The 72,089-nt window shown below is 33.9% G+C and overlaps 2 protein-coding genes and 1 long non-coding RNA gene across 3 annotated transcripts in view; 1 reads left to right on the top strand and 2 right to left on the bottom strand.

Moving 5' to 3' along the window:
- Window positions 1-10,385, bottom strand: part of LOC134694390 (chitin synthase chs-2-like) — an 11,169-nt gene extending 784 nt beyond the window's left edge. The window contains exons 1-10 of the mRNA XM_063555396.1: window positions 10,219-10,385; window positions 8,708-9,663; window positions 8,090-8,189; window positions 6,869-6,969; window positions 5,986-6,068; window positions 5,077-5,185; window positions 4,332-4,485; window positions 3,110-3,317; window positions 1,641-1,841; window positions 652-1,049 (exon numbers count right to left, since the gene is read on the bottom strand). Of these exons, the coding sequence (XP_063411466.1) occupies window positions 652-1,049; window positions 1,641-1,841; window positions 3,110-3,317; window positions 4,332-4,485; window positions 5,077-5,185; window positions 5,986-6,068; window positions 6,869-6,969; window positions 8,090-8,189; window positions 8,708-9,660 (2,307 nt within the window). The 5' untranslated portion in view covers window positions 9,661-9,663; window positions 10,219-10,385. The remainder of the gene's footprint in view (window positions 1-651; window positions 1,050-1,640; window positions 1,842-3,109; window positions 3,318-4,331; window positions 4,486-5,076; window positions 5,186-5,985; window positions 6,069-6,868; window positions 6,970-8,089; window positions 8,190-8,707; window positions 9,664-10,218) is intronic.
- A 20,600-nt stretch (window positions 10,386-30,985) lies between these two features.
- On the bottom strand, window positions 30,986-56,701 carry LOC134693985 (chitin synthase chs-2-like). The gene is made up of 15 exons (XM_063554967.1): window positions 56,614-56,701; window positions 53,654-54,077; window positions 47,591-48,549; window positions 45,825-45,924; window positions 44,588-44,721; window positions 44,072-44,160; window positions 42,402-42,510; window positions 40,751-40,904; window positions 39,977-40,184; window positions 39,092-39,292; window positions 38,151-38,548; window positions 37,575-37,739; window positions 36,290-36,501; window positions 33,094-33,230; window positions 30,986-32,143 (listed from the first exon to the last, which is right to left on the bottom strand). The coding sequence occupies exons 1-15, from the start codon at window positions 56,688-56,690 to the stop codon at window positions 31,131-31,133; spliced, it is 4,380 nt and encodes a 1,459-aa protein (XP_063411037.1). The 5' UTR covers window positions 56,691-56,701; the 3' UTR covers window positions 30,986-31,130.
- An 11,260-nt stretch (window positions 56,702-67,961) lies between these two features.
- Window positions 67,962-69,090, top strand: LOC134693984 (uncharacterized). The gene is made up of 2 exons (XR_010102537.1): window positions 67,962-68,133; window positions 68,728-69,090. It is a non-coding gene; the product is annotated as an uncharacterized LOC134693984 (long non-coding RNA).
- The last annotated feature ends 2,999 nt before the right edge of the window (window positions 69,091-72,089 follow it).

Here is a 72,089-nt window from a genome sequence, read left to right as displayed (position 1 = left end):
GCACATGCAAAAATAATGTGGGCGGGGTTAAATGTTGTATGTTCCTTACACATGAAAACATAATGTTCAGTTAATAATTAAAACCAATAATATTTACTCAAAACCCTTATTTGACATATATAGTAGAGTACATTTATAATCAGTTTCAAGTGGATGTGGCCACAAACATCTTTAAACCTAAAAAAAATAACATAGCACAAACCCATGTTTATAAAACATGCAAATAAATATTGGCCAATTTCACCACAAAACAAAAACAAACAATATTTTAAAATACAATACAAATCAATACAACACAATAAATCAAGTTATTGCATAGCACTAAAATATTTCCCACAGAAAGTAACCAAGAGTAAGCGTGCAATAAATTCCAACATTGCACTAGTGCAATAAATCGTCAAAATTCATGACGTCATCAACGACGAAATTTTAACTGTTAAATACTATATTGCTATACAATAAAAGGTTATTGCATGAATATCCCAGGTAGAACATGTACATATATTGCACTCGAAAGCTCGTGCAATATAAAATTCTAATCGGGACAATATTCCCCAATATTCATGCAATAACCCTATAATACAATACATCATGTACTGGGGGGGGGGGGGGGGGGTGTGATTTCCATGTAATCAAAGCATATGTACAAACCTGTCGCTGCTGCGAGGCATACAATGTCATAATCAGAAATATTCCAACTGGAATGAGATTCAGTACCAACGACAACCATGGTGGAATTGATTCAAAACCAAGTATAATCGCACCAAATACCAGCATAAATATGGTACCTGGTGTCAACAGAACGGACGCAAACAGAACTGAATGGTAGACAATATACAGAAAAGATATATTCTCGTTGTTATATGTAATTTGTTTCCAGTCCAATATTACATCAAGGACGTTAATCATGGTCGACGGCACCCATCTTCGACGCTGATTATAGAACTCAGAAAATCCTTCCGGTGCATATGTGTACGCATCTGACTCTGCGCAATATTCAATTTTCCATCCCTGCTTTAGAAGCAATGTACACAACCATCGATCTTCTCCTATTATGTTAAGGAAAAAGAATATTAAATAAAATAAATTGATCACTTTCTCCATTGAAGGGCATAACTGAAAATAAAATAAAAAATGTATCTTAAATTTGTCAGTTTATTTGATGAAGTAAACATTTTTTTTTATTACAATGATATATACCACGTAAATTAAAATGTTTTGGCTTCTGTCGATTGACCTTAAATTAAAATCAACGCTGACAGTGTTTTCAAAACAAAAGAAAATCACACTTTTGTCATATGAAAAATGAGTGTCAGTATTTATGATGAAGTCAACATTTTTTTAATTGCAATGACATATTCCCTGTAAATTAAAATATTTTTGCTTCTGTCGATTGGCTTTACATTAAAATCAATGCTGTTTTTTAAATGTTCCTCGTGTATTTTTCGCTTCTCTTTTTTTGTTGTTGTTCTTTTAATTTTACGGAACCGTTGCCTCGAATTCGATTCTTTTTATCCATCATTATCTTGCCCCTCATGACTCTCTATTATTTTATTTTGGTCCATTGTTCACACAACATTTTTTGCCCATTATTCTCAAAATAAAAAAAAATATGACAAATTAAATTTAGTATAATTTACCTTGATCGTATTGGATGAAATGTTCGGCTTCTGTGGAGTCTGTCGTGTATGTGTCAAGGACATTAGGATGGAGAATGGCCGATCCGCGAAATAAACTAAAACATCCCGGACTACACAAAACACAACCAAGTACATGCTCCGTTGCTTTCTGTAGCCAATGGCTGATAGCATATTCAAATTTCTGATACCATACCATAGGACCTGTTATGATGATTTTAAAATATAGTCACAAAACAAAACAACTAAGTATTTCAAAGTTTGGTGACATACGTTGATCAATTATTCTAGATCTGTCTTCTAAGTTAATTTACATCTAGGCATAGCCAATGGGGGGTGAATACGATAAAAGAAAGGATCTCGGATTCTCAACTGTGAAATTTTCATTTCTGTGTAGCAACATCCCAATAGCGCCTGCACAAGGAGTACATGTATATATCTCTCATGTTGTATTATATTCCAAAGCTTACATTCCTATATCATGACTTCCTTAATAGAGGGTTGAATCACAAAGATACCAGTATGCCAAAAGTTGAAATGATTAATGTTAAAATCATCCCTTTGAAAAATTTACAGACACCATAACGAGTTGGATCACCGTTTTGTAAAATCTAAAATCTGTTTGACAGATGACGACGAATATGTTCCTTTTGTCGTATTACTAACCACAATCCAGTTTTTCTCTCCCTCAAATGTGACATACAGAATTAGTGTACGTTATAGTTACCTAACAGACGTGTGGAGCAAACCTAACTAAACTGTGATCCCTCCTTAATTGTGTAGAAGTTGATGAGGGGTCGTGTTGCTCAGTCTTTAGTTTTCCATATTTTGTTTACTGCTGTTAGTAGTTTGGTAGATTATTGACATAAGCAAAAAGACAAAAGAGATTTAATTTTATAAGACGTTAAAGACACCCTTGTAGATTTCGAAAAAGAGTAGGCTAATGCCGCTACAATGCAGTACTCGCACCCGCTAAGTTGAAAGGGATTAATATAAGTTGCAAAACGTGTTTCCCAATCCACTCTAAATAAATATGTTTAGACTTAATATATTAACAAGTATAGGTCACCGTACGGCCTTCAACAATGAGCAAAGCCCATACCGCATAGTCAGCTATAAGAGGCCCCTATAAGACAATGTAAAACAATTCAAACGAGAAACTAACGGTCTTATTTATGTAAAAATATGAAGGTTTGCCGATTGTGAAGGTCTTGCAGCGATATGTAATTGTCTGCGTCTTTGTTCTTCAGCTTTGTATTATGACGAAGGTGTTATAATATAGATGTCTGATTGGCAATTATAGAGCATCATTCTCTTTATTTTTTTATAAAGCTGAAAGATCATGATTTAGATAAACAAATGTCGGCGAGTATGCACATACATTGTAGCTCTCACCGACGTGCAATGTGTATGTTACAGAAAACGTTCCTAAAGTTATAATGAATTGACAAAATAAGAATATAGTTCTATACCTGAACCAATAGGATGAATTCGACCACAGACTGCACCAACAAGAGGCGATTTATTCATTCGCTTCATTAAGCTTAGTATAGCTTCCGGTTCGAAATCGACATCTCCATCAAGAGCTAATAGGTATGTATTTTCTGCTGCCTCTTGTAGCCCGGCCTTTCCATATTGGTTAATAAGGGCCCATTTCAGAATGTAAAACATGTACATTACCTTAAAAGGAGAAACATCTTAAACAAATATTCCCGAAACAGTTACTATACAAAAGAAGATGTGGTATGATTGCAAATGAGACAACTATCCACAAAAGACCAAAATGACACAGACTTTAACAACTGTAGGTAACCATACCGCATAGTCAGCTATAAAAGGCCCCAATTAAACAATGTAAAACAATTCTACGAGAAAACTAACGGCCTTATTTATGTAAAAAAATGAACGAAAAACAAATATGTAACACATAAACAAACGACAACCACTGAACTACAGGCTCCTGACGTTGGACAGGCACATACATAAATCATGTGGTGGGGTTAAACATGTTAGCAGGATCCGAACCCTCACTCTAACATGGGACAGTGGTTTAACAGTACAACAAAAGAACGAACTATAAAAATACACTCACTTATGGACATGTTAATTAACTAATAAATTACATAATTTTTCTTATAATAAAATTCAAATTTTGACATTTTACAAATTTTTCATTGAAACAAGTTTGTCCGATAAAATTTTGTTTAGCTAGAACGACTGGAACAATCATTTTACTCAAATGTTATGTTTACCATATTTGGAAGTTTTTTTTTGTCTGATTATCTTAAATCAATATGTTAGGAAAGAGCTATCTGCCTTTCTTAGAGCTATTTTGTCCCACTCTTGTAATCCATTCCTTTCACAAACTAGTTTAGCTTAAATGAATTAGTAGAAAGTCCGGTAAGGGTTAATTTCGGCCTAAAATTCGAAATGCATCTAAGGAAGATTTTTCAAATTTGACATTTTCATCATTCGATTCAATTGGTTGTTGTTAAAGATTTTAACTTACTTGGTCATATAAAACAATCAAATTCAAGCTTAAATATGAAAAATCTATCAAATATACCATTCAACAGCGATAGCAGTGTCCCCTGTTGTGTTCAGTCAGTACGGAGATATAAATGGAATGGAAAATCATGTTTCTAAGTTAAGTAAATCAACGTCACCGCTGTTTCGGAGTTACGTGATACATACCTGGCTCCATCGTTTCTTACGACGAATTTTATTTTTATCCTTTAGATGAACCACGAGCTTATTTCCTCCAGGGAGAGCCCAATATATCCTTGCGCCGTAAGGCGTTCTGTACATTTCGCCGTCAGGAATTGTTATTCTTTTCCCATGGACAGCACTACAAAACGTATTTTAATGAAAGTTTGACCATGTAGAAACATTATTACGAACAAGATGTTACATTTTTTTAATTTCACGGTGATGCAGTAAATAGAGCTCGTAATTTCAGAAACGACCATAGTAAACTAATTTTTAAAGGATATCAGTTTAACATTATTGGAAGTTTGTTGATAATTGGGTTTAACGTTTTAAACATATATATTTTTTATTAGATAAGTACATCACTAAACAAATATTTCTTTTCACTTACTTATTTTTCTGTTTTACTTGTCTCGAGGTAAATATTTTACAACATTGAGCTTTTATTCATGATATAGAAACAAAACAAAACTATTAATATAAATTGTAGCTAATTTCCCTTAAACTTCTGAAGATTTGTATTTTATTGCACATATCAAACGTTTATATAAGTTAGTATTTGGGTTTGAGCGACCGCGCGTAATCGAAGGTATTTAAATCCAGAAAAGCTTCGAAAGCACATGAAAACCTCTAAAAATTCCGGTACCCTAAATTTGACGTAGTGGATAGTATAATATGTCGAGGTGTGCCTTATTCTAAACGATATTGTTCCGTTGTCTTTTTTACTCACCTTCCTGCTTCGTTTATAACCTGAATAAAAGTTTTAACATAATCATTGACGTCTGGACCAGATTGACCTTCTTTATGTGGATCAAAAGCATCATCGAAGAAAACGTTAGCTGAAAAATTCAAATGAAAAAGGAAGGTTAGCTTATGCTTATAGGAATACATAAAGCTTGTGTTTAAAAAATATGACAAAAGCCAATTTTCTTCTTTAGAACTGTGTACAAAGCTTAGTATGTTTCACATTGAAAAATGCTAATGAGTTCACAATGAAAAATGCTAATGAGTTCACAATGAAAAAAATCTTTTGAAACAAGGGAGGATTGTTTTTGTAGATTATATATATGTTTTAATCAGGTCACATTGAATTTATTCCAAGGAGCTGGAAATAATACCGGATGTCATTGATGTCATAACAGATTTGTGAGTATGTCCAGTGGCAAATATAACATGCATATCTGAATTTACTTATGTAATATACAAATTGGAACCCTGCTTTGATTTTTTTAAGTTCCGGTTCATAAAGTTATATATGTCACCCGTCCCGGACTTTTTACGTAGAAGACTATTTCAGATCCTCATTAAATTATTAGTAAATTATCAAAGTGGTTTCTGAGAGGAAGTTGTATATTTTAGAGTCCATGAAAACATGATTAAGGATTGGTTGGTATTAGATATGATAATTGTATTACTCATACTATATATAGCTAGCAGATCATAAATACGCCCGTTTGTTAGGTACATAAAAAAGATGCTTGTTTAAAATGTGGCAATATTTATTTTTGTTGATCAAAGAAATCAATGAAAGCGATTTAAAACCATTTTAGTTTGAGGTTGTTATGTCTTAGAAATCTAACTGATCAATTTCCCATCTTTTAAATGAGCAAAAGCCGTTTAATGTGCATTGACAAGTTACCTTCAAAATCAAATGGTTCAACCTTGTCGTCGTCTTTTGCAGATTCTGCTATCATTTCTGTTGTAAATTGCTTCATATCTAATCTAAAACAAATGTTGGAGGATCAAAAGAAGTCCAAATAACATTAAGTTATACATAAACAATTAAAATCATCATTTTCACCTGTAAATAGTCGTGTCGGAAATGGAATAGAGTGCGAACAAATACAAAAGGATATATTGAAACTCATCAATCGAAAATAAAATGTCAATACCAATTCGAACAACGGATACATTCGAAAAACAAACAACAGTAAAACAAAAAAAATATAGAAAACTAAAGTCTGAGCAACACAAAACCAATCTAAAAGCCGGTGTGTACTCATGTGCATTTGAATTACCTTTGTTTTTGCATATTTTGAGTTGTACAACAGTTGCCATGCATTTGTGTAAGAAGAACCGGTCATCTAACTAACAAAAATGTTGTTCGTGTTGCCCAATCTTACTTGAGATGGAAAGTGGATTCCTTGTTGCTGAATCTTACTAGGGAACATGTGAAGAAGACAATACGCACGTTTGCTTACCAGTAATCAGATAAGTATTTTCAATGGTTGATATATTGTTGGTTGTTTAAATTCCAGTGGCAAATATTTCTTGCATGTTTAGGTCAAAAATATTTTTAATAGTGCATACTGCATATTAATGAATAAACATTCAATAAAACAAGACTTACGCTGTTTGTTTTCTTGTTTGAATTTATAGCTTACTATGTGGTATGAGCCTTCCTCGTTGTTGAAAGCCGCACAGTGACCTATAGTTGTTAGTTTCTGTGTGATTTGGTTTCTAGTGTAGAGTTCTCTCATTGTCAATCATACAACATCTTCCGTTTTTTTATAAGAAATTACCTAAATAATGATTTTAATAACTGTGTCATCTCGTTAGCAGTTTCGTGCCACATTGTGGCACAACAGGCATACAACATTTTCCTTTTCTTATTTTCAAATTTCTGAAAATTGAAAGATAACAAATTATGTTAGTTTGAATCACAACATCAAACTGATCAAATGTACATTAAAATGAGCTAGGAATGATATAACGACAAAACCAATGTTTAGACTAATATACTGTAGTTTTTTTTAGCATTTGAAAAGCACAAAAATCCGATTTGTTTTAAATTATGTATTTGTTTTTGTGACATTTTAACCTAGGGAGCTACCATTTGATTTTTATGCATTAGCTGTAATCTCTGTCCTGCATTTTTATTTTTCACTCTGTTTGGTCCTGCCTTTTTTTTACCTAAATTGTCGTCCTGACTTTGTTTTTGCAAGTGTCTCATCCTGCCTTTTTTTTTTAAATCAAAACTCCTGTCTTGCCTATTTTTTTCAAATTTCATCCTAGCCCCCCATAAAAATCAAATGGTAGCTCCCTTATTTCACTCCTAATTTTAGCTCACGTGGCTTTCTCGTTTATTAGCATTTTTTTCATGTGAGGTTCACAATAATTTCACGTTTACTACGATCATTAAAGTGTGTTTTTATTTTCATCCTCTTTAGAGTCCTACATCATTAATCCGTAACCCTGAAAGTACTGTGATTTTAAACTGTTGTGATGAAAGCCTCGGTGGCCAAATGGTCCGGGAAGTTTATTTCCCACTTGTTTAACTGATCGGGGATTTAAGTTTCGACTCCGATTTTCATTGACTAGCGGTTCTCTGCGGATACTCCGGTTACATTAGTAACATCAACAAAAACAAAATTCGACTTCCATTAAATAGCAAAAAGTGCTGACAGTAACATTCAACAATCAATCAATGTATTTTGTTCTTAAGCAATTTTTAATCATGGGAACGTTTTTCTATACACAACTGTGTATGGATATTTCGTATGATCAAGTTCATTTAAAAAAAAAATATAATATCTTTCGTACATTCGTTTGTCTCTCATAATTGTCCTTCCGCAGATATAACAGGATTCTATCTTGTTCAATGTTGTTTGGGTCATTGTAACATAACTTGATTTCGTACATGTACTACTTGAACTCTATTTTCGCTAAATTGTACATTAATTAACTCATCATATTATACAAGGACTGAAATTTTACATAAATGACAATGGTAAAGAACTAACCTTTTTGTGAACAATGCCATATTCTTTATCATATCTCCTACGATTCAATAACAAGGATATATCAATTTGCATTCCACAATAAAAGGGTTGGACGAATATCCTAAAAGAATGAAAAAAATATGATAATAGATTTTGATAATGATATTATCCATGTTATCGGGAGTCATATAATTTGTTTTTATTTTTTCATGAAAGACCTTCATTTAGTTGTTAATTTCTGTGTAATTTGGTCTCTTGTCGAGAGTTGTCTCATTCCTTTGCTATATATATCATATTTTGATTATATTTTTTCAAAATTATAAAAAAATACTATTTCTATGTTAAAGAGAGATCACACTGCTGGTAAGTAAGATACGACAATTACAATTTTGCGTTATGGTCGGCTACACAAATGAAGCTCTACTTCCTTTCTTAATTTTACTCACTATCGGAATTAAAACTGTTTCGTATTCCTAAGATTCAAATATAATTCTAGTACACGATTAACGAATGTGTTTTAGTGTGCAAGAACTGTATACATACGCATCTTCTTAGACCTATTTTTGATGCCATAGAGACTGATTAAAATTACTGTTTCATTAATATTTTTCCCTTCTTAAATACTAAAATTTATCTCACCGTGCTGTTTCTCCGTGCTTGTAACCATCAACCTTCCAAACGTGTCTGGTTATCAATAGAATAGAAAAGTACAACAGGAAAAATGCAGCAAAAAGTTCAGTACAGTTGTCTACCAAATTTCCATTTCCTTGCACGCACCAATCAGAAAAGAGTAGGTCACATGATTCAAATTTCAAGATGTCTGGAGTATGCATCAATCCCACCAAAGTGAATGTTGTCGCAACGGGCAAAATAATCATAGGGATGGCATATCCGAATCGCTGACAATTGATAGCACAGACGGTTTTGGTAGCCTTATAACATAGGTACTCGCATATTATGGTTATGGCAGCTGCTAATAACGGTACATTGTATTGACAGATTGGGTTGTCTCCCATGTTTTGCTCTCCCAAAATGGAAAATATGGTCGCGCTGCCATCGTTAAAGAGTGATTTAAACACAGCCGTTGGATCGTCAGATTTACTTGTGAATATTGTTATGACGACAAGAAAAGTTATTATTATTTTCCAGATATTAGCTAGGCAAGTCACTTTTGTTCTTCCAACATGTAATTCACGTTTAAGACGCCTCAAGAGATTAGAATCTTCGTCTCCCATGGTGATGAAGTTTTCCCAGTATTTAACAGATGTAAACAAGGCTGCTACTACAAATATCCCAGACAACCAACCTCTTCGAATGTACAATCCAATTAAAATAATTCCAATAATTTGGAAAGCAATTCCAAGAAGCGGAAAAGAAAAAGAAAGCCACGAAGCTTCATCAAAGAGGGAACATTTTGATACTTTGTTGTTTTTTTGCAATCGCTCGACGAAAACTTTGTCAATTACGTTAAGAATTGCTGGAACCAATGCGACCGCCATATATATAACGGAAGCGGAAGCAGGATCAAATGAAGGTAGCACAAGGAATGCAAGGATAGAAACACCAATGGAGTGGATTGTTTCTATAGCCATGGCCTATAAAGAGAAGGATGCATATACATTGTATATACACGTCGACGACACAAACAGAAATTGAAATGATATTTGATATTCATACATGCGTTTACCCTTTTCTTCTTAATTTTATAATTTGTTCATATATTGTATTGTTACTCCGATGTCCCACTTAAAGGGATGGTTGTTGCCAGATAACATGTTTAATCCCGTCACATTCTGCATGTATATGCGTGTCGCAAGTCAGGAGTCGGTAATTCAGTGGTTGTCGTTTTTTGCTGTATATTATATTTCATTCTGTTAATTTTTTTTTGTTCACACAAATAAGGTTTTGCTCACTGTTAAAGGCCATACAGTGACCTATATTTGTTAACTTATATGTCATTTGGTCTCTGGTGGAGAGCTGTTTAATTGGAAATTATATCACACCTTATTTTAACATCATAGCGTACTCTGATATATAATGTTTTTTCTTCTACAAATTGTGAATTAGATGTAGAGTTGACTCATTTGCACTCATACTACATCTGCTATCTATAGACAACGAAGCAATTATGATAACGATTATATACTTACTGCTAAAAGAACTTTCCAATCCAATCTCTTATTCGTTTTAAAACAAATTCGGAAAAATGTTGACAAAAATGTAAGAAAATAGGGGGCAACAATCACCAGGAATACTGCCCAAATCCATATCTCATCTACTGCAGAGAATGGATCTGACTGCAAACAGTCTGACTCAAACTGACAGTCTGATCCATTAATGGTCAAACAGTTAGATGCCAACCAACAGTCTGAGCTACTGCAGGTCGAACAGTAAGACGCCAGCCATGTGTTTGTCTTATTGCTGGCCGAACAGTTTAACTGAAACATACAGTCTGATTCACTGCTTACTGAGCAGTTAGACTCCAGCATTCCACCAAGTCTGTTGATGTTGGAATTACTAGACATAGTCGGAGGACTTATGTGCCATATTAATATATGGAAAGTTACTCTAGCTATAAAACCACTCCCGAGAACAATGATAAAGAGAGAAATAGCAAATGCAATTTTGAGTATTTTCTCTGGTGGTGGACATTTTGATTCGTTCCACTGTAAATCGGCGTCTTCAGTGCTACACAATAAAATGAAGAAAGAAAAAAAAGAAAGAAACATAAACAAACTTATTCATTTATAATAAGAATGATGGATATATAAGCAAAAGATACACACTGTATAAAAAAGGCGATGATTGTTAACGTCCAATGGCAAATAGTTCAAGCATAAAATCGAACATGGTATAAAAGTGTTGGAAATGTCTAATTATTTACGACAAGGTCAAAATAGGTCTCAAAATGAGGATTGTTTAGTCGTTTTTGTCGTTTAAATGCAAAAGGTCTTGAAGCATGCATACAGCAAATACATAAAGAAAAAAACGAAAACATTTTTTTCGGCACTAGATGTCTCTTCAGGTATACTTGAGACCAAACTATTTGAAAATCATAATTTTATTTTGAAAATAAAGAAATACATATGAACAATTTATTTTCTTTCATAAGCGAGAATAGAACACATGCTTCCGTTACTTTAGATCGTGGAATATTGCTATATTAGCTTGCTAACAACTAAAAAACGTTTTACCTAGGTTTATCATTTTTTGGGATACGATTGCTGTCAAGCAATCTGTAGACTTTTACCATTGACCCTATGACACACTCCCTCGCGTCATTCGTTTTATTCTAAACATTCGGCAACATCTCAGATTCTTATGATTGTCTTGCTTTAAAAGGTAAAAACAAGCAAAACAATTGAACATAAACAACTTTCCTGTAATGTTTTACTCATAATCTTCATGTATGATATTTTCCTTGACTTATATGCGTGTTTTTAACAATACGGAAAATCAGAATTAAACAGTATTTATATTTAGTGTTTTTATAAATTTAGAAACACGTCAGAGGGAATTCCCAAATTTTGATAACTTGCGAGAGTTCTCTGAAAGCCGATCGATAATTCTATTTCTGTCACAAGAACTGAAGTGGAGTATTTCTATATTTTACCGTTATGAAACTGATATTTGATACTGTATTCTCATAAAGAAATGGAGAACCATTCATCATATCATTTAATAAACGTTCTTGTTCCAAATCGCAAGTCTCGGTTTGTTTATGTATTAATGTCCATGCGTGGTCTCACTAATTAGAGACAAAAAGAATTGCAGAGACAAAAAGCGTCAAGAAGCGACAAGAAGAATAATATTAGCAACAAGAAACTATTTAGCGACAAGAAAACATTTTTTTATTTATATTACTTATTCGAAATAAATAATAAAAAAATATGAAAAAGAAAACAATTTCAACGACAGGAAAGTTAATTTTGATAGGGGGAAAAATGAAACTTGTAGATCTAATTCAGTTGCTACATTTATTTACATGATATTTTATAAGGTATCACAGGAAGTATATTTTGTCTTTTTATTTGTTTTTAAAACCATTTTTGTACAATATATAATTAACTTGCAAAATGCATTATTTGTGCATAATTGTCCAGAAAATTCATACACAAATTGTGAAATACAAATTAAGAACTGAAATCAAACAAGAGGAAAACATAATTAAAATGTGAATATTTTTCATCATTTTATTTAGTGTATTGTCTCATTTAACGATATTTATCATGTTTATGCATATAGATTGAAGATTAAAGGAAACTGATGGCAATCTTGAGTTTTCAACAGGTGTTCACTATTCGGTACAATAATTTTATATTCTGGTGCGTGTAATTGATGAAGGTGTTAATGGATGTTATTGTTGCAATAAAACAAAGGACACGCACCTAGTTAATCTCATTTGTTGCTCTTAATTGTGTATTACCTTAGAGTGAAGCCACAGCTAATGTTGGTCCTATCAGGAAAAATTAATTGTACAGTTAGGAAGGAAATAATATTTCATGTTTTTGTTTTATTAAATCCTTCAAAAGGAAGGTGACAAATCTTTGTTTTTATTTTCATTTTATAGCGTTTACATTTCCTTTGCTCTTACACATGTTCTATCAATATGATAATAAAAAGTACACAATCTCTTCATCGAATTTTTTTTATTTCTTCATCTTTCAATATAATCCTAAAAAATATTGTAATGTATGTGATAACAAAATGTATTCTTGTCGCTAAATAGGGGTCCTACTAAAATGCGCCCGGGAGTGCCCGGGTGAAGAAAAAGCGCCCGGGGAAAAGAAAAAGCGCCCGGAGAAGAAAATATAGCGCCCGGGGAACAGAAAAAGCGCCCGGGGGGAATATATAAATATTTTATTGGCATGAGACAACTTTGTTAAGTTATGAACACTGACTTTTTATTTTTATTTTAGACAAGTAATTTGCAAATTCAGATAATAGACATTTGTTATAAATCACAAAACAAGTATGAATATTTCAATTTTAAAATTAATATTGGAATACTATTTCGAAAGACTAATAATAATAATGGATCACAGTTTATGCTGAAGATTTATAAAATGTAAGACATCAAAAGACATGTTTTTCAAAAACGATATCAAAATGAAAAATGTATAAGACAACTAAAAAAAAACGTATTAAAGCCCTGATAAGCATAGCCATTGAAACAGTTTTAGTTTTATAAAAGAAATCTATCTCAGCATCTGTATACAAAAGTGTTCCGTGACCACGCAGATGCGAAAATATTGGACCTCAGGCACCGATTATTTATAAATAACAAAATATACATTTTGATCGAGGACAATGTCTTTCATGATTCTTCTATATACTCTTATTTATATTTATTTACTTAATTATATACAAATTTGAAATCTAAAATGTAAAAAAGACTTAGTTTTATGGGTTTCTGTTTGTAAACTTAATAGAAATAAAGTTGAATTACTTGAATTTTACACAGAAGTTAAATGAAAACTTAGACAAAAATAAAGAATGTTTTAAAGAATTAATGTTTTAACTGATCTTTCAAACTAGAACATAGGCGGATCCAGCCCCTCCCCCCCTTTTTTTGTGGAAAAAAATTTGGTTGATAATAAAGGGAATCATTGAAGCATGGCTGGAGCGGGCCCTCTCTTAGGTCAGTCAGTGGGCTCCCCCTAAGGAAAAGTTCTGGATCCGCCACTGTAGAACTTAATCCAGAGGAAAGTTAAAACATTGCTTTAACTGTACCTTATTCAAATTGAACATGTTGAATATGTATATATCCAATTTAAGTTAATTAAAGCTGTAATCCATGATCACAAATTGAATGCTATGTTTACAATTGTTGAAAGCCATGTGCTTTTTTTGCGGGGAAAATGCGGACCCCCTTAACAGGAATCAGTTCAATTTCATTGTTACATTTATTTATAGACAGTAAAAATAATTTTGGCAATCATTTTGACTAACTGCGAAGATTTTATTATTCATGAAAAATTTTCTTCGGGTGAAACTGTATATACCTTAATTATCTACATCTGCCACAGTATTTTCTATCCAATATACAAGGAACATAAGCTACAAATTGGTCATTGTACTTTCAAATTATATACATTTTACAGACTTAAGAGGTATTGGGTGAAAGTAACGTATATCATGAATATTCATCATTTAACACCATTTGAATGCATTTAAATAAGTTGGTACGAGTTAGCAATGGTATGAGTTTGGTTTTTTTTTTAATGGTACGAGTTTACAATGGTACAAGATAACTATAATTCAATAAAACACAATAAGTACATGGCTCATACACTTGTAACGGGGATTGGCTATTCTTTAAGTTGAGTGACTATTCAGATTGTTACATTTTGCATGTGCAGTTGAATTAGTTTAGAGAATTTATACTATCCAGCTGTACCAGGGTTACCGGCCAAAAATGCTTGAGACTCGCTCATGTTCATGCTTTTTTTGCAACAGTATTCTTGGATCTATTTCTTTCCTCTTTGATCTTTTGAATTTTGGCCAAATCTCATGCATTTGTTTAATGAAAATTTGGCAGAACTGCTATACATGTGTCAAAGAAAACTATGGCAATCGTATCCCTCAGAGCATTCTGCTCTTTGATTTTAATTTCAAATTCAAGACTTTCATAATGTTACAACTGCCTCTATTTGATACACACGTGTAAATAACAGAATGATGACCAAGATTTCTATTCATTTGACAGAGTCTATATTATTAAGTGCAAACATATATTATACAAGTACACATAAGTTAAATATGAAACCGCAAATTTATTGTTTTCTGTTTAGTATTAGTATTAAGATCCATTTGGTTACATCTTGTGATCAATTTATTTGGCAATCGTCAATTGCAGTCAGCAGTGTTTAAGAACACCAGTTGTTCGACCTGTTAGTCAAAATACGTTTTGTTAAAATATATTTTCGGTCTTTTGGAAAATGCTGTTTGTGCTGTAGTTAGACCCTTCTACAACGAAATTTGTTTTACATGCACTCGTTTAAAAATTGCGGTTTTTATCCAACGCACTGGTAGGTTTTTACGTTGTGATCTATTTTCTGTTTTCTGTTTAGTATTAGTATTAAGATCCATTTTGTTACATCTTGTGATCAATTTATTTGGCAAATTTATTGTTTTCTGTTTAGTATTAGTATTAAGATCCATTTTGTTACATCTTGTGATCAATTTATTTGGCAATCGTCAATTGCAGTCAGCAGTGTTTAAGAACACCAGTTGTTCGACCTGTTAGTCAAAATACGTTTTGTTAAAATATATTTTCGGTCTTTTGGAAAATGCTGTTTGTGCTGTAGTTAGACCCTTCTACAACGAAATTTGTTTTACATGCACTCGTTTAAAAATTGCGGTTTTTATCCAACGCACTGGTAGGTTTTTACGTTGTGATCTATATTCGTGTTTCTGGCTTTAAACGGGTGCATGAGAATATGTGACAAGGTGAACTACCATCATGGTGTTTTTCTTCCAAAACCTTAAGAAGAATTTGCATCTCTTGTAAGTAGGTCTTTTCAATAATGTGATTGGTTTCCACATGATTAGGTTAAACATGGTATATATACTCTATAAACTGCTCAAGGATGGTATACTTATACGTTGTCTCATCTACTTACGATTTGTTGTCACCGTTTGTTTTCAAAGTGTGATGATCTGCATTTGATATCCTTTGCTGACTTAATCTCCGTTTATCTGACATCTTAAAGACCTCTATAGCTAACTTGAAAATAAATATTGATTTAAGTTATAGAACAAAAAGAACACAAATTTAGTTTATTAGGACTTCCTTAAAAAGAACAAAATGAAAAAACTACAATTGAAAATTTGCACACTTACAACCCCCCTTCTCCCTCCTTAAAAAATACTTAACAATAAAAAGACTAACTCTTGGACAGGAGAAATCAATGTACGCGATACAAGTTAAGTTTTGGATTCATTGAGAGTTTACGAATCCAGGACAATCAAAGTAAATGTTAATAAAGTAATGTTACCATTTTTTAAAATTCAAAATAAGTAAAGAAAATAGGACTGATTTTGTTTTCATCTTTATTGCGCGTGTAATTATTATGGTGTTCTTTTGTATATATGTGTGATACAGGTTGATGGGTTGGGGGAGGGGGGATGAAAACGTGTTGTAAATTCTGTCTTGCTTTTATATTTTTTTACTCGGTCATAATTTTCACGCCCCGGGCGTATTATGGTATACAAATGTGCGGCGTCCGTCCGTCTGTCTATTCGGCGTCCACATGTAGCACCGTAACTTGAGAACCACTGATCCAAATTTCATGAAACTTAACATAGATGTTTCTTATGATGTTCAAACGATCTGTATATCTGGTGAGAATAAGATTTAAACTTTTTGAGTAAAGTTTAAGTTTATAACTAAAACGAGGGGATGGGGTGTTATTTTTCACATGTCGCACCGTATCTTCTTAGTTATATCAATTTAAAGATCTGTATACTTTGTGGTGATGATTCAAAATTTTATTGAGTTCTTTTTTTTTGGGTAAAAAAAGGGGGGGTCACAAGTCGCGCAGTATCTCAAAAACAATTTACACACTTCTTAGTTATATTCATCTAAAGATCTGTATTTTTTTAGTGATGATTCAAAATTTAATTTTAGAGTTATTGAGATTTTTGTAAAAAGAAGGGGGTTTCAGATGTCACGCCGTATCTCAAAAACGATTTTTGATTATTGATTTGAACTTCACACACTTCTTAGTTATATTAATCTAAAGATAAAGATACTTTTTTGTGATGATTTAAATTTTAATTTTAGAGTAAGTAACTAACTAAGATTTTTGTAAAACAAAAGTTTTTTCTCACATTTCGCGCCGTTTATCAGAAACTATCATGAATGATTATTGCATAAAACTTCGCACACAAGACGAAGGGTGTATCATGAACTCGTGGTGCAGCTGTTTATTTCCGATTTCACCAAAGCCTCCCCAACCCCCCACACGAATCTAATGGTAGCTCCCTAAACGAAAGATATCGAAAAACTGCAAAAATACTGGGAGAGCTTCATAATTATAACAGTAACATTTCTATTTGAATTAAAACAATATAATACTTACCTTTTTTTTTTTTTATGAAAACAGCTTTTCCGACTTAAATATCTCCGATTACAACTGTGCTAACAGATTTATATTAAGAATCCCAAACTTGGTTATAAAACCCCATATTTGACTGTCATGTAAAATTGTACTATTTTATTGTTTTACTTTTCAATAACAAATAGTTTAAACTAACTAACTACTGTGTAACTAGGAAGACAAGTGTACTAATACTAAGACAGTATTCTTTTACTGGTAATCGCCAATCATTTCATTTACATTGTTCTAAATCAGCAATGGTTGATTACTTTGCAGTCATAACCAATTACGCTCTCGTTCATTTTAGTTTATTTTCATTTATGTAAGTGTGTTTCAATGATCTCAATTACATAATATCGGAATGCTATCATTTTGTTTTAGTCATTAAAGGGGGTTATTGAAATCTTCTATTTGAACATTTTTGTGGAGCCTTCGTTTAAACGATACAAAGCGATCCTATATTCCGTCGTCGGCGTCGTCCACAAATACAAATTAATTCACTCAGTGGTTAAAGTTTTTGAAATAAAATAACTTTCTTATACTATCCTGGCTTTCTACCTAACTTGGACAGAAGCTTGTTTATGATCAAAGATAGTATCTAGAAGGAAGTTTTGTAAAAACATATTTCTTATTTTTCCGTACATTCTTATATATGGTCTTAGTTTTTTTTAAGGAAACATAACATGCAGCCGGCAGTTAAAGTCCTTAAAATATGTATAAGATTCACAAAGAAGGCAAAACACTGGGTTCCCCGGAACCCTTACGAGTTTTTTTAAAAACATTTTAATGATTTATTAACTAGATGATTAATGAATTATATCTGTGTAAATTATTTCATCCGATCACTTGACTTTTATTTAGATTAAAGTGTAACTGAAGTTCGAAGTATTGCCACTTAAAAATTATAAGAAACCGTTATCGCACAAAATATAAACATATTACAACTGTTTGCATAAAACTGCAGCCGGCGCGAAAAGAATAGGGAAATATGAATATGTGGGCTGGAATAATAATAATTTGCGGTCGGGAATGATAATAATCTGCGGGCGGGATTAATAAAAATCTTCGGGCGGGAATAATGATAATTTGCGGGCGGGAATTTGAAGGCCGCCGAATAATTATTTTTAATGCATTTCTAATGGGAAAAATAAAAATAATCGGGGGGGGGGGGGGGGGGGGGTGTTCACTGTGGATTTCAATAGTTTGCCTTTTTCCGAAATCACCGCAAGATCATACTGTCATATCACATTTCCTATTTGAAACATATTACTCTACTCAGAGATGTGGGGGCATTAAGTTATACCCTTGTCCGTGAAATCATTTAAAAAAATTCTCCAGAAAGATGAGATTTCAAATAGCTAAACTACTGTAACAGATAAGCGAAGAACCATTTAACTTCAAAGAGAGGGTATGGTGTATACCTCTGTAAATTTAAATGGTTGCTCCCTAAATGCATGTGATCAGAAAATACCGACAGTTTGAATTTTGACATTCAATTTTTTCTTATTTGAAAGATATTGTCCCGAAATGTGTCAAAGAGACAGTTCGACCAAAGAGCAGAAAGCATCCGATGGCCACCAATGGGTCTTCTATACAGCGAGAAAATCCAACACACAGAGGCGTGCTTTAGCTTGCCTCTTAACAAATATGTACATGAACGGCATACTACTTGAGTATGCGAATTGAAATTAAAATTAAATATATCCGTTACTACGTGTTGTTCGATGTGTTATTATAACTGTCGAGCCTGTGACTTTTGTCACAGAAAGCTCGACTTAAGGATAGTGATACGGCGGCGGCGTCGGCGTTAGATAAAATCTTAATATTTTAGAAGGTGGAAGACCTGGATGTTTCATACTTTCTATGTTGATGCCTCATGTTACGAAGTTTCCGTTAGTCAAATGTCCAATGTCATTGATTTCATTTTCATGGTTCAGGGACTACATGAAAAATAAAGTTAAGATATTTTGTAATGTTAATTTCTCCCTTATTTTGAGTAATAGGTCAACTATATTTGGTATGTGCGTACCTTGCAAGGACCTCATGTCAGTCAGCCAGTTTTCACTTGACCTCGACCTCGATTGATGTGAACAAGTTTAAGTTTTGGTGGTCATGTCAATATCTCAGATACTATAAGCAATAGGTCTAGTATATTCGCTATATTCGGTGCATGGAAGGACTGTAAGGTGTACATATCCAACTGGCATGGTGTCATTTGACCTTGACCTTATTTTTGTGGTTCAGTGGTTAAAGTTAAGTTTTCTGTTTTTGTCTGTTTTTCCTATACTGTATGCAATAGGTCTACTAAACTTGGTGTATGGAATGATTGTAAGGTGTACATGTCTTGCTGGTAGGTCTCATCTGACTTTGACCTCATTTTCATGGTTCAGTGGTCAAAGTTAATTTTTTGAGTTTTTTTTTTTTATATAATAATAGTACTATATGCAAAAAGTCAGCTATACTTTGTGTATGGAAATATCTGATGATCTATATGTCAGTCGCTCATATTTAATTTGATCCTGACCTCACTTAAACAGTTCATTGCTCAGTGTTTAGTTTTTTGTGTTAAGGTCTGTTTTCATAAACTATAAGCAATAGGTCAACTATATTTGTTGTATGGAAGAATTGTTAGCTGTACATGTCTGCCTGGCATTGTTCAACTGACCTTGACCTCATTTTCATTGTTTATTGGTCAATTCTTAGCTTTCTGGGTTAATATTAAAATAAGTTTATGTGACAATTGTAATAAAGCTTTATATTAGGACTATCAACATATTATCAATGATAAGTAAAGAAGTCGAGACATTTCAGCGTGTGCACTCTTGTTAATATTTATTTATCAAAAAGTAATAAATTTTAATATTTTTCAATAAGAAAGTGTGCGTCTATCTACGTTAAATTGACATGATGAAGTGGACTATACGGTATAGTTTTTGTCATTGTTGACGGCCGTAGAGGTGCCTACCATTGCTTACAGTCACTTTATTTTAACTGCCGTTGTCTTTTTAGTAATCATACTACATCTCCTTATTAAAATAAAGAAGAAATAATTAAACCTTTTTGGTCATACTAATAATTGTTTTGAACTATTGTATGTTATATTTTTCTATCACAGGACTACAAAAGACCCAACGAACGTTTGGCGCCAATTTTATTGGTGAAACTGTTCCTTGATCTGCTGTAGCAGGCCCCACTTTGAATCAATTCAGTAACATAACTTAAACCAAAATAAAAGTATTTTAAAATGAAAATTAAGATGATGAAAATACTTATCAAATTAAAAAAATAAAAAGTTTTCGTCTACAAAATTAAATTAATACAAAGCATATAATAAAACAATCGTGTTAAATAAATCTGTTAATCTCATGTATTTAGCATGTCAGTTATACATGAACACAGGGTTTGTTGGAACAGGTTCATCAATCGCTTCATACACTGTTTGCATCAAAACGAACAGACACACCTGGCTCAGGATGGCTTGAATTTCTGTATTAGATACAGTATTCACTGAACACACAGTGTCATTCTAGTAATATAATGATGCCGTTTACAGCTGTTTTTAGTAAAAATGCTAAAGATGGTATTTATGTAGGTTCACAAGAGACTGACGAGTTGATTGACAAAGAAAGCGTACATGTTTAAAATAGAAGGGGGCTTAATGACTGGCGCACAGACTGAACACGAGACCGTCTAACAGACAGAAAACGATACTGGCTCACATGCAGAAAACGAGACCGATTCACAGACAGAAAACTATACTAACTCACAGGCAGAAAATGAGACCGACTCAAAGACAGAAAACGGTACTGACTCACAGGCAGAAAACAAAACTGACTCACAGACGGAAAACGAGACTGACTCACAGGCAGAAAAACGAGACCAACTCACAGAAGAAAAACGAGACTGACTCACAGACAGAAGCTGTAACCGACTCAGACAGATACTTAAACCGACTCACAGAAACATGATTAGACCGACTCACAGAAACATGATTAGACCGACTCACAGACAGATGCTGAGACCAACATACAGACATGATCTGTTCAACCTACTCGAAAACGACGACGAACCGAAACGTCAGAAATATCTACAGAGACATACGATGTTACAGACTACAGACCTACACAGGATAAATTCATGGCAGTTGATGATTTTATGATATACTGAATGGTATTATACATGAAGCTGACCCTCCAGATGACAGCAACTGTACCATATCAACGAACGACGAAATAATAATGATTCACTACAGAATACGAAAGATACTGGACAGAATACGAAAGATATTAGACAGAAATTATAAGATAATTTGATGAAAATACAATTAGACATATTAGAAAAATGTTGAAAGATAATTCAAAATTGAAAAAAGGTAGCTTTGTTACTTTGGGAATACCAGTTGTTGATAAGGCATTTGGAGATCTTCTCCGATTATTATGTAGGGTTGGTGATATTAGTGATAAGGGTGTAATTTGTACCAGCTATCATGTGAATTTGACATATTGAATTCTTGTTATGCTATGGGCGATATATATAGAACGTTTGCCACGTAAAATTAAAAAATGTTCTTTGGAGACCAGGAGGTATTTTATTGCATGCTGCATGCTGCAAAATATTTTTTTTGCAAATGCAAAGGAAAATGCGAAAAAAACACATGTAAATGTAAGAAATCTAACATTCCCTGTAGCAGAAAGTGTCACCCTGGGCTAGAGTGTCAAGATAGGATTTAAGTAGAAAATGAAATTCAGAATTATTTAATTTCAATTGAATTAATGTTCACTTGTTTACTTTGTTAATCTAGTTGCTATAATGTTAATTTGTAAAACTCAATGAAAGTTTATTGATAAATGTTGGTCTAAAAATAAACACATACGGTCCAAATAAATGTATGGTCTAGACCGTATGGATAAACCCGTTCTCGTTTTGGTCGGACAGCACGAGTTTACGCATACGATCCAAATACTCACATGGTCTAGAATATATATATATATATATAACAGTGCAAATTGGAATCTCAGGGAGCAGAAAATAAACAGGTGTCTTCTATTCCGTCCGCATTTTTTGGGTAAAGTAAAATCTAAATTTAGAACAATGGTTGAAACTGAAACTACACATGTAATGATGTATACATGATAAAAATAGAACATGCAGTTTTTCTTGTTCAAATTCCAATTTCGAAAGAATAGCGAAACGTGCATTATTGTATTGTTCTTTTGTGTATCATTTAGAAGTAAAGAATACAGTTGTGAAATATTTTTTTCTTCTCAAGTCTCAATATTAAAGATTACTAGTATTATATATTGAATTATAGAGTATACGGTATAGGGAAGTTGAGAGAGGGTGAACATAATAATGTTACTATGTCGGGGCCTTTTATAACCGACGAAACGTTAGGGATTTTTTCATGGTTGATGGTCTTCTTAAGGTTGCCTATCCACTTCATTCGATAAGGCACCTGGGGTGTCAAAACTTCCGGCGATAAATGTTTTGAAGCTTCTGTAAAAGACTTTTCGGTCAATGATATTTCAAATTTCAGTATGGAAACTGTTTATTAATACTTCTGTAATATTTACAATGATACCACATCTCCTTATTTTCATATTACATAAAAACAACCCAATTCATTTGCATTAGGATACAGACACAATACGCAAGATAAGCTCGTATAGCACTACATTATGAACAGTCTCCTTGCCAACTTCCGAAGCAGGGTTGTCGCCTTTCCGAATTTTCTAAAGGTCCTGATTTTGAAGACGAGTTTATGAGCTACGATCCTTGCTTAGAAGTGGTCTCCTTACATTATACTGGATACATTCAATTGAATTTACACTAGAAACATTTTAAGCATCATACTGGATGAATTATATATTTTCATAACTTCGCTCTTGCAATATACCATTAGATACGTACATTCGTATAGCAGTATACCATTACATACGTACATTCGTATAGCATTTACTTACGTACGTTTATTACATGACACCAATACATTCATATCATGACACCAGCACATTTATATAGACAATAATAATGCATTGACTTGACATATCAACGATATAAGGATGAGGCTTAGAAACGGGGAAATGCGAGGCTGTGCCGAGCTATTTCCCCGTTTCGTGCCGAATCCTTATATCGTTGATATGTCAAGTCAATGCACTATTATTGTCTTTATACTGCAATCTAAAATAGAATATTTTTAATTGTTGTTTAATGCGTTAAGGTTATTTATTTGATTTAAATATAGGGGAAGTCCCCTTAAAAAAAGGCATCGTATCATTCTCGCGGAGAAATTTACAACACAATAAAATGTACATTTACCTGTTGAAACCCACACTCGATGGTGAACGAAATTGTTTGAGTATAGACTCAAATATCAACCATAAGCATAAAACATACTGATTTATAGATTGCAAACAAAAAATATAAACAAATGAAATATGTTGTTCCAATAATTGCAAAAGAAACAAGGCTGATTCGGTCCACGCATCGTTGTATGCATTGGAAACAAGAACAGGTTGAAAAGGTCGTATGAATAATTAATTATTATTTCGGCAACTTCTATTTAAATATTCATGAAGAAAAGTGATATCGGATCAGTGCACGGGACTGTATATGACATAAAAATATACAGTCAACACATTTTGACTGCTCAAATAGAAAGAGAGTAGTAGGGACGGTTCAGTTTGATGCACCCCCAAAACACAGGACGCTAGGGCGCTGACGTCATATGCGCATGCCCCGCCCCCAATATGATATATGGGCATATACTAGCCCTAATGACGTCAGTGGAAGTAAGGAAGATGAGTCATACCGAATGCACGCCGTCCATATTTGGTCATGACGCGGTGCGACCATGAATCATCAGGATGCAAGATCAGGGCATGACTCACTACATGATAATACGGGCTATATATCAAAACGGAAGCACCTAATGTCGGATTATGACTCTTGGACCACCATATGATGAATCCCATATATGGAAAGCGACCACAATACCCTATGACCATATATGGAAATTATGACCAAATTTGGTAAAAAAAACTTATTTTCACTCAAAAATCGAAATAAAATACATGATCATATATGGAAATCGACAAAACAACATATGACCATATATGGAAATCATGACCAAATTTGGTAAAAAAACTTATTTTCACTCAAAAATCAAAATAAAATACACGATCATATATGGAAACCGACCAGATACCCTATGACCATATATGGAAATTATGACCAAATTTGGTAAAAACTTTATTTTCACTCAAACATCAAAATAAAACACATGTCCATATATGGACAACAGGTCACGTGATCGTATCGAGGAACGTTAACTCTGGTACAAAACAAGGGAAGCAACTCTGTATATATATCTCTCTCTTGGATTGACAATTCAACGTTCGAGGCAAGGTCACATGATCATATCGAAGAACTCTGGTACAAAAAAGGGAGGCAACTCTTCAAGGTGTGAACGTCAATCACCGATTAATCGTATCGTGTTCGGGGCAAATAGAAAAAAAAATACCAACGCAGATGTCAGTTTCATATACATTTATTACATTCATTCGTACAATGCAAGCAGTTTGTCGTCGTTACTCATCAAGTCACTAGGGGAAAAATCTTTCACAATGTCTTCCATGCTAATGTTTCTATATCTCATCTTCACGAAATGTACACAATAGAGTCCGCACGTATCGGATGATCCCGGTTGCACTTGAGTCGTACTGAATCTGTATTGAGGTCCATTGGCGATGAGCACGTTCCTGAAGCGACGATGATAATACTCCGGAGAACGTCCGAGTGAATCGAAGAATTCTGCCGGTCCCGTGGATGGAAAGTGAAACGCCACCCAATGCTTCCCCGGTCCATCGCAGGTATCCGTGTTGACGACATACGTCATCGGCCGGTGCGAGATGTCTGCGGGTAACTCTTCGGCACAACGTACGTCCATCGGTAACCCTTCCAACGCTTCTTCTAGTTCTGCGTCGCTCATGGGAAGTATGTCTTCGTCCGTGTCGTATTCGGAGGTATCCTCGCTGCTGTCGAGCCTCCTCGCCTTGGAGATCCTTTCCTCCTCCTCCCTGCTGCACGCATGCTCCTCCAGTCCGCGGCGGTGTACAAAGACCAGTCCGCATTCTTCGCAGGCGATCAGATCGTTCGTGGTCGTTTCTTCCGTTTGGGTCGTCTCCTCCTCCTCTCCCGCCCCCGTCAGGACGTTCGTGCGCAGTCTCTCCGTCTCGGGGGTCTCCGGTTTGACGTCGACAAGGAGATAACCGTGTCGTCTTCTCGTGGCCTCGTCGAATTGTCGCAGGAAATGTTCGGATCGACCCGTGTACATCTGTCGTGCCAGGGTGGCCACGGGCTGTCGATCGATCGGATTGTCAAAGAGGACCATGTAATGACAGTTTCTTCTCTGGGTGGGGTCCGGTGCGGTGGTAGAACAGCCGCCGCCCGTGCCTGCGGTGGTAGAACAACAGCCGTCCGGTCCGTTCCTGTTTCGACACCCGTTTACTATGATCGTTTCGGGTCCGACGTCTTGCGGCAAGACGCATTTCGTGGCGAAAGTCCTCCAAGAAGCGGAAGTGATGTGCGAACCGGCACCGCAGAGAATCGTCTGGCTGTACAAGAGGTGGCAACCCCTCTACGACGTCGTACGAGACGGCGTGCACCCGCCGGTGGAGTTTGTGAGAGGCATCCCCGCCGACCTGGAGAGCGACGACTTCTTCGATCCGAGAGTGCGCAACATGGTGGTCCTGGACGATCTGATGACCCTCGCCAGCAAAGACACCCGCATCAACGATCTCTTCACCGAAGGAAGTCACCATCGAAATCTTTCCGTGATCGCCCTCTACCAGAACCTGTATTTTGGAAAGGACCCCACCCAGAGAAGAAACTGTCATTACATGGTCCTCTTTGACAATCCGATCGATCGACAGCCCGTGGCCACCCTGGCACGACAGATGTACACGGGTCGATCCGAACATTTCCTGCGACAATTCGACGAGGCCACGAGAAGACGACACGGTTATCTCCTTGTCGACGTCAAACCGGAGACCCCCGAGACGGAGAGACTGCGCACGAACGTCCTGACGGGGGCGGGAGAGGAGGAGGAGACGACCCAAACGGAAGAAACGACCACGAACGATCTAATCGCCTGCGAAGAATGCGGACTGGTCTTTGTACACCGCCGCGGACTGGAGGAGCATGCGTGCAGCAGGGAGGAGGAGGAAAGGATCTCCAAGGCGAGGAGGCTCGACAGCAGCGAGGATACCTCCGAATACGACACGGACGAAGACATACTTCCCATGAGCGACGCAGAACTAGAAGAAGCGTTGGAAGGGTTACCGGTGGACGTACGTTGTGCCGAAGAGTTACCCGCAGACATCTCGCACCGACCGATGACCTATGTCGTCAACATGGATACCTGCGATGGACCGGGGAAGCATTGGGTGGCGTTTCACTTTCCATCCACGGGACCGGCAGAATTCTTCGATTCACTCGGACGTTCTCCGGAGTATTATCATCGTCGCTTCAGGAACGTGCTCATCGCCAATGGACCTCAATACAGATTCAGTACGACTCAAGTGCAACCGGGATCATCCGATACGTGCGGACTCTATTGTGTACATTTCGTGAAGATGAGATATAGAAACATTAGCATGGAAGACATTGTGAAAGATTTTTCCCCTAGTGACTTGATGAGTAACGACGACAAACTGCTTGCATTGTACGAATGAATGTAATAAATGTATATGAAACTGACATCTGCGTTGGTATTTTTTTTTCTATTTGCCCCGAACACGATACGATTAATCGGTGATTGACGTTCACACCTTGAAGAGTTGCCTCCCTTTTTTGTACCAGAGTTCTTCGATATGATCATGTGACCTTGCCTCGAACGTTGAATTGTCAATCCAAGAGAGAGATATATATACAGAGTTGCTTCCCTTGTTTTGTACCAGAGTTAACGTTCCTCGATACGATCACGTGACCTGTTGTCCATATATGGACATGTGTTTTATTTTGATGTTTGAGTGAAAATAAAGTTTTTACCAAATTTGGTCATAATTTCCATATATGGTCATAGGGTATCTGGTCGGTTTCCATATATGATCGTGTATTTTATTTTGATTTTTGAGTGAAAATAAGTTTCTTTACCAAATTTGGTCATGATTTCCATATATGGTCATAGGTTGTTTTGTCGATTTCCATATATGATCATGTATTTAATTTCGATTTTTGAGTGAAAATAAGTTTTTTTTACCAAATTTGGTCATAATTTCCATATATGGTCATAGGGTATTGTGGTCGCTTTCCATATATGGGATTCATCATATGGTGGTCCAAGAGTCATAATCCGACATCAGGTGCTTCCGTTTTGATATATAGCCCGTATTATCATGTAGTGAGTCATGCCCTGATCTTGCATCCTGATGATTCATGGTCGCACCGCGTCATGACCAAATATGGACGGCGTGCATTCGGTATGACTCATCTTCCTTACTTCCACTGACGTCATTAGGGCTAGTATATGCCCATATATCATATTGGGGGCGGGGCATGCGCATATGACGTCAGCGCCCTAGCGCCCTGTGTTTTGGGGGTGCATCAAACTGAACCGTCCCTATTACTAAAGAGGGCAGTATAAAACAGCATATAACTATAATAGTAATTACACAAAGCTTTAGAGTTGCACTTTACTGTACGGCTATAACAGTACACAAAATACACAATGGTAAGGCATAACACAGGCAAGTTATCTAAACAACGGGTTATGTAAAAAAAAAATCCGATCTGCATGTTTTAATTTTATGAAATTCAATTATGTGCGGGTTCTTCTTTTGACCTTATTATTACCATTATCAAATTGATATGCATTTGCAGATTTCTTATTTCTTATTACATGTTGTAGTCTTACATGTGGAAATTTAAGAAATATTGGTACAAGAAATTATTTCCTTTGTTAATGAATCTCCAGCAAACATTTATACCATGATAATGCCTTGTGGTGTAGTTAAAGAAAAGGGAAAGCTATCGAGAAAGGAAATTTAAAAGTAAAATTGTAGAATCACGTGCCCGTGTGTGAACTTGTCAAATAGAATGGGTTGTGTACGCAATATCTCGCATAGCGCCGGAAATGATGAGGATAAAAAGAAGCTATTCCAATATTATAACAGAATTTTTCAAATATGTATAGAATCATTCTGTACTAATACACACCTCTATATTTGATTTAAAATCATTTGAACAATAAAAATATTTTTTTTAAAAAGTAAAAAAGATGTAGAACCCTGTTTCGTAAGGAAAGATGGAGTTAGAGTCTATACAGTCACTTTCTTTCACTTGCAATACATGTATATTTATTTACCAATTTGCATTTTATTAGCAGCAGAAATACTCTTCAACATTTTTCAGTTTGTATCATTATCAACCATGACAATCGATTATGCTTTACTTTTTTAGCATTTCTAATACTTAAGGAAAATGTGTTAACCACACTCACAATTTGTATGACAATACTGTACGGTATAATGTGTGCAGTAGCGTTATAGAGTAGAATTTGTGGTGAGGTTATGCGTAGACATCTATAACGTCGCAGAATACTTTATTATTCTCCGCTTAAAGTCAAACTTCAAGAAAATATAGCTCGAAAACCAGCACGGTTGCTAAGGACCTTCTTTGCACCAATGGATTCGTCGTTTATTTTTGAATCGAATTTCGAGTTTACTAAAAATTCCAGGGACCAACGAATTAGAAAATCATTATAAAGTAAAAATATCTGCCGTTTTTATGATTTTTCCTATATATCCTTTGCATTTCTGGCGTATCATGCTGTTAGTTTCAACAGCTTGGATCTGGAAAACGAAAACGGTTACCCATTTTTATTTTATATTCTGATGAATTTTTACAAGCAGAATTCACGTGTAATTTTTTAAGTAGACTTCGTCTTAAGATAATAAGATGTACAAAAATGAGGAAGACTTCCGAAATCAAATACATTCGACTAGTGTAAAATGTACAATAATATAGATAAGATGGACTTCTCAGAATGTTGAAGGATACTTATATAACCAAAAACTCTTATCTTAATAGTTAAAAATAGATTTATATATGATAACATTCTTTAATTGTTTTTAATAATCATTTTTAGATGTTACTGTAAGATAAGTCAAGTATAAAAAAGAAGATGTGGTATTATTGCCAATGAGACAACTATCAACAAAAAGACCTAAATTACACAAACATTAACAACTATAGAAAACCGTACGGCCTTCAACAATAAGCAAACCCCATACCGCATAGTCAGCTATAAAAGGCCCCGATAAGACAATGTAAAACAATTCAAACGAGAAAACTAACGGCCTTATTTATGTACAACTAGAGGCTCTAAAGAGCCTGTCTCGCTCACCTTGGTCTATGTGAATATTAAACAAAGGAAGCAGATGGATTAGTGACAAAATTGTGTTTTGGTGATGGTGATGTGTTTGTACATCTTACTTTACTGAACATTCTTGCTGCTTACAATTATCTCTATCTATAATGAACTTGGCCCAGTAGTTTCAGTGGACAATGTTAATAAAAATTTACAAATTTTATGAAAATTGTTAAAAATTGACTTAAAAGGACAATTACTCCTTAGGGGTCGGGTCAATTGACCATTTCAGTCATGTTGATTCATTTGTAGATCTTACTTTGCTGAACATTATTGCTGTTTACAGTTTATCTCTATCTATAATAATATTTAAGATAATAACCAAAAACAGCAAAATTTCCTTAAAATTACCAATTCAGGGGCAAACACCCAACAACGTGTTGTCCGATTCATCTGAAAATTTCAGGGCAGATAAATCTTGACGTGATAAACAATTTTACCCCATGTCAGATTTGCTTTAAATGCTTTGGTTTTTGAGTTATAAGCCAAAAACTGTGTTTTACCCCTATATTCTATTTTTAGCCATGATGGCCATCTTGGTTGGTTTGGCGGGTCACGCCACACATTTTTTAAACAAGATACCATAAAGATGATTGTGGCCAAGTTTGGATTAATTTGGCCAAGCAGTTTCAGAGGAGAAGATTTTTGTAAAAGATATATAAAATTTAAAAAAATGGTTAAAAATTGACTTTAAAGGGCAATAACTCCTAAAGGGGTCAACTGACCATTTTGGTCATGTTGCCTTATTTGTAAATCGTACTTTGCTGAACATTATTGCTTTTTACAGTTTATCTCTATCTATAATAATATTCAAGATAATAACCAAAAACAGAAAAATTTCCCTAAAATTACCAATTCAGGGGCAGCAACCCAATAATGGGTTGTCCGATTCATCTGAAAATTTCAGGGCAGATAGATCTTGACCTGATAAACAATTTTACCCCATGTCAGATTTGCTCTAAATGCTTTGGTTTTTGAGTTATAACCCAAAAACTGCATTTTACCCCTATGTTCTATTTTTAGCCATGGCGGCCATCTTGGTTGGTTTGGCGGGTCACGCCACACATTTTTGAAACTAAATACCCCAATGATGATTGTGGCCAAGTTTGGTTAAATTTGGCCCAGTAGTTTCAGAGGAGAAGATTTTTGTAAAAGTTAACGACGATGGACGACGACGACGACGATGGACGACGACGCCAAGTGATGAGAAAAGCTCACTTGGCCCTTCGGGCCAGGTGAGCTAAAAATGAACGAAAAACAAATATGTAACACATAAACAAACGACAACCACTGAATTACAGGATCCTGACTTGGGACAGGCACAAACATAAAAAATGTGGCGGGGTTAAACATATTCAAAACCAATTTTGAATTTTGCACAGCTTTATTATAAAAAAGTAAAACTAGGAAAATAAGGCATATTTCACCAGACAAAAGTTATGCTACAAATAAATACAAAAATAAAGTGTAAAAATATTATAATACCACGCTATTGTAAATAATTGAATATATTGTAACAAACTATTTTTCAAACGTTGCTATCACTACCAAACTTAACATTAGAATTGTCCGACTTTGTTTTGTGTTGTTCCCCTTCAGAAGACGTTGATCCTGATCTCGTCCTATCAAAGGGTTCTACCTTGTTTCTGCTAGCCCCGGTCTTTCCTTTCTTTTCATTCTCTGGGATAAGATTTTTCTTTTGTTGTTGAGCAGCTGCAACAATGCCCATTAATTTTGGTTCTTTCTTTACTACAGTTTTATCTTTAACGTTTTGCCATTTAGCCATTACTTTTTTTGCGATCTCTTCGTTTCTTGAAAATAACGAACCCTTAAGATCTTGTAAAGGTGCCTTCGCCCAATTTGCGTTCACAACGTCCCGTAGATTCTTGAACTTCATACCACCTAATTTGGTAATCGACGTTTTCAAGTTCATGAATTTTCTATCTTTATCGGTATACGTTATTGTTGACGGTGCAACAGGAACTATTACTGGCGATGTTAAAAAGTCAGCAAAATCAGCAGTCGTTTTATCTGTATAAGTGCTAACACCTTCCCAGATTTCGGTAGTTGCACAGATATGCACAAGCGTTGAAAATCTGTGATACAACATACACAGAAACTGAAGCAACAACAGAAGACCAAAGACGGCCGTAAATAGTATTGCAATGGGTACCAGTTGGATTGTACCCCCACTGCACTCAAAGTCTATAGATAAGGAATCTTTAAAAGCGTTTACCTGAGTTAATCCGAACATTACTGTAACAAGAATAGCATTAAGTAAATAGACAAACAAACACGCCCTATTTCTTAAATCAATTAAGGCCTCTTCGACTTCCTTTTCCTTGTTAGTGTCTTTGGGTAAAGGTGCTAGATATTTCTTAATATATTTTTTCCAAAACTTTCGCTCTTCTTTTGAAATAAGTTCAGCAGTTTTGTCTGCATATATGTGCCACTGTATCGGCTCCTCTTTTTTCTTGTTTTCTATTTCAGGTTGCTGCTCCTTATCAATATCTGTTTGTCTGACCTGTGTTGATTGGTCAACTGTTAAAGTAATGTAATGATTTATACTACTAGTATGTCATATAATGGTAATGATAGAATCAAATGAAGCAAGAAAAATAGAAACCAGTATTTACCGGCAATAGATATATTTATCAACGTCACGTGTGTTTACATGAGATTCAATAGTTGTGCTCAAAACAGTAAGAAGGCCAGACCAAAATCAAAGTTAAAGGGCATTGACAGAGAAATAAAACAAAGGTGATTCATATCTGTTGTGTTTCAGATAATTGCATCGATGCTCAATTTGACCTCAAATTGTGAATTTATTTGAATGTTACCATACAAGATTGTATTATATGTTGGACTGATTAAAATATAATGTTCCTATATGTACAGTTTCATTTTATTCCATCGATTGAATTGGAATTAAAACGAGATATGTATGTCTTCAAACGAAACAGAAATGAAGTTTACCCTTGGTGCATGTCAATTTGCCTATTCCGAGTCCATCACTTGTTCTTATCTTTAGCTATATCAGTAAATCGTTCAGTGAATGTTTACTTTTTCTAGTGTTTTGATTGAGTTAATCCTTTTTAGTTGATAGTTTATAGTATGTCTTTCAATGGTTTAGTGTTACACTACTATTCTTAGTTAGAGCGAAAGTTGGCGCATGTTAAAACATTTAAACCTGCTGCAAATCTTTGCACCTGTCCTAAGAAAGGAACCTGTTGTTCAGTGGTCGTTGTTTGTTTGATGTGTGTTGCTAAGTGTTTCTCGTTTCTCGTTTTTTATAATGATTTTACCGTTAGTTTCCCAGTTTAAATGGTTTTTTACTAGTCATTTTGGAGGCACTTTATAGCTCTCTGTTCGGTGTGAGCCAATGCTCCGAGTTGAAGATCTTTCTTTGACCTATAATGTTTAATTTAGATTGTGACGTTTTGTTATGACCTGAACTTTATTTATGTAGCTATTAATTGAATATTTCTTACCTTTATCTATCATTTCTTTTTCCTTTTGTTCTTCTTTATCTTTGTTCATAATTTCTCTGACATCTCTGACTTCGTCCATCATATTAGAGTATAGGAAATCGTCTTTGTTGTAATCATTTGTTGGACACAACATACAACTTATGTAATGTAAACATGAAAATAATATCAATAAAAGCTAAAGCGAACAGAAATACCCCAAACACTCCATTTTTAAGGGAAAGTGTTGAATAGCCCGATATTTGCATACTAATAATGAATTAAAAAATATAACATACACTGACAGTTATCAACCCATGATGGAACTTCCTTAAAAGAGTCAAATAATATTTCGCTATTAGCAGCCAGTATGGTTCAATTTTCTCAAAATAAGTTAAGAAAACATCGATGATGAATTATTCACTTGCAAGTAATAGTTTGACCTCATTGAAATTGTATGCATGTCAACTGCAAATTAACTCCTTAGCTAGAGATGGGTTACGCATGATGTATGCGTGTTCAGTTATTAAAATAAAAGAATGTCAACATTAAAAGTAAAACAAATCAAAAGTGGATTCACAAAAAAAGTATTCTTATACATGAACCATCGAAAATTTACTTTTTTAAAAACCCTAAAGCATTAAATCAAATAGACTTAAAAACCAAATGTAATTACACGAGGTCGCTATCTATTCATATGTTTTGTTAGTATCGTGTTATGTTACCGGTTGTTTTCGGGGGTACTCTCAATAGTTTCATTAGATGGTGTATATGCTTAAATACACACGAAGATCTGTATATATTATCTAATCTATGCAATGTTAACTTATGACTTATTATAATTTTGAGATTTGTTTATCGCATAAGTATTAAAGCAACAATTGAAATATTAAAAAAAATCATTGTTTTTATCTTTTATCAAAACTTTTTAAGATGTTTATTGTCTTAGAATTTTTGTTCATTTTGCAAACAACGTAAATCGTAAATTATGTAAATAAGAAAATAAAAAAAAAACTGCGGGGAAAACGGAAAGTCCCTTATCAAATGTTAAAATATAAAGCTAAAAAATCAAACGAATGGATAACAACCATCATATTCCTTACTGTATTTATAGTTTTATGCATTTAGTTATGGCAGATTGGACAAATCTGACCAACTTTGCTTGATAAAAAATAATAACTAATATTATAGCTATTTTAAGAAATTTTCTTTTGATCTTACTGAGTGACAATTTCCTTTCTCATCGGAGTCGAGTGATATGACAATTATTTCTCACTTTCACCCAACCGACTCAAGAGAGAAAATCAATCTCGTTGAGATGACACCTGGTTTTTTTTTAAACCACAATGTCACAATGATTGAAGCATAAAATTCTCTGAAACTGATGTCGTATGGATGCTTGATTTTGTTTACCGACAATCTATATGATACGATTTGAGGACGTTATGTTTTACAACCAATCAACAATACTTTGTCAACAAACTATACCCATCTACATGCTGACTCGTTTCATTATTCTTATTAGGTAGCCATTAACTGTGTTTTTTAAGAACAAAAATGACAAGAACATGCAATCTCTAACTTCTCGTTCTGTTAAGAAGATAGTTTCTTTTGATAGAAAGAGAACAAATCACTTGATCAAAACAAGTTGAAGTGATGTTTTCTGCCAAACAAATTGATAATTGATAATATACAGTCCGCCAAAAGTTAAGCACCACTCATTTTTATTGCATCCATTTTTTTTTAAATTCAAAAAATCCATTATTCCTCGAAAAAAAGATAACAATCATATAGCAAATTTGCTAATGTATACCATAAACAAACCACAAAGGGAATATTGGTCACTTATGAAGGTTTTATGCATGTAGGTTTTTGGTTAATAGAAATAGTGTAAATTACACAATTTAGTAACGGAATTGAAGTTTCACTGTGATTTTATTTTTTTACAACAATTGATCACCCAATATCATTAAAATGTTCTACACATAATCTTTGGTATAATCGGCAACTTTAATGTCAATGTTTAAGTCAATAGCATGTGTAACAACCTCTCTTCCGGTACAGTTTCATATCACGACGTATCATTCTCGGTACAAGCCTTCAAAACTTTAGTTGAGGAAATCTGTTGCATTAAAGAACAAATGCCACTTTTAAATCGACAAAATATTGTGAAGGTGGATCTCTGCGATCGAAATTTCCGCTAATGGCATCTCAGACATGTTTGACAGGGTTTATGTATGGAGACATGGAAGGCCAAAAGATAGTGTAAATGGCTTGCTGCTCTTTGGACTCGGTTAAAATCCTTGCCCTGTGTGGTCTAGCGTTTTCGTCCATGCACAAGGGTCTTGGCAATGTTGACGCAAGTGGGTGATTACTAAAATGAGGGAATGCAATGTTTTAAGGCACAACATCTCTGTATTTCTGTCCATTTGTGTTACCCAGCAGAATATGCAAAACCAGCTTATCACGGTATAAGAAGCAACCCCGTACTGGAACACCACAAGCACTGAATGCAGTCCTTGTGCAAACATTGTTATGGTCAAAGACCGTTGTTTCCCGCGAAATCCGTATTATTGCGTCTACTGGCATCTGACCAATGAGTGTTTGGTCATCTTTTTATGTTCAAGTATAGAGAGTCATTATGCCATTGAAACCTGACGTTAGAGTGATTGACTGTAAGTATAGGTCTCTTTACACCACGACATACTCTTCGGCTGCCTTAAGAAGTCGACGGACCAATGTAGGAACACTAACGCGACCACCTGGAGAAACAGGGTATTTGTAAACGCTCAAATGACATTTGATAAGAGGTTGCTTGACTGCTTTAACGGGGTTCAATTTTTTTGGTCGTAACGCATTTTCGTAGTGTATGTTAAAGGTAATTCATAACACCAAACATTAATATTAATTTCGCAATAGTTTAAAAAATATTGCCAGTTATATTTCGGTGGTGCTTAACTTTTGGCGGACTGTATAGATAAATGAATTACAAATTTGATTAAAGTTTCTGGGATTTGATATTTGTATATTACTGTGCAATTGTTTAAAGGTGAAATGAAAATAGCTACTGAGTCGAAGCAGTTAACCGAATTATTACAAAAGTAGTATTTATGAATTGATTTAACACATAGTATTTGAATTTGAAAAACGGACTGCAAGTTTTTGACAGTCAATTGTAACCTCGAAAATATTTTTGGTTAGTAAGGATATTTCAACATACCTGAAAAATTTTCCTAGTGAACAAAAATATCCCTTTTCTTCTTTTTCTGGTTTAAACTTTTTGTCAGGTTTCGTGTTGTCGGACGTTTCTTTGGTTTCCCGAGTTCCCCATGATACTATGTGAAGATTTCCAATCGAGTAAAGGAACATCAACATGGACATCGACGGTATAGCCACAAAATACAACAATCCAGGTATGATACAGAAAAATTCCTAAAATTAGATTACCAATATTATTTCAACTGATAGGGCAGAGCTTATGTTTAAATTTGCGTAAGACAGTCTATATGAAGATGTGTGTGATAAGGATGATTGGCGTTATAATTATTATTGATTTCTAATCACCCATCAGTGTCACCAAACGCATATACAAATGATTTGAATGTCAGATATGGGACGAATAACTGGACACTCCATTGATGAATGTATCTTGAAACACCTGTCTATAGATGGGCTGGTCTATGATGAGCGAACCGGTTGAATCCCGCCCAATCGAGTGAAATAAATCAAGTAATATCCATCCCGAATCATGTACGACAGAAATAAACATGTTATACCATGTATACGGTTATAACTTTTCAATACTTAGCATTATGTGAGTATTTTTTGAAGACTACAAAGTTGAACGCAGTGTTATAGAATTACACCGGAGATACAATTAAAAACACCCATATTAGTTATGATACGTTACAAAAAAACGAAACAGTAAAGGCAGTCAGCAAACTGTTGCAAAGCATATGAAATCTTACTTAAACATTTTTTAATTAAGAAATACTATTGGTTGAAAATCGGCAGACAAGAATATGATAGTCTAAATAAAGGCACCAGTAGTACACCGTTGTTTGAAACTCATAGATTGGTTGAAAAAACAATCTGGGTTACAAACTAAAACTGAGGGAATCGCATCAAACATAAGAGGAGAACATACATATTTGAAGGTTAAAACAATTGTCCTAGCAGTGAGGTATTAACTTTTGCTAGCGTGAAGAGCATAAAACGGACGTATGAAAGCGCTGTTTCTCTTTGTCAACTGCTCGACTGGGAGTCAGTATTTAAATGCTATGCGTCTGTCAATTACATATTATGATAGCAACTCATCTGCGATAGAATGCTCTTAACCTTCATGAGGTTGAATGATATGATATGAGTCGTCCTACCGATTTATTATCAAATTGTATCCTCATTTTGCTATAGTAAAGAAATCTTGTTTTTTTTATTTTATGAGTGAGTTAGGAAATTTGAGATTCCTTTGTCATGAATTTATTCGTTTCAATCTCATAACATACCTTTGGATGAATTAATGCCGATACCACGAAAACACCTGCAACAAATATGATAAAGATGGTCGTCATAGAGCAAACTCCTTCATCTATAGCGTCTTTAACTACACCAATCATTACAATCATCATCACAATAACATAAATGGCTGATAGCACGGCAGCTAATTGAAGCTACAAAAGAAAGCATATATTCGAAGATATTTTAGAGACAACCATCTGTTAATTCATTTGGTTGATGATACTTCATTTACGTTTGATTCGTTTTATTTAGTATGCATGTGGAGTTAGAGAAACAAAAGCAGCGAAAAAAAACCAATGATTTTCCCCTGCCGTACGTGTTGCTCAAAACTTGTTTAGTTCAACAGTTATTTAGGTACTCAAAATTTTTAATTGAGTATCTAATGTGCTGAAAAAGATATATGTTCATGTATAATAGTTTATCATTATTTAATGAATTAATGAATAATACTGTTACATCGAATTATTACAATTCAGAATACAAACGTTACAAATGATGGCTTGGATGTTGAGTTGTCCCATTGGCACTATTACCACATCTTTTATATCTAATTATGAACAAACCTGTCTTTGGGATGACGCATAAAGAGTCATAAGCAGAAACAATCCAACAGGAAACAAATTCAGGAGAAGGGACACATATGGTGGGATTGCTTCAAATCCAACAATTATCGCTCCCAATATAATCATAAATACTGTACCCGGTGTTAACAACGTGGATACGAACAAACTCATCTGGTAGACAATGTACAAAAAAGATATATTCTCATTTTTCTTTGTGACGTTTTTCCAGTCAAGTATGATATCAAGAATATTAGCCATTGTTGAAGGCGTCCATCTGCGTCTTTGGTTGTAAAATTCATAAAATCCTTCCGGTGCAAAGGTATATGCATCCGATTCTGCACAGTACTCTACTTTCCATCCTTGTTTTAGCAGTAACGTACATAACCATCTGTCTTCACCTAAAAAAGACCAGTCCTACTGAGTAAGAGGTGCTTATATTTTATAATTATTTTATTACTTATGATCATTTATCGTCAGCCAAGCATGCTTAATGCATAATCCCAACTAAGCGTTTAGTGATAAAATTAAGCTATACCATGGTTAATAAAATAGTGAGAAAACAGCAACGTAGAACGAACTGAAATGTCAAAAGAGGCCATGTAAAATATCATTTCTGAACAAGACTCAAACAGTATAACATTTACAGTTGCATTTTTCTATGCGTAAATTATAGGTCTTAGTGACATTCTTTAGGAAGAGACTTTTGTTAAGCATCCATAGATAAAAATACGAATGAAGGTGACTAAATATTCATGAAATAAATTGAGATTTTCTACCTGATAAAAGTCAATGAGCCGCAAAAAAACCACCCTAAAAACAGAAAAAACAGAAAAAACAGAAAAAAACCTTTTAAAATATACTTTGCTAATCAGTGTTGTTCGAACAGTTTATTGGCTCAGCATAATATTACAAAAATGATGATTAGAAAAATTTCACAATACCTTGATCATATTGAACATAATGTTGAGCTTCATTTGCAATTGTCGTGTACTTTTGTAACACCTCTGGATGCATAAGAGCGGAACCCCGGAACAAACTGAAGCATCCTGGGCTGCACAGTACACAACCAATCACGTGTTCTGTTGCTTTTTGCAACCAGTGACTTATCGCATATTCAAACTTCTGATACCATACCATTGGTCCTGAAAAGTAAAGCTTTCAGGTCACTTAATATGTTATATTAATTTACCTTTGTTTGTATGAAAAACCCTTCATTTAATTAATGGGATGTACAGGTATGGGCGTCAAGTTGGTTACTTATTCCCTATTCCCTATTCGTTACCTATTCCCTATTCCCTATTCGTTACCTATTCCCTATTCCCTATTCGTTACATATTCCCTATTCCCTATTCATTACCTATTCGTTACCTATTCCCTATTCCCTATTCGTTACCTATTCGGTTTTTTTTTAGGTTGTTTTATAGTTGTTGCAAGGGTTCGTAAACGGATAGAGAGCATGTCACTATTCATGTTAGAGGAAGCAGTTTCACTTCCTCGTTAGAATCGAATTTGTCTGCGGGATTGTGCATCCAACATGTCCGTGTCTATTATCAATGCATTGAACTGTCTGATTGAAGAAGTTCAAGGTGAACATATCACTTTAAACCAGACAACCATCAGAGTGTGAAATAAATAAGTTTATAACATAACGTCTTTCGTTTTTAGCCTTTCGTTATGTCAGCACTTAAAGATTGTACAGTGTTAAATGGTTTTAAATGTTTCGGACTAAGCATCACAAAAGAAACTATAATTTATATAGAAATGTATTTTGGGTTAATCGATATAAAAAAAATATAACTGTAAATTAACAAGGTAAAACGTAAAACCTGATCCTATGGGGTGAATCCTTCCACAGGCTGCTCCGACAATCTTTGACTTGTTCATTCTTCTCATCAAACTAAGTACAGCTTCTGGTTCAAAATCAACATCTCCATCGAGAGCTAAGAGGTATGTATTATCCAAGGCTGCTTGCTTTCCTGACTCTCCATACTTTTCTAGTATGCACCAGTGTAAAATATAATACATATACATGACCTGTGTAAATGAATAAAATAAATCATGATCTACGCAAACCTAGAGATCATTACATTATGACTCATCAATGCAATTAAAAAATGGCGGTTGAAATCCGGTTTTGATTTGGTTCTTATTCCTCTACCTTAAGCTCTCTTTTTTTGTTTATTACTCATTATAAAAAAAGGAGATGCGGTATGCTTGACAATGGGACAACTGTATACCACAGTTCAAATGAAGCCATTACAGGGATCCGTACGTCCCCCAATAATGAGAAAAAAATCTTACTGTATAGTCGGCTTTCAAAGTCCCAGATATGAATAATAGAAACATAAATCAGTCTAATTCATAACAAAACCAATTTCCAAAAAACAAAAATGAGAAACACGGGGAACCGTGTAATCATAAATGTTGATTTTATTTTTCACTTTAATAAAGTATCGTCTCCTTTTTGTATGATATTAAAAGAGTACCCGTTGTAGAAATCATTAACAAAATGTTAGTTTGATTCTTATATGAATTATAGAGAACGATTTTGGTTGTATGTTGATAATATTAAAGAATGTGTAGGTTGGAATTGCCTTTACCTGACTCCATCGTTTCTTGTGACGAATTTTGGTCTTATCTTTCAGGTGGGCGACCATTTTGTTTTCTCCTGGTAGAGTCCATTCGATTCTTGCGCCATAGGGTGTTCTGTACATGGTTCCAGAATCTACATTTAGTTCCTCTCCATGCACTTTTCTGCAAACCAAGTGGACAATTGATAAAAAAAGAACAGTCACTTGCGACACTTTATGATGATCAATTCATGAATGTGATACATTTTGGTGGAATGTATATTAAAGTTGAAAGTGCATCTACAAGTATTGATAACAGAACTTCTACTTATTCAACTGCCTAAATGAAACCTGTTTTTACACATTGGTGAATTCGTGTGGTGACCTGTACCAGTTTATGTCATTTCCTTTGGTATTTGATACATATCAACCAAATTTAACAATTATTCGCAAGCCCCTTCCCCGTAATCACACGATCTGAATTTAATTTTTAATGTTAAAATAGAACAAAATTACGTTGCTGTAAGTTGAAGTTGCATTCTCCGTAACTTCTTTGTAAGTTTATACGTTTTATTATGTTATTACTATTTGTATTTTTTGTTTTTATTCGTATTACCCTTAAAAAAGGTAGCACGAATTGACAAAAACCATGGTACAGAAAATACAATGTACACCTTACATTACATATAACAATAACAAACTCCGTCAAGTGAGAAAAACATACAAATAAAGAAATAGAAAAACATACGATACACGCTTTGAACATCATATTTGTAGATGTACAACAAAATTAGAATGACACAAAACATAATGTCTTAGTAGTTTTAATGTCTACGAACACAAAATGTGAGAAGTCAGTTGGATCCAATGACCTTCACGTGTGTCCAGATCAAGATTATAACATGATTTCTATCATTTATGAATCGTTTCATATTTTTAGTTCTTTAGATAATTTTCTTTTTTGTGTTATTCTTAAAATCAAATATGACAAGTATTCGTTTATGTCTTTAAAAAGTTTAATAACAACAATACCGAACTACAAGGAAAATGCAAAACGGAAAGCGCCCTTTCCAAATCTCAAAATCCAGAGCGCAAACACATTAAACGAATCGAAAACAGCTGTCATATTCCTGACTCGATATATGCATTTCCTAATGAAAAATATTGAAACAGCACTATAATATCATGCGTTCGAAGTTCTTTGGCAAAATGGCCTTCACCACGAACGATCAAAGCTGTCACAACAGACACGGTTATCGCGAACGAGTTGTGAAATATAAACATAGTTAGATGGGACCAAAGGAACAGCATCGTCCAAAACGGGAAAATTTTAAATTTTAGTGTGGAGTTTCCCGTATAAAACCGAAATGTCTAATTCTAGGAAAGGAAAGTTATTATCATTTACATTGTATTTATTTGAAGGGAGCTCATTTTGGTAAATTTAGGAAGTATATTTAGAAAATTCTTAATTATTTGACGAAACATATCATCAAGATAACGGTAAGTGTTGTTGAATTTATCAATCAAATGCGATAAGGACGGGTCTTTACTGAGTTTGGTCATTTATGTTTATCATCGGGACGGCTTGTACTGTCTTTATGTCACTATCTTGTATGTGTTGTTTTATATAATTGAAACAAATTAATATAAATAGTAAAACATTTATTTGCAAAAACATTACCTTCCAGCCACATAAATGCAATCAATGAATGTCTTTACATAGCTATTAACCTCTGGATATTTTTCTCCCTCTTTTAAAGGAATAAAGGCATCATCAAAGAAAACTTGAGCTATAAAGATAAATATTAATCAATACATGTATAATCAATTATATGTTTTCTAAGTATTTATCAAATGTTTTGATTGCTGGCCTCAAAAGCACACTCTCCGTGTCATGTTAATTAAAACTAAAATAAATATATACTAATTAAGGAATAATGGCACAAGTTTTTGTAAAAGAATTTGTAAAATTGTCATTTTAAACATTGACAAAGTCATAAAAACTGTCCTCCAGTTAGGAATTGTATTTACTACAACACACCCGCGACATCAGGGGTTCATGACTAATTAAAGTTACAACGCCTTATTTTAAGAATGGATTTTAACTATTCGTTATCATTTGATAAAATCATCCTCATTTTATGTTGCACAGTATTTTTCTTCTTTTATAACCTTTCTGTTTGAATCTGTCTTGGTTTCCTTACTACAACCTGAAACTTGTACGTTTCGAGTGCTTTTCACGGCGTACATAAGATCTTGCCGTTTCAGAATCTAATGCATCCTGGGTAATATTTTCCAAAGCGTACACCAAAGCGTTTTGATTGGTTTAAAACGTTATAAACAATGGAAATTCAACCAATGACGTAACGTTATTTTCACTTTGGGGGTACAAACAATGAAATTACCCATGATGCTTTAGATTCTGAAACGGCCAATTTGATGGATTTTGACTGTTGATGGCATCGAGCAACTTTTATACGTATCCAGAGGTCGGTAAGTGATTTTGTTCCATAATTGAGTGCATTGAGTCATAGCCGTGACTTTTTATGACCATGATAGCGACTGAATAGGAAAACAAATCATATTCAGGTATGAAACAAAATACTTTGATATAATTTAAAATGGAAATAGGAAATATGTCAAAGAGACAACATCCCGATCTAAGAGCAGACAACAGCAGGAGGCCACCAAAGGGTCTTTAATGCAGCGTCAAAATACTGCACCCGGAGGTGGACCTCAGTTGGCCTCAAAATGAAGAAAAATGACTACTAGTTTAGTGTAAATGGACGTAATTTTAAACTTCAAAATATATATTAAATGAAATAAATTTAAAAGAACATACAAGACCAATAAAGGTCATAGGCTTATGACGAAGGTCAGGCTCAACCATTCGGCGGGTTAAAACATATTTTGTGAAATCTCAACCCTCCCATATATCATAGCCAATTAAAAAATAAACAAATACACAGTATAAACAGTATAGACACAGTAAAGTTTAAAAGAAATCAGGGTCTATGGTGTTTTTTTCCGGACAAATCTATTTTTTTACGAAAAGTCGAAAATATTTTTTTCTTTCAATTCTAGCCTTACATATAGTGGCAGCTGAAGGTGAAACAAACTAGTATAATCCTAGTATAACTTCAGACATAAAAGATAGGCAACGATACTGATGCCATTTTACTGAGTTGTAAAACAAAAGCATCCGAAACCCGAAAATATCATTTATATGATAGAGAAGTAAGGGTATGTTTTTTCAAATTATGAGACATTTTCACTATGCCAACTTGAAACCGAAAATTAAGTAAGGCAACACTACTTATGTCGCTGTTCGTCATATTAATTTCACAATACCTTCGAGGTTATAATCTTCTTCTATTGCATCCTCATCATCAAGTAATAAGCCGGCCTTTAGTGAAGTCCTAAATTGGTTTGCGTCTAGCCTACAAAGTATTGAAATCAAACGATTGATTTACGTTTGTTTAACATTACCTTGCAGTTAAAGGGTATATAATTGTGATGGAAACAAAAAGTTAAAATTTGAATGCAGGACAATTTAAAACTGAAATGTTTGTGAACCCAGTTGATGATTTGATACATTTTGTTATTTCTTCGATATATCAACGGTATTTGCTCTCTAGTAAATAGTCGTTAAATACACCAGAATGATAAAATTAAATTTCTATCCTTACTCATAAGCTAGAACGTTGAATTCCCGGCCTTTTACGCCAAACTTATTTCCGTGCTTTACGAATAATCTTAACCAATCCATTTTCGTGCTTTACGAATAATCTTAACCAAATAAATTTCGTGCTTTAGGAATTATCCTAATAATATCTCCTTGAGTAATGAAATATAAATTGCATTTACTTAAATATTGACTTCAGAAGCTGTGTCATTTCATTGGCTGTTTCGTGCCACATTGTTGCACAACAAGCATACAACATCTTTGGTTGTTTTTGTTTCTTGTCGTCTTTATCTGTTAGAATTTTGGTATCAGTATCCTAGGTTTTGAAAGAAAATGAATAACTCATGAAATATATTAATTATGTAGTGAGAAAAAGTATCATAATAAAAGTAGAGCTAGAATTGCGTTACAAGAAATGCATTGGCAAAGAAAAAAATATAAGATAAATACATTTAAAATAGAATCATATTCAAAACAGTGTGGCTGTGGCCATTGATTGACGTCCTTAATTCATTCAATGACTGGGACAGATTATGTGAACGTTTGTCTGTAACGACACTGCTCACTACTTACTTATTATAGAATTTAAACTGTAGGGTCACCAAAGGTTCTTAACGCCTATAATAATAAATAATTCGAAAAATTATTCAGGAATAACCTTTATGTTTTGATTTATATTATTAATATAAATCAACACATCGTATTATTCCGGATTCGTTTTTCGAATTGCTTTATTTAGGTGTTGAGAACCTTTGGTGACCCCACAGATTCAGTGTCTTCAACAAGTACATAGTGAGCAGTGATTGTTACCGACAAACGATCACCTAATCTGTCCCAGTCAATGGGATAATTTAGGTCGTCAATCAATGGCCAGGACCACACTGTTTTGAATATGATTTTATCGTAAGATTTCGTTTACTTTGCCAAATCATTATCAATATTATCTGTGCCTAAAAGTGTTTAAGTTAAAAATAAATTTTGTAGAATGAATGTTATTTGAATGGAGACAGTGTTTAGAGAAATATTTTATTAACATAATAGTGTTGAAAATAAAACTTTGTTAAGGAGCTAGTGTTTTTGAAAAATACGGGTTGAACGGGTGATGTATTTAATCAATCTTTTGCTGAAATAAGTGTTTCAAATGAATCTCTTGCTGAAGAAATAGTGACCAAAATACCTGCTTAAATGAAGGAAAAGTGTAAAAATTAATACATTTTTGAAGAAAAGCGTGTTCCGAATATATACAATTTCAATAAATATTGTGCCGAATTAATATCTCCAAATAAAATTGAGAAGGGAAATGGAGAATGTGTCAAAGAGACAACCACCCGACCATACATGGAACAGAAAACAGCAGAAGGTCACCAATATGTCTTCAAATGTATGTCTTGTTGAAAAAAGGATGTTTGAAATGAATACCTTAGCAAAGATCTTATTATATTCCTTGTCTTTTCTCCTCCGATTCAGTAACAGCGAGAGGTCAATAAATAGTCCGCAGTAGAAATTAGAAACAAACATCCTGTAAGTATATAATACAAGACAAATTTTAAGCATTTATTTAAGCACTACATAGTTAAGTGCCTAAACTATCTATATTTAAGTAATTGAACTCCGTGAACAATGCTTTGACTATTAAAATGAAATACACCATACTCCGAAATACTAAACATCTTATTCTGATTTATGTGCTAACAAAATGGACATTTTCATATTGTAAATACCAATGTTTAGATCATTGTCCAATCGTTTTCATAGTATTGATTTAGAATGTTTTAGAACAACTTGAAATGACGCCTTCTTTTTTTAAACGAATGTCATGTTTACCTAATGTATATTTATTTCTGGTTTTGTAACTAGGTTTTCACTCTTTTCATGATGATGATTTGAATAGTAAATTTATTTTATTTTTCTAAATAAAGCTACAGATTATTGATATATCAAAATATATAGCCAATAAAACAATATAGGACACTTAAGACTGAGCATCCTGAAGCACACCAAAACCAGGGGTGGAAATGTTAATTGGAAAACAAAATCAATAACGGTTCCCAAAATCGTGGTGCGTCCGTAAACATTTTGAATGAATGTTTTCAACTTTACCATTTAAACACTTTTGTTAATACTTTTCTTGTGAGCAACAACCCACTTTCTAAGAAATCATGTTAGAAAAAGCAAGCCCAGTTATATCGTATCAACTGGGGGATATATGTTCCATATTCAGGTGCTGCTGGAGTTTTGCTTCACAGCATACTCCATTATTCAAAGTTGACTTTGACACAACTTTTTGGAGTTTTAGATCCTCAATGCTCTTCAATTTGTACTTGTTTGGCTTTATAAATATTTTGATACGAGCGTCACTGATGAGTCTTATGTTGACGAAACGCGCGTCTGGTGTACTAAATTATAATCCTGGTACCTTTGATACATACTATGGTATTTCTAATTGAATAACAACAGCATTTTAATGACACTCCAAACTCATTGAATGATATTCTTATCTAAAAAAAAGTCTCTAGCTCCAGTACGATGAATGCTTAATTTACGATGTCAAATTGGTTCAAATGTGCCAGTACACATTGCCTTTCCTTAAAATTATAACATTCAAATAATATCTTAAAAAGGTACCAATATGACTTCTAGAACTGTAATATGTGCCCATGTCTGTAAAATATTTATAAAACAAGAATGTGGCCAAAGTACACGGATGCCCCACTCGAACTATCATTTTCCATGTTCAATGGACCGTAAAATTGAGGTCAAAAGTCTAATTTGGCTTAAAAACTAGAAAGATTATACCATAGGGAACATGTGTACTAAGTTTCAAATTAATTGAACTTCAACTTCATCAAAAACTACCTTGACTAAAAACTTTAACCTGCACCTCTCACTTTCATTTGCTATGTTCAGTGGACCGTCAAATTGGGATCAAAGTCTAATTTGTCTTTAAAATTGGAAAGATTATATCATAAGCAACATGTTTATTAAGTTTCAAGTTGATTAAACTCCAACTTCATCAAAAAAAACCTTGACCAAAAACTTTAACCTGAAGCGGGACGAACGGACGATACGACGAACGAACAGATGGACGGACGCACAGACCATAAAAAAAATAATGCCCCTCTACTATCGTAGGTGGGGCATAACAAATTCATCGATGAGATATCATTCAAGTACAATATAGTTACCTCGCTGTTTCGCCATGTTTGTAACCGTTGACTTTCCATATATGTCTGGTAATCAAAAGTATAGAAGCGATAAGTACAAAGAAAGCGGCAAATAATTCAGTGCAGTTTCCAATCAACTGATCAATTCCTTTTACACACCAGGTAGAAAATAGCAAATCACAAGAGCTAAACTTCAAAATGTCAGGTTGGTGCATCATGCTAACTAACGTTAACGTCGTTACTATAGGTACTACAACTAAAGGAATACTGAAGCCAACACGCTGGCAATTTATCACGCATACAGTTTTTGATGCTTTGTAACAAAGGTATTCACAACATATGCTTATAACAGCTACTATGAATGGAGCACGATTTGAGCAGATTGGATTGTTTCCAAATGTATGATCTCCAAATACAGAGGTCAATGTAGAAATACCAGAGTTGAAAAGCGACTTCAAACCAGACGTAGAGTCTTGACCTTGGACTGAAAATATAATCATTACTGCAATGAAAGTTACGAGTATTTTCCAAATGTTGACCAGACACGCTACTTTTGTTCTTCCCTTATGCATTTCCCATTTCACCCTACAAAGGAACCTTGAGCTGTCTCCTCCAATAAAAACGAAGTTCTCCCAATACTTAATGGACGTAAAAATGGCTGACATGAAGAACATACCCATCAACCAACCGATCTTTATGTAAAGAGCTATAAGAAATATTCCTACGATTTGAAGTAGAAATCCAAAAATCGGGAAAACAATTGAAAGCATAGAAGTCTCACTGCATGTAGATTTTTTTGTTTTTTTCTCATTGTCGTCTTCTTCAGGTTCATTTACGGTTTTATCTATTATATCTATCAAAGGTGGTATTACTGCAACAGACAAATAAACAACGGAAGCGGAAGCTGGGTCAAATGCAGGAAGTACTAGAAATGCAAGTATGGATATTCCAATCGAATGAATAGTTTCTATCAAAAGTACCTAGAATGAAAAAAATGTACATCAATTTCAATGTATTATATACAAATTAATTAAAGAAACATTATATATGCAATTTATTAATCTTTAAACGACCTAGATTAGATGAACCGACCGAGTAAACCCATTTTTCTTACCTTCTAAACATTTCCAGGAATATGATTGGTTAAAAGCGTCCGCGTGCAAATCGTGTATATATGATATAAGGTTAGTTGAGAGGCGGGGCTTATCTCTTACACGGTTAGTAGTGGAGTTACGTCCCATTATATTCCACATTATGTAAGAAGGGGCGGGGCTTATTTAATACATGGTTAGTAATGGTGTTATGTCCCTTTATAAAAACAAAACGGTACTGAGAAAAAATCTTAAAAGTTCCAACAGACGAAAAAATTGATGATTAAAATTGAAATAAATTCATAAAACACATTTAAACATTAGAGGTCGTTATTGTTGGCACTCTGTTTTTGTAGGACCAATGGAAGTATTTTCTTAACAGTATTGAAGACTGGCTCATTTTGAGAATAACTAGTCTTAATTTCACACGTTCAGATAGTCGGTAAGATAAATTCGTTACATATTGTGCTAGTGACGTAATACGGTATATATATTGAATTTACTTACCCCATATATACCGTATTAGGTCACTAGCACACTATGTAATTAATAACAAGCAGCTGATTTATCATCGATTTGTAAGTTTACTCTTATATCTGTTGAACAAATGTGTGCTTTTATTGAGCTGTTTAATAATTTGAACCTATAAGGAGTTCGACATTTAAGACAACTATCGAGCACTGACTAAAGGATAAAGATGGGAACATATACGGTAGATTTCGACTTAAAAATCTTCGACTGGTGCAATAACTATTCTTTCAATGAATCACCAACATTGATAAATATGATGTACATATACGTTCAAATACACTCTTTGAACGATGGCATTACTTCATACAATGTACTTGAAACACAAATTTCTTATGATAACTTTTTTCTAGAGCAATTCTAGTTTGATAAATAAGTATATAAAGTTTGTAGAAAAATAGTTTTTTCTAAAATTTAAATATTTTTTCTATATCAAGTATGTTTTGGAAGTTGTTTTCCAACTGACCTTTTATTACACATACTATTTTATCTTTGTGTTGCTATCTCAATAACGTATACCCAAAATCTTCATTTTTTCATAGCGCTAAATGCATTACGGTGGTAACAATACTTTTCAACCTTATTGTACAACATAATAAAAGTATGAAAGAATGAAAACGACCCGTCCAAAGATCACAAAGCAGTCAAAGGTCACCTGTGGGGAATCATCATATCTAGAGTATCACGCATCTTGAGACAGGCTTCAAATGGCCCCTTAACAAACATGCGTACTGGTTCAGCGTTAATGAATTTCACACTTTAAAAACTCCAAAAACGTATAAATGACGCTTAATCAAAAACCAATGCACGTCCATGTTTGTTCACTATCAATAAGTATCGAGTATGAAGAAAGAAACTGTCTTACAATGACGGTTCTAAGCAAAAACATACAAGAAAGAAACTGTCTCACCATGTCGGCCCTAAGCACACACATACAGAAAGAAACGGCTTACTATGTTGGTTCTAAGCACAAACATACAAGAAAGAAATTGTCTTACCATGTCGGTTCTAAGCACACACATAGGGAAATAAACTGTCTTACCATATCGGTTCTAAGCACACACATACAAAAAGAAATTGTCTTACCATATCGGTTCTAAGCACACACATACAGAAAGAAACTATCTAACAATGTCGGTTCTAAGCACATACATACAGAAAGAAACCGCTTACCATGTCGGTTCCCAGCACACACATACAGAAAGAAACTGTCTTACAATGTCGGTTCTAAGCACATACATTAGACAGAAACTGTTTTAACATGTCGGTCCTAAGCACACACATACAGAAATAAGCTGTCTTACAATGTCGGCTCTAATCACACACATACAGAAAGAAACTGTCTTACCATGTCGGTTTAAAGCACATTAGAAAGACATGTCTTACCATGTCGGTTCTAAGCACACACATACAGAAAGAAACTGTCCTACAATGTCAGTTCTAGGCACACACATACAGAAAAAAACTGTCTTACAATGTCGGTTCTAAACACACACATACAGAAAGAAACTGTTTTACCATGTCGGTTCTAAGCATATAAGAAAGAAACTGTCTTACCATGTCGGTTCTAAGCACATTAGAAAGAAACTGTCTTACCATGTTGGTTTTAAGCACATACATACAGAAAGAAACTGTCTTACTATGTCGGTTCTAAGCACACACATACAGAAAAAAAACTGTCTTACAATGTCGGTTCTAAGCACACACATATAGAAAGAAACTGTCTTACAATGTCGGTTCTAAGCACATACATACAGAAAGAAACTGTCTTACAATGTCGGTTCTAAGCACATACATACAGAAAGAAACCGCTTACCATGTCGGTTCTAAGCACATACATACAGAAAGAAACCGCTTACCATGTCGGTTCTAAGCACATACATACAGAAAGAAACCGCTTACCATGTCGGTTCTAAGCACATACATACAGAAAGAAACCGCTTACCATGTCGGCTTTAAGCACATACATACAGAAAGAAACCGCTTACCATGTCGGTTCTAAGCACACACATACAGAAAGAAACTGTCTTACAATGTTGGTTCTCGGCACATTAGAAAGAAACTGTCTTACAATGTCGGTTCTTAGCACATACATACAGAAAGAAACTGTCTTACAATGTCGGTTCTTAGCACATACATACAGAAAAAAACTGTCTGACCATGTCGGTTCTTAGCACACACATACAGAAAGAAACTGTCTTACAATGTCGGTTCTTAGCACATACATACAGAAAAAAACTTTCTTACAATGTCGGTTCTAAGCACATACATTAGAAAGAAACTGTCTTACCATGTCGGCTTTAAGCACACACATACAGAAAGAAACTGTCTTACATGTCGGTTCTAAGCACAAACATACAAGAAAGAAACTGTCTTACCATGTCGGTTCTAAGCAAAAACATACAACCATAATGACGGAAGAGTCAAATTGCAAACAATTTCCGATCTATTCACATTTATTGGCACTGTTGACATTTTGAATCCATATATTTACATATTTAATGAGTGAATTATTGCTATTGGCATATTTCAGTTTTATTTTTTGCTCTAGAGTTGGTTTTCTTTTTAGGTTTGTTTTACATTTTGACACACCAAGGCTTACTGTGCGGTTTTGCTTATGGTATAGGCTGTACCGACTACAGTTGTTTTCTCGTCCTTTGACATCTGTCGGGGATATTGATCTCTGATAAACCACATCGCATAATTTGTGTTTGATCGTGAGTTACACGTTCTTGCTAAACATCCATACGGTTATTTTTTTTCCCATTATATTCACAAAATAAAATACAAAGAAGGACCAGATAGCTCGAACGGACGCCTAACAGATAACTTTTTTCCCAATCCGTTCATGTCCGTTAGACGTCCGTTCTTATCCGTAAAACGTCCGCCCATATCCGTTGCATGTCCGTTAAGCGTACGTTTTATCCGTCGACGTCCGTTCTGTCCGGTTGAAAATTTTGAGCATGTTCGAAACTTTGGACGGACGTCCAACGGATAAAATGTCCGTTGAACGTCCGTAAGGCGTCCGTTTTGTACAGTACTCGTTTGTTTCGTTTCCGTTTTGTATCCGTTACGTGTCCGTTATACATCCGTTGGAGGTCTTGACGATAAATTCACCAACGGACTTCAACCGGACGTTTAACGGATAAACCGGATGTTGAACGGATGAGAAACGGACTCCTACCGGACGTATAACGGATAAAACGGACGATGAACGGATCTGATAAGGATATAAATGCCAATAAAAAATTTCGCGTCAGAAATGCCAATTATTGGTATGTCAGATTTCTTAAGGTTCATGGATTCTTATTATTCATAATCGATCTTAGAGTATAGGCACGTCTTCACAATCACCAGCTCTTATTCAGGCCAGACACTGAACTTTGGCGGAATTTTGAAGACCAAACCAGGAACATTTTGAATATTTATGCGATTTACATTTATTATTATTGTCGCCTTTGATTTTTTTGTATATCTTGTTCATCCGTTTTATCCGGTACGTTTCCGTTAATAGGTGTCCGTTTATGCGGTACTCGTCCGTTGGATGTACGTTCGACATCCGTTCTGTCCGGTACGGTGCCATTTCTCGTACGTTGCATAGTTGGTGTGTGTCCGTTATGCATCCGTTACACGTCCGTTTTATTCGGTCAGTACACCAACGGACGCCCAACGGATAGCAATTTTGTCAACAGACAACTTTTATTTTCATCCGTTAGACGTCCGTTCGTGCTATCCGGTAAGGTGTGACAGAGGCTTAAGGTGGTATGGGAGTCTAAAATAAAAATGATAGAATTTGTTCATACTTTGCCAAAATGTAGTATCTATTGATACATGTTAAAAAATATTATAAAAATGATAGGTCACCGTGCATTTTTTCAAGCTACGGGTCGTGACAAAATGACACATTTTGTATGGATTATACAGGAAAAAACACCATTTTGTGAATAGAAACTAAACGAAATGATAGAATTGTAAAATAAATTAGGAAAATATAGCTTTCAAACAATGCTTTGATAATATTAAAAGAAAAGATAGGGTCACCGTGCGTTTTTTCCGGCTAAAATACAAAGTAGGAAAATTCCATGAACAATCCAACAGAAAATGCACTGTTTTAGAGTTACCTCCCCTTAAAATGACAATTTCAAAATATTTAAAAACAACCAAAAATAATCTATACTTGTACATATATTTATATTTATAAGTTATATTCTTATAAACTGGATCTTTTAAATGTAAAAACACATGAAATATCTGCATTCTTGCATCAAATTTTGCTAATTTGATAGAAAATATGTCCCTTAGATTCTCTGTTTTTTACAATCCAAGATGGCGAAAGACACCCATACCACCTTAAGTATTTGTTTTCCCCGCAGTCCAAATAAATGCAAGTTTATAACCTATACGTGTTTTGTTTTAAAATACGGGTTTCAATAAATACTTCATTAGTTCACTTTAATAAACTTACTGCCAAAAGAACTCCACAGTTCAACGGTGCATTCGATTTGAAGCATAATCTAAACAAAGTCGAGAAGAATGTAAGGAAATACGGTGCAGTTATGACGAGAAATAGAGCCCAAATCCAAGTCTTGTCAACTGCTGTAGAATGAGGTAAGCACGTGGTCGTATTACTGGTACTGGTATCGCAGATGGAACAGTTAGATACCAGGAGACCTCCAAGAGTATTTATTACAGAATCTGATGTTTCTATTGGCGGAGTGATATGCCAAATCAAAATATGCAAAGTAATCCTCGCAACAAAGCAACTTCCAAACACAATGATAAACAGAAAGATTGCGAATATGATTTTCAAAATCTTTTCTTCCAGTGGAAACGCAGACGACTTTAGTTTAATTTTGAATTTCTGCTTTTCTCCATCATCTTCATCATTTCTGAAAAAAAAAAAAAACTAGAACTGATTAAAAATATAACTAATGTATATCGTAAAATCGTACCCAAAAATGTTATGTTTACTGTAATATCAGAGGTTTAAACATATTTCATTCATAAACATGAAACCATATCATCAGGGAAACTGAACTGCTTTTATCAGTAAAAAACAAAATAATCCAAATATCATTTTTCTCGCTGTGTTGAAGATCCATCTGTGGCGTTCGGCTGTTTTCTTCTCTTTGGTCGGGTTTTATGTCTCTTTGACACAAACCTCGTTTCCATTCTCAATTGTATCTGTCACGTAGATGATTCCGATATCAAGCTCGGAAATTTAGAACAAGCATCTAAGTCTTCCAATTTTCTCAACATTCCTTAGCCTTATGAAACACGGGTGCAACGCTTGGAGGAAAGTGTGTGTGTGTGAACTGTAATATACTAGTATATAAAATGTTGCTTCAATAAACATACTACTACTGGAAAGATGTCAAAGACTGAATAAAGAAGATTGGTAACTATATCGTAAAGTATTACATGAAATTGATGCACACAAACGCAGTTTTGTTTTGTTTTTATACACCCTTAAGCGATTCCATGTGTTTCCTTATAATCAAATATATACATGTATGTCAAGTTGGACAAGGTCTTTTTCTAGTAATGTTATGCCCAACTTATTCTTATTAACACGTCAGTGGTTTCCGATTGCCTTGGATTAAAAAACCCTGATGAAGGTAAATCTAGAAAAGTGCTTCGGCCGAACGAAATGTATATTTGTGAGACAACAACGTCATGTATGATCATTTCTTTTTATATAAATAAGGCCGTTAGTTTTCTCGTTTGAATTGATTTACATTGTCATATCGGGGCCTTTTATAGCTGACTATGCGGTATGGGCTTTGTTCATTGTTGAAGGCCGTACGGTGAACTATAGTTGTTAATGTCTGTGTCATTTTGGTCTCTTGTGGACAGTTGTCTCATTTGCAACCATACCACATCTTCTTTTTTATATCTATTGGAAAGACGAATGTCAAAAATAGTAATGAACTTTTAATTGTAATTATGGGCTTTAAAATTTCTTCATATCTTACCACGAAATCAAGTTGAAAAAAATAACCAAAATATTATGCTGATCAAAGGTATTTAATAAGAATGTTCACTATAACGGCTTGGCCTATACAAAACAAAATAACATTGAACTGGATCAAAACAAAGATTATAATATGTTTTGTTATATACGTGCCTCATTCATAGTTCTTATTATCAGATGAATGCATTGTTAAAATTATTTATAACCAAGATCTAGATAAAAGTTTGTGTTCATAGAATCAATTAATACAATTAACTATTATTAGTTATCAAATAAAGAATTAAACAGAACGGTCTATCAACACCTTGATAGAAGAGAGTAAAGAAATACCAAAAGAATTTTCAAAACTCATAAGTGAAAGGCCATTTCTTAATTAAAGTTACCTAAACTCACCATATATAAGCAATCAATTAATCAATTCTTAAAAGAAATTGAGAAGAAAGGAGAGATAACCAATATATATATATATATATGCATTGTACTATTGGCTGTTCTTCATATGAATAGCTGAAACCGCCTCGATGGTATTGAAGCAGCGTGATTTGTAGGCCTCATATTATATCCATGACCGGCGCATTATAAACTAGGACCTGTCAATTGGTACATGTGTACGTATAGATTAGCTGTTTTCCGGTATTTAGATTCATTAAAGTGTTCCGAATTTTATAAGTGATGAGAAGGAACAATTTAAAGATTTTACATACCATACAGACAAGACGCAGTAGCGGATCCAGGGGAAGAGAATGTTTCGGGGATTGGAACCCCTCTGTTTGGATAATCACTACATTTGAATTGGGTCGAACCCCCCTTTGATCTGGGTTTACATTAGGAACTCCCTTTGAAAATGTCCGGAACTGCCCCCTGAGGCGCCTACTTAATGCCGACTTGAACAGTAGTGTTTTATATTCATCAATTATAGCTGCATATTTATTAATCAGAATAATAAAAAATTGCAGTAATGCATTGACAATATGAAACAACGATCATAGTGTTCGTAGGTTGTACGTCACAATTGACGGTTGTGCGATTAGGGAGCTACCATTTGATTTTTATGGGAAGGGAGAAAGTGGGAGAGCTATGACGAAAAGTATTGACCTGCATATTGTTTTGTTTTTTTATCTCTGTCCTGCCTTTTTATTTTCCACTGTATTCGATCCTGTTTTTTTCAATTAATTTTTCCAGACTTTTTTTTACATAAACTGTCACATCGCCTTTTTTTTGCTCAAAACTCCTGTAAAGCATTTTTTCAAATTTCATCTTAGCCCTCCCACCCAAACCAACCCCATCCCAAAATCATATAATCATATGTTAGTTCCCTAACGAAGAGGATCGTAATAAAAAAAAGTTTTGTATGGCTAAATAAAAGATCCACAGCTACCTAAAAGATATTAAGATACTATATAAATACTACAAGTAATTGAATGTATCACAATGGTCACTTTAAGAGTTACCCTTTTGGTTCTGTTTTCAATGTTTTCTCATCTAGATTAGTAACCCTAGGTGTTTTAGATTCCGATTCATCTGCCATATCTCACAACACTATAAAGAAAACAAGTATACATATAAACAAAATCAAATACATTGCTAAATGTCAGAACTACTTAAGAAAGCCCCCACTTTTATAACAGTTGTAGTCTGGTACCGTATTATTTGCCGTCCTCTGTGCTAACCTTTATTCCAATACGGGGAATTTCTTAAAGATTGTATTTAGTCTGATTTTGGATGTCTCACTGATGTTTATTCGTTTATTCATAGCGTCAAATGTATTTAGAAGTTACAAACTAATTTCAACCAGTACCTCTTTTTAGAATGCAAATATATTTAACTGCTACGTTATATTTGTTAAAATTTAGTTCAACATGTGAATCTTGAGCAAAACAATGTACGTAATGTATAGAATAAAATTGTTCAACCTCACCGCATTTTATGTCGGGAACAAGTCAGACTGGGTATTTTAACTTTGCGTTGTAAGTTGTTGTTGTTGTTGTTGTTGTTGTTGTTTGTCTTTGTGTTTATGTGTACTTTTCCAGAGTAGTTAGGTGATGGCAAATACCCCTCAAGAACATGATATATCTGTTTAATTATACCGAATGTTAATGTACTAAAATGCATTGATGATCGTGACGTTACAAGCGTCCAGTCGGATAGAGTAATTTTTGGCAAATACCACGGCAGAGAGTGTAAAATAGGCATATACCCCGGCGGCGTTTAAAATGAACGATATTCATTTGATAACAGTAAATTGGTGAAAAATACACTGGGTATCAACCAATCAAAATCCAAGATTCTTACATAAGGTGTAATTGTTCACTTATTTAATGATAATAAGTGACAAATACACTGGATATCAACCAATCAAAACCCCGGATTCTTACATATTACACCTTATGTAAGAATCCTGGATTTTGATTGGTTGATACCCAGTGTATTTTTCACCAATTTACTGTTATAAAATAAATATCGTCCATTTTTTAACGCCGCCGGGGTATTTGCCAAAAGGATATGCCTTTTTTACCCTCTCTGCCGTGGTATTTGCCAAAAAATACTCTATCCGACTGGACGCTTGTAACGTCACGATCATCAATGCGTTTTTGAACATTAACATTCGGTGTAATTAAACAGATATAGCATGTTCTTGAGGGGTATTTGCGATAAATACCAGTCTTGAGAATGAATTTCCCTCGCCTTACGGCTCGCGAAATTTAACATTCTCTAGACTGGTATTTTTCGCAAATACCCATCCTTAACATAAACCAATATTAATAGTACCATATATAATCTACTTTATCAGTTGTTACCGTAGTTTCCAGTTTTCATTTAACAAACAACAAAGTTTTAATACCAAAGTGCTTGAACATGTTTGAATAAGTGATAATCATTTTGACATATAAGGCCAAAAACAATAATATTTAGGCAAAAATCTTAAACGCAAATGTCAATAGGCTGGACGAATCATTACAAAATGATATTCATTTTCATATTGCAACATTGACATAGTATTTCATTACGAGGCACATTATTATATCTACCAGTTTCAATGTTGAGTTTAAGTTTTAATTGATAATAACTAAGTTGTGTTAAGAGTTCAACATTGACATCAAGAAGTAAATGTTTTTCCAAACAAAAGTCAATTTTGAACATTTTCAACATATCCAATTTTTCACAATCCAACATACTAGAACGCCAGCTTTGTATAAACTGATCACAGAGGCGTAGTTTCAAAACATCATATGAAAAAAATACATTTTCTTGGTTATACCATAGACAATTATAACCAAGATCATTTAACAACATGATCAAGGTGTGAACATTTGACGCCCAGGTTGTTTTACCATTCTCAGCACCATTAAGTGCCAGTCTGCCTAAGAATCAGGCAGTGGTGAAAACATGACAAAAAAAACCACCCAATTTGACATTGTTTTCAGTTCATAAAATGTAGTAATGCACAAAAATAACATTCATTTCCGTTTTCTGTTCTGGTAGTAGAAGATTCAATTTGGTTAAAATGCACTAGAAATTAATGAATAAGGAGAGATAACTCTGTAATTTGCTATCATTCTAACCAAGTTATTTGATATTACCAGACACACACAAACGAAAGACCAATTATGTTTAACTCAGGATGATGGTTAGTATTAAATAGCATGAATAGCTTGGTGTGTTTTTTCTAATCATGTTTTGATTTTTACCTAAATTGCCTGATTCTTACAAAGAAACCCCCATATCTCAGAACCATAGCTTAAGATCGATCCAACAAGACTATCGAACATTTCACATTTCTGTTGAGTTGATATGTATAACATCTTAAATGACTTTAAAGAATGACACAAGAGCTGATTAGCTTCCTGGGATAATTAAGTTAAGATAAATTAAGAAATAATTAATCTAAAATATGTTCAAGCACTTTGGTATTAAAACTTTGTTGTTTTTTAAATTTTATTTGATCTATCATTTATTATTTTCAATATGAATTGTGTAATTTAATCTTATGTAAATATAATACATGTAGGTGTTTGGGTTTTCAACAGTTGATCTAACTTGAGTTCGAAAAACAAATAAATGACTCTGCATTATTAAGTTACATGCACATACAACCTGTTTTTTTTTTTTATCCATTTAAAGGTATATACACAAAGACATGATTTTGTATGAAATCATGCATTAAATCGGTTGTTTTATGTAACCATATATGTTCGAATCTGCAGATAAGTAATATGCAGGAGGGTGATTTTAAACTTTGGTCATCAAGTAAATAACATTAAAAATTTACTAGATTTATGTCATAGCTTAAGGCTCCTTTTAATATATATTTCGACTTTTTGAAAAATGAAATGTTTGAATATCTATATATTATTAAACCATGTCGATACACTATTGATTTTTCTTTCTTTTGTTACTTACAATGAACGTTCTTAAAAGGGAATATGATTCGCGGAATTATTTTTGATAGCTACACGGTCATTGGTCAAATTATTCTCGGTAGCTCCAAGGAAGTATTTAGTTTGTTTTGAAACCATACACTAGCAGATTAATTATCTTTCAGCACTATGCGTTTGTAAACATATTAAGACATTTGCACAGAACATCATGCATAAACCACAATCATTAAGAGGTAACCTTGGTGTTTGGGTAGAGTGGTGGTGGTTGGTAATTGAATACGAATATCTGGGAAGAGTTGAAAGTTATATTAACAGTGATAAAAAAACATAAAAATGAATCACGCGTTAAAAAATGTAGCGTAGTAACCTCCAATCCTAAACATAAAAAGTACTTTTACTGCAGATTGTTATTCCCTTATAGTTTTCTTTACGAGTACACATATAAAGATTTGTTCATGATGATAAATGAAAAGCTTTCATAGTTTTGCTTTTTCTTTTTCTTTTCTGTTCAGGTTAATTATAAACCTTTGGTATCTTCTTTTTTGTGTTGGTACTTATTAGTAGTAAAGTTGATTTTTATTTGCACAAGTACACACAGTCAATTTATAAATTTTGTGATTTATACGTCAGTTTCTTTAACGCATTCCCTGTTTGCAAAACTTATAAAAAACGTATTTAAGTAAAATGAAATAGAAGTTTATTATTTAAAACTCTAACCTCGAAAAACAACAACAAAAATAAGAGAAATAAGGCGGAACATGCACGATCAATGAATCTACTATTTAAGGAAAAGGGGGACTCAAATTGAACTGAAGTTTGTCCTGAAATATCGATGAATTTAAAAAAAATAAGAATAAGACGATACAGTATAATTGCAAGTAAGAAAACACTCTACCAGTTCAACTAGCTCAATTCTGTAACGAAGCAAAATCATCCATATTTTACTTTGAATTTAGTTATCTATTTAAGAGTTGTTTAATAATCAAAATACCTTTGAAATTTCGGAATCATAATAAAATTGTCTCGTTTAATTTCTTTCTTTTTAAAAACTTGTATTTCGTTTGGTTGCCGCTTCCCTCACTTAAACATGTACAACACTTGTCTTTTTATACCGAAAATGTACATATATAAATCATATTCTTCAATGGCTATTTAAAAATCAAATAAAACTGAAAACCATTCGTAAATCTGATAATTTAAAATATAGAAACTTTTCATTTCAACAAATGCACAGTGAATTCTTTATCATTTCTGGTCCAATTTAATAAACGAAATAATTATAAGTACTGGATATTTCATATTACTTACATAGTGAACTAAAATTCCAAATAAGTACAATATTCCAAGGTGGAATGCACATATATTTACATGCTTGCAGTGGTATACATTATCATGGATAGTTTTAAATATACCTCGCTATCTGATATCTAATTTCCATTGAAATGTTCCTACTCAACCAATTGATTGATTTTTAAATACTTTTTTGAAATAGTTCTTTCTTTAAATTTGATTGTTTTATTGAAGGAGTGCATACACCCGTAATATAACAATGAAATATAATTTACCGTAAGAATTGACACATATATGCATATGTCGCTGTATATCAAACTTGGTTATCATTCACTATTTTGTACATAAATAAGGCCGTTGGGTTTCCCGCGTTTTGATATTGTTCTACAGTTGTTTCGGGGCTTTGTATAGTTAATACATAAAAATTATATGACTATGTGGTATGGATTTTTCTTATTGTTGAAAGCTTACAGTGACCGATAGTTGTTAAAGTCTGTAACAATTGATCTCTCGTGGAAGATATTTTCTCATCAGCAAGCATACCACATCTTCTTATTTTTATACTGTACGTAATGTCAATCCAATTGATTGATTGATAGACTATTGGTATAAGAGAAATTCAATATATTTATCTTACTGTAGGTGCATAATATTTATGCTCTTTCGTTAACATTTTGCTTTTGCAGTCATCGCAATTAGATTGCAATCATACTATTTAAACCAATTGTTCCAATTTAGGAAGAACCTCGTTAGTTGCTCACTATTTTTTTTAGTGATATCGTCATCATATTATTTTTATTTAGAACATTTCATATTCTGTGAAGGCAGTTGATAGTCTGTTTTTGTTTTTTTACTTCATTGTGTAAATGTGATAAAAAGTTACTATATCAACGATCGGTTAATTAAAATCTGATAGTTTTTGCTTAATGTTCAGTTGCATATATTTTATGCATGTTCAAAAAGACTATAATCTTAACGACGACCCATGGGCGGATCCATCCATTCAAAAAAAAAGGGGGTACAACTTTGAGTAAAAAAAGGGGGGAGTGTTTCCAACTACATGTATATGCTCCCATTCAAATGCATTGATCATCCACTGCAACCTTTCCCTTTATATCTATAGAAGGTGGACAATGATTAACTACACGTGTTGATTTACTGCACGTGTAGCATTTTTCAGATAAAATTTATTTGAATAATCAACAAGGAAGTGCCTATACAAACATTACATAACTTTTCAAATCTGAAACTTGTATTGAGACTATGCGATAAAAAGAGTTAATAAAATTAAACCACTTTTAATCAAAATCAATATTAGGAATTTTCAATGGAAAGTCATTTACAATGAGAATTAGTGCATGGGTAATTTTCTTTTAAAGGTATTGAATTATAAAACTTTGGATATTCTTTGTCATTTTCTTTTAATTTTGAATGAAGTATGCTATAATTCAATGTAAAAATAATACCGTTGTCGGTCTTGTTTGTAAAAATAATCCACATACATCTAAGTGCATAACAGATCATTGCAATGGTTATTAGGAGTTCTGAAGTACGTGTTATGCACTTTTGATCTAATAGACACAAAGCAAAGTATGACATTCTATTTCAGTTGTGTGTAACTCTTTTTTATCTTTGAAAATAAATATTCAACAAGATCCAACAATGATATCCGATCCTTAATGGTTCATTTTGTACTAACATTACCAAACTATTTTGCGTGTTTATGGTTATAAATTATATGCTTTTGTGTGGAATATATACTTTTTCTTGGCCTGGCCCCAACTTTGGTTGATATATATCCTTTAACAATATAAGATGCTGCTTTTCTTAAAAGATGGAGAACGTAACACAGTTATTATATACTCGATAAGTCTTGAAAAAAAAACTTTGCAAACATCCTCCGAAGGAAAAATTACAGAATCGCATCTTGACAAACACTTTAGTAGAGTCTCACCTTATTATACCCCATTTATGGTAATATGTTTTCTTGTCTGTCCGTCCGTCTGTCCGTCCGTTCGTTCGTCCTTTCGTTCTGTTGTCCGTTTGTTTGTTCGTCCGTTCGTCCGTCTGTCCCGGTTTAGGGTAAAGTTTTTTGGTCGAGGTCGTTTTTGATGAAGTTGAAGTTCAATCAACTTGAAACTTTGTAAACATGTTACTTATGATATGATATCTCTGATTTTAATGCCAAATTAGAAATTTTATCCCATGTGCACGGTCCACTGAACATAGAAATTGAAAGTGCGGATGGGGCGCATATTGAGGTATATATACATATAATACATAGACATTATGTAAAATGTAAACAAAAGCGTATGCACAATTCACTCTAAGAGTTTTGAGAGTCCATGTAAAAAGGCATGTAGATACGAAAAGTAATGAATATTGTACCTGTATTAACAAAATTCTAAAGCAAAAATCGATCAATAATTTGTTTTCAATATAGGATGACAAATTGTTGCACTATATATAAATTGCATATCATCATTATTTATTATGTTCCAAAGATTACGTGTTTTTTATATTGCGTAATATTTTCGAATATCACGTTCTGTCTGCGATCTAAACAAATATTGCAAAATATGATCAAAGAGAAAATGTACACCCTTTACAATGGCACGTACAGTATCTATGGAAAACAAAAGAGGTTAACATACCAATATTGTAATACTGTATCTTCGTAATTTTACGATTTTTCATTAACAACAGTGAATCTTGGTAATAAAATATCCGATTATCGCACTTTTTTTTTTGCAGCTCTGTAAGTTTTAATTATTATGTTGACATACCACTCTATGTTTTTTTCGATTGATTTTTTTCGTTTGTTTCAATATTGTGCTGTTGAACCATTGTCAAATGCTATGGCGAGTGTTCAGTGCACACAGACGTGTTAACCACTTAAAATACCTTTTGCACCAGTCCAAAACAACAGCTTGTAGCCTTGTGTTCATCGTTTGTTGTTACACTCTAAAATAGTTTAATGAAATTACCTCTAAGCAGGCCATTAATCAAATTTGAATGATCTCACAGTGAGTTACTTCTGTGTGAATTTTTCGCTATATATAGACGTGCAGTGCATTAGGGAAAACCTGTAGTTATGTACATGCATATCTTGTTTTGTTTGGTCTCTGATTGATGGTTGTCTCATTGACCGTTTTGCCACATTGCCTTATTATTATTATATGTTCATATTACTTTAAAAAAATGTTTTTTGTCATTACATTCGTTTTTCGTTGCTCTTAATTTATGAAATACAAAAAAAAAATATACACAAGGAAATTATCTTTTGTTTGTCAGTATCTTGATATGTCGATCTGTTTATACTACGTCCGTGTTTACACTCGAGTGCCTGTTTGTGCATTTGTGCGTCTACATGTCCTCCCGAACGTCCATTTGTTCCTTCACGGTCTAATCAATTTTCTTTATTACGAGTGTCCGTCAGTCCGTTAGAAATTTTATTGGAAAATGTGTCTTAGCATCTACAAGTTTCTTAATAATTGGTCCTATACATGTTTTACATGATTGAATCATACCGATTGGCACGTTTGCCGTACCTAGAATGTTTGAAGTCTTCCTTGCCGAAAACGTCTTTTAAATGCTATGATAATGCATGAAATATTCTTTTGACCCCCACCCCCAAACCCTGCAATAACAAGTCATATTTTCAAGAGGAACATTTATGCTTGTGTTATATATCATAACTATATACGTTTTATTCAATTAGTTTTTGCCATTTTCTCTTAATCAAAATGTCACTTGCTTGCTATTATTTATGTTCACTTCTTTTCTTTTCAATGCTAATTATCAATAGCTCAATGTTTTTTTTCCTTCCAATTTAAAAAAATGATTAATAAGTATACCCGATGTGTTGTTTAAAATTCATAAAAAAGTAGTTAGGTTTTCATTACACCCGTATCAAATCACATCATTGTCTAGCTGGCAATGGCCTTACAATAGAAACCCGATAGCACACGAAATTTGAACTCGAGTTTTTCATAAAGTGTATATCGAATGATATCAATAATCAAAACTTATGAAGACTTTAAAATCCCGTTATTTTTAACGAATTATTAAAAATTACACATATTTATTGGGTAACAATAGCACTGAGGATAATACACTTAAAATTGTGTCTTGTGATTATTCAGCCTGTTTGTGTTTTTGTATTTGATATTATTAATATATCGTCAACATTTACAATTCAGTTGAATGATTACATTACATAGATGTTGAATATTAAACCTTTTCTAGATGAAGGATATTGCTAAGGCCTTAACGACAGTTTTTCCATGCAAAATGTCATTTTATTAATACGCTTTAATTCCCCCAATCCAGAAAAAAATAATTAAAATTCACCACCCTTTTTGCAAGAAAAAGAGTAAGAAGAAAAAAACTAAACCACAACAATCGTTGCCAGAATACTAGTATTTAGTTTTTATTCATTTCATAACGTCTAATTTATTTATGACAAGGCCGTGTGAATATTTACAAATGACCAATGATAATCTATTCTACCTATGACGACGTTGTTAATATCATTTTCAACGGACACATGCTTCCTTATTGTCTAGCAATAATTGTTCATATAACTGTACTGCGCTGAGAAAGGAAAATGATTAGTCAGTTAGGTCAAAAGACAAAGTACAATTTTCGTAAATTGGCGAAAAAAAATTGAATATTGTCTTAATAATGCAGTGTTTTATTTATCACTTGTTTCTAATGATAAGAAAAGGAAAAGTTATTTCCCCTGAAGCCGTAATCTATACCGCATTCGTCACAACTCGGCCAATTCCGTACCTTATCTTAGGAGAGTACCGGAGTCACCCGAGGATTGCCGATTGATTTGTACCGTATACTACAACAAGGAAGTTCATGTAATATGAGTGCATTGAGGTCATGTTTCAATCTTAACGATACCATTGTTTCCCATTCTTCTCTCTTAAACTTAAGACGTGTGGTTTGTCTTTTAAGAAAATAACTAGGCTAACTTAAATCAAAAGTTAAAGAACATATCACAAGACCGCTAATAGTTTGATAAGGGCACTTGTAGAACGTTGACATATATATTATATATTACGTAGGAATCAAGCTTTGAATGTGAAATACTAGAAATGTTAGTTAATCCAAGGCTTTATTCATATCTTTTAATTTTAGAAAATGTGTCGTGTGATTTCTAGCTTTTTAGTGTAAATTCTTGTCATGTCCTTTTAATCATTTAACTCGTTTGCACTATTCCATGTTTTGTTATGCATTTGCATCATTCTTTACCTCACGGTTAAGTTTTGTTGCCTGTTGCTCACCCTTTGTCGCCAAACCTGCCGTCTCAAACATCAACAGGGGCGGATGCAGGAATTTTCGAAAGGGGGGGGGGGGGGTGCTAACCCAGGGCAAAGGGGGGTGCAAAACATATGTCCCGATACAAATGCATTGATCGGCAAAAATAAAGGGGGGGGGGTGCGCACCCCCGGAACCCCCCCTCTGGATCCGCCACTGATCAAACATACACTGGATCTACAAAATACTATTGTGTGCCTCCAAGAACGCTTCTTTGGCAATTTCAAAAACAAACTATGTCAAAGTTAATACCATCTCTGGAAAATTTAACTAGATGCCATCATATCAATATCAATAAACCTATTTCAAGTTTTAAAGCACCAAGAGGACAAGCTGGTGTCTCAATCATGTGGCCCAAACAATGGTTAAGCAAAATTAAGAAACTGGAGGTAGAAAATGAACGAATCATTGCTATAACTCTAGCAACGGAACCTTTGCTCTGTATCATCAATGCATATATGCCTACAATTAATACTAACTCTGAAACGCAATACTCTGAATGCCTGGATATAAGTTTCGACATTACTGAAAAATATCAATCCAAATGTTTTATAATTCTGGCTGGCGATCTTAATGAGACCCTTCTTCAGACTAGAACGAACAAACATGATAAATTGTTGATTGAGTCTGTCCAGGAAGTTTCTATTTGTTAACCCGATATAGTCAACCATTTTAAAACCAATGAATAAATAAAGTTTAGACAAATATGTCTGTAAAGAACTTTATTAAAAAATGTTATTGATATCAATTATAAAAAAAAAAGAACGATTCTTCCATGATAAAATTCATGTTCTAATAGGCGAGTGTAATATTTAAAAAAAGACGTATAGTTAAGGACTTTAATGCACCCACCTAACACACGGCTAAGTTCATTTTCAAATGACAGAATAATGATTTAACTTTGATTTTTGCCCGGTCGTCACAGCATCGTACGATGCAGTTTTTGTAAAATTGACGTTTATTTCAGAAATTAGTTGAATATTATAAAATTACGACACGTTTTTCAAGCAAAGGAAATTAAACGTATCTCTTCTTTTAGACAGAATAAATAAGTGAATTAGATTCTTAAAATAATGAAAATCAATATTTACAACTGTAAGTCCGCATGCTTTTGCATTCCTTCTAAATATTTGACATTGTGTACGGACATCTTCATAAGCCTGACATTTTCGGATCTACAATTAAGGTTTTATTAAATGCTGTTGCACTCTATCCGTTTTAGAACACACCAAATTACTCATCAGTTATAGTTTTTTCATTCAAGATCAAGACTTTATCTCAACATCTCTTTAAATCACGAACTTCTGTAATATTATGGGTAAAATCACTATAGTTTCCGGAATCCCTCATCTATTTCGTTATCGTTTTTTTAATTAATATATTAGGGCAAATGCGGCGGGGTTAAACATATTTAATCCCGCGGCAATTTTGCGCCTGTCCCAAATCAGGAGCCTCTGGCCTTTCTTAGTTTTGTATGATTTTTTATTTTAATTTCTCGAGTGTATTTCGAAGCTAGTATTACGTCCATTATCATTTCAAACTAGTACATTTTGTTAAAGGGCCAGCTAAAGAACGCCTCCGGGTTTGGGAGTTACTTGCTGCATTGATGACCCAGTGGTGGTCTTCGGCCGTTGCCTGTTCGAGTAGGTGTCTCTTTGACAAATCCCTCATGTCCATTCCCAATCATTAATTCAATCTGTATATAGTAGATCTTGTGTCCGCTTTGAGCAAAACCTCCGCTGTACTGACAAATCCCATGCCAAGGAAGTTGTCTTTGTATGGAATTGCTGACCGATACAGTGCGTGAACTGGTGACAAAATATTATCGCCCCTGTAAACAGTGGGCTCTTCTGACTAGAGGTAATCGGTAAAGAATAGCGGAAAATGGTGTACATTGTTTACGAGCTTGAAATGAGCTAACACAGACGAACTGAGACGTGTCAACGTAATGTGAATATGATAATGCACCAGGTAAATTATTAATTGTTAAGTTTATCACATCATCGTATCTTCATATGATAGGTAAATAAGTGAATTTTCGATTTTAAGTGTCGTCAGGGTTCAAACCTTTCATTATTTTTTTTTAATACTAACCTATAGTCGGAACATCTGGATTTTCTCCCAATTTGTAAAGTTAATTATGCTGCTTGACATATATTTTTTTTTGGGAAAAGAAATTGATATGCAGTCAAATGTGGCAGTTTTTAATATTTGTTGCTATGTGAAATAAAGGGAAGTAAATTAAAGTAAAAGAAGGCGCGCTTTTTCAAATAGTAAACAATTTAATTCAGATGCATAGTATTTTGTCAAATGATAAAGAATATCGTAGAAACTTGCTAGAAATTCATCTAATTTATAAAAGATATACAACATGACATACTGAAATCTGAAAAAGGGTAAAACCACCATACCTTGAACAAATTCAGTTAAAAAAGGGGCGGGGGATGCTACGAAATTTAGATTTTTTTTGGGTCTCTGTTTATTGTGGTCTGATGTTTTCAGATTCTCTTTGGATTGCCAAATAATATTATAATCATCTAATTGAATGTTCAAATTATTTTGCAGCGATGGTGTGTATGGAAGGAAGACTGTCATAAAAGCCAACAGTTCCGGATGGCCCTTTAAATAATTGCTTAACATCAATAGCGATGTAAGATTCAAGTATTTGATTTAGCACAAGTTTAGCCAGGTTTTCCTTGTAATTGTGGCAGAAAAACCACTAGACAGTGTCATGCATTGAAAGGATATCAAACGGATATTTTATGGAATGATTCTCATACATATAAAATCATATGCATAGGAATGTGGAGCTAGTGTCTTTCATGCAGCAATTTTTAATTTCCAATATAAACTCTGAAAAGACAAGAGCATAGAAATGTATACCAATGAGAAACATTCTTTGTGAATAAAATCATTCCAAAACTTAAATGTGTCATTAGTGTTGCATTATTTATCAGTAGAGATAATCAGATTCCAGTAAGATTGTCCAACTGATGGTTTTTGTTTGTAATCATTTTTGTTAATCTTAGTTGTTTTGACAATCCGGGCTGTGCATGTTGCCCGACTGCCCCTTTCAGTGTGAGACAATATTTTGTTTATGATAAACAAAATCACTGATTCAAGACTCGAGCGGACCCCTTTTGGGCAGTTAGTGCGAATCCTTTAGGTTTAAACCATTACATGCAATACGGGGGAGGGGGGAAGATTTTTTTTACAGAGTCAAACATTTTTCCTAATTATAATACATTGAGATTTAATATATACTTTGTTATATGTAGTGTGTATATTAAAGTATTGCCAACAAAATTCATCAAATTTGGGATCATAATATTGTTTAAGAAAAACCCTTACCCCCTGTACATCATAAAAATTCATAATCTTCTGTAACACACGTGCATGGTTAATTCGGATCACATATTTTCTATTCCGATGTTATAAGAATTCGAAGGTTCATATCATTTACAATATCATTCAAAAAAATTCTGGGATTTTTTTTTACTATCAACGTTGAACCTCGAGGTTTCATTGTAGTAAAAAAAAATCCAATAAAAACGTTGAATGTAAATGATATGCACCTTTAAATCTTATATTGTAGGACTCATGTTGTTCAAACATATAGTGTTGATCAATTATGTTATGATGATTTTGATAAACTTCACATTAGGTAATCTTTCACGTATATTGATTACATTATATCGAGTTGTCCCAACGATATACTTGTCGGTGTGCTCGATCATACGAATTTACCGACATTCATATAGACAAAATGACACAACTTTGAAAAATTCTCGTGACGAAACTACATTTCGGAACACGTTAAAAATTGGATACCCAGAAAGCTACATTATTAAGGTTTGATATATTTTTTTTTCAAAAAAAAAGAAAAATATGCAGTCAAATGTGGCAGTTTTTTATACACCCCTATGTTGAACAATAGGTTGTACAATTAACAGCATGTTTGGCAATTAAAAAATCATATATTAACACATTTAGCTTTAACATATACTTTATTTATAGTGGTTGTATAAAAGTTATATAATGGTTTTGTGTTTTAAGAGATATTCATCCCTATGCATATCGGGTTTTATGCGTAAATTGTCTCTCCTGTTTTTAGACCTTTTCTATCTCTTTCATAAGAAGAGTGACTTTTCTATTGTTCTAGTGTCACTGGAAATCCCACTGCGATAAGAATGATGAGATTACAAGTTAAGATGAAGCTTTATTATTTCGATATTGCAATATTCCGACACCTAAATGGTCCAACATCCCATTGGTCCGACGTTTCGATCATTTAGGTCATACGCTTACGGGATTTTAACATAATAAAGCCGAATAAAAGGTTCAATATTAGGATAACCTTGTCCTCTGTTTGAAGCGGCGAAACACATTATAAAAAAGTAATACTTAGTGCCAAAGTAGCCGAACGTCATCACTAGCGCAATTTAAAAATAAATACAAAATACATTGTCAAGTGTTGTCTGATTAGTTAGATATCTCAAGATACACGGTGGACGACTGGAGTAAAATCAAACACAGTTTGACGTACAATGAGTGATCATATTTTTCTTGTGATGTTTTATATTAAAATTGTCACAATTTTTTTGATAAAAATATACTAATACCACTTTACTAATTTTAGTAATATTAGTTAGTACTCTTATCATATCTGATTTAGAGATGTAAATGAAATTGTGGTATGATCTAAACTCAAAATATTGCACTACAATAATAACAAAAATTAGCTCTACTGTTGTCTGATCTTGAAGCGGTTGGCAGGCTTTCAAACTAACAGGAGACCAAACGCTTCCTTAATTTTAATGTACAGCTCATCATGGGACCTTTCTTAACAATTAAAAATACGTTATGTTATATTTTCCCCCTGCTTCAAATATTTTGTTTCGGATTATTTATATCAAATTTGCAGATATATGTTTGTAAATACGTGCAATCAAATGATATGGACTTCGAGATATTATAAGATTTAGATAATGCAAGGGCGACTACGGATACATTTTTGTGACTTAATGGTTGATTTTCAAAGACTCCGAGAGAAAACGTTACGAAACACTCGTTACTGTTAAAATCAACCAACATTAATTGATACTATGATAGAAATATATTTTCCAAACAGACATACAGCATTCCTGTAAAATTGTTTCGTTTTTGCATTTGTTTTGACTCAATTTTTCTACTAGAAGTATCCGTGTATTGAAATTGCACCCATGGCATTTGACGTCGATTAAAAAAAAAATGCACCATACTTTCTTTTGACGACCGAGATATTTAGAAAGTACACACTCTTAGCTTTCCAGTGATATATAATTTAGCCGTGTGTTAGGTAGGTGCATTAAAAATGTAAATTTGGCTCTCATATCACTCGTCTATAAATACCTAGTTTTATGAACACTTAACCCACGCAAGTCCTACATTAACTAGTTACTGCATTTAGACAAAACATGATTTAAACTACATGTAAACATTGAGTTTTATCAATGGGAACGTTATTGTGTTTAGTTTACGCATGAATTACATGAAGTATGTTTGAGCACTTGATTTTGCCACTTGATTAGGATTTATTTTTAGAAATTGACAATACGAGTCGGTTGAAATACTTGTACATCTTCGGATTTCAAATGTTTGGCTTTGAGCGTTCCTGATGAAGGTAAATCCAGAAAAGCGCTTCGGACGCAAGAAATTAATAACGTGTTGTATATATTTCAATATTTTGAAAACAAAACTGCGACAAAAGAGTTGATTTCAGCTTCTGAATAGTTAAGCATTGGGAAACTGAAATTATCACTTCGTGAATTCAACGGACGCCATCACGAGTTGTTTCACCGTCATGGAATATTTGTTATATAAATGATATCGGATACGTTCCTTATGTCATAACTACTATCCTGTTCCCTTTTAACGAATGTGACTCT

The sequence above is a fragment of the Mytilus trossulus genome, chromosome 13 (assembly GCF_036588685.1).
Source record: "Mytilus trossulus isolate FHL-02 chromosome 13, PNRI_Mtr1.1.1.hap1, whole genome shotgun sequence".
Taxonomy (NCBI): domain Eukaryota; kingdom Metazoa; phylum Mollusca; class Bivalvia; order Mytilida; family Mytilidae; genus Mytilus; species Mytilus trossulus.
Note: the sequence above shows the minus strand (reverse complement) of the source record. Positions and strands in the feature narration are given on the sequence as shown.

Excerpts from the sequence above, each read along its gene's own strand:
- LOC134693985 (XM_063554967.1), bottom strand. The coding sequence starts at position 56,690 with ATGGCAGATGAATCGGAATCTAAAACACCTAGGGTTACTAATCTAGAT. Across the intron at positions 54,078-56,613 it reads TTGAAAACAGAACCAAAAGG|AAATGATGAAGATGATGGAG; the intron begins GTAACTCTTAAA and ends TTTTTTTTTCAG. Across the intron at positions 36,502-37,574 it reads CGGCATTAATTCATCCAAAG|GAATTTTTCTGTATCATACC; the intron begins GTATGTTATGAG and ends ATCTAATTTTAG.